At 47.5% G+C, this 72,089-nt stretch overlaps 1 long non-coding RNA gene across 1 annotated transcript; it reads left to right on the forward strand.

Annotated features, from left to right (window-relative positions):
* The first annotated feature begins 23,857 nt into the window (after positions 1 to 23,857).
* LOC146833275 (uncharacterized) lies at positions 23,858 to 55,822 on the forward strand. Its single transcript, XR_014960216.1, has 3 exons — positions 23,858 to 24,043; positions 52,622 to 52,681; positions 54,888 to 55,822. It is a non-coding gene; the product is annotated as an uncharacterized LOC146833275 (long non-coding RNA).
* The last annotated feature ends 16,267 nt before the right edge of the window (positions 55,823 to 72,089 follow it).

The raw sequence follows: 72,089 nt of genomic DNA on the forward strand, positions 1-72,089 counted from the left end.
TTGCGCTTTCAAAGCTTGACTGTATATTGATGGACTTTCACAGTAGCCCTGGGGAGCGCGTTTAAAGCGGAAGCTTCGACCTCCTAAACTGAAGCCAAAAATGTCCCTGCTCTCTTCTGCAATTGGGATGCTAAAGAAAGCATTCTTCAAATCTATCACTGAAAACCATGCAGCGGAGGCTGGAATCATAGTTAACAAGGCAGTTATATCAGGGACAACTGGAAACTGTGGCACAACAATCTTATTTACCTCTCTAAGATCAATCACAAATCTGTAAACAGGTGGCTGTGAAGGGTCCGTTCGTTTTAAAACAGGTGAAACAGGACTATTGCAAACGTTGCCTCTTGTCTCTTCATTTACACCCTTTTTAATCAAATCACTCACAATGGCTAACAACGCTTTCTGACCTTCATTGGAGATCTTGTACTGGGGAATGCGTGGCAATCTGACATTGGCCTTTAAAGTGACCATGTATGGCGGTATTTCCAAAAGACCCACATCATTGGGACCAGTAGCCCAAAGGACATCCGGAAGGGATGACAATTCGGGTGGCATTGCATTCTTAGACAAATACATAGGGGAAATCACTTCCTTACCTAATGTAAGTTGTACTCCTGAGGGGGAACAATATAGCGTTGCAATCCCAACAAATTCTCACCACAACCTGTCGTTAGGATGAGGGGTGCTTTTAGCTCACAAGGTCCAACAGAAAGTGACATAGGACTAGAAATCGGGTTCCTAACTGGGGCGCCAGAAAAACCTACTGAAACATTCATTTCGCCAGAGAGTTTTGAATGCATAATTGAACTCTTTGCAGCACCAGTGTCCAGCAGAAAGGGCTCTGTTATAGCCGCTGTAGTCACTTTAACATATGGTCCACTCTGATCCACTGGTACTGAAACAACTCCCTCTCTCTGTCTATGGCTGTCCTAGTAATCATTATCTTCCACATTGTCGTGTTCTGCCTAATAATCATTATTATAGTATTAATCTGTATTACCAGTTGCATTGGCTTGCTGATCAAAGCTATTTATGGTATTTTGAGGCGGAAGAGGACGCGCGTTCTGGGGAACATTTCCACGCCCTCTACCTTCAGGAGCTTGTTGACCACCTCTACCTCTTGCGCCATACGCATTACTAGTACGCTGCAACAATTTGGGGCAACTATACTTGAAATGACCTTCCTCTCTGCAGTATGAACATTGATTGGGACCTAGAGGGATACGTGGTTGATAATACCCATTCATTTGCTGGTTATTCTGAAACTGTTGGGGTTGCTGATAGATACCTTGGGTTTGCCTGTAATTATTCTGTCCTCCACGTGGCGGGTAAGCCTGCTGTAAAAGTACCTTCGTTTTCAGTTCTTTCGTTTTCTTATCTGTTCTATCTTTCTCGTCTTTATCTCTATTTTCATAATACTGTGCAGTAGCCAGTATTTGCGCTGAAGAGGAAACAGCCCAAGAACTTTCTGAATCTTTTAATTTCTTACACAACTCGGGAAGTAGATTCTGTACAAATGTATCCACAAATAACCGCTGGCCACCTTCAGTACTCATGTCTTGGCCACTGTGGTCGATAAACGTTTCTTCAAACCTTGTAAAGAAATCGGACACTGTCTCATCTTTCTTCTGCTTACAAGCGGACAGTTTATCCCAATTTACGCGCATCGCGGGCATTATAGTTTTCATGTAGGTAATAATTCTACCAGGGAGGTCTGCTACCAAAGGGTCAGGCTTCGCGCCACCAACTTGGCCAGCGTCTGCAGCAATAATATTAGCCCATGTGTTACCCAATTCTGCAGCGTGATCTACATTACGAATGGATCCCCATAAAGGCTGTGGAACCACATTCCCAAACAACATATCTATGTCAGCTAGATACATGACACACGATTCTGCAGTTTGTGATAACTCCTTATAATATCCTGTAGGGTTTTTACGGGGGTCAGGCAATGTCTGCTTAAGCGCTAACACCTCAGAACGCTTCCATGGGACATGTACCCAAACACGCTGAAAATGAGCTGGGACAGCTGGATTAGCATTTAGATCAGCAGGTCTCCACACTGGAGGAACCTCACACATCGGATATTGGCGCGCTTTTACCTTCTTCCCCACAGGGAATTCCTGTTCGAACAATGATTGTTGACAATCGCCATTTCTGAAGGACAGTAAAGTCGCAACTGCTTTATCTACATCGGGACCCACAATTGTACCTGTTTCAAAAGCAAACCGCACTCGACACAATTCCTGCGGGTTTGGGTTTGAACCATTATCCTCCAATTCCTCACAGAGGAATTCACACATTTTGTCAAAGACATACCTCTGTTTTGGGGCATCCCATTGGTGGAAAACGTTAACAACTGATTCCACATTATAGAGTGAAGGGAAACCAATCCACCTACGCGCCAGATGATCTAACACCTCTTTCTCGTCAGGACCATGCAGCTGACTACGCAATTGCTTACGTTGTAACCCAGGGGTCACACTAGATGACCCAAAGAGAGGCGACATTAAACTAGTAACTACATTAGCTAGTCGTTGTCGTGCTGAAGGAGAAGTTGAGGCGAAAACGGGGGGATAGACAGAGGGAAGAAAAGCAGATTCAGATACAGGTACCGGGGTAGTGCAAGAAGGAGCGCCAGTGGAGGCAGCTGATGTGCTAGGCAAAGTCGCAGGAAGCGCGGGGGCAACAGGTAACAAAACTGGCGGCCCTTGAGAGGGCTGTACTGCAGGGATAGGAGCCAGCTGAGGAGGAGCTGGCGGCTGTGGGAAGGCTTGCGGCACATTAACTGGAGGCTGCACATTTACAAGCTGTGGAGGCGCTGTGGCATTTTGCGCATACGGGGGTGGCGAACTTAGCAAATGGGACATTAGGGAATCTTTCTCTTTCTCTTTTGTCTCATCTTGTACAAGGGGTGACAAAACAGGGTAAAATTTATCGATCCCTAGTTTGCACTGTCTATGTGACTGCTCATTAATTTGTTCCTCCTCATTATCTTTAAATTGCACAGCTGCTTGCATCATTGACATACCTCTTTCTCTCTTATTCCTTTTCGCTAGCTTAATTTCCTTCTGTTTGGCTTCCTTTCGCCATAGGTGGAAAGAATCAAACATCGCCGGCCGGGCTTTCTTTTTAAACAATTTAACTTCCAAATTATCTAAAATATCTGTATCGAAACTACCATTGTGGGGCCATTTTAAAACACCGTCCTTTCTGGTGTATCGGATCCATACTTCATTATATGCAATGGGGCCCACGCCATGTTTCACATAAAGCTCATAAGTTGGAGTTCCAATTGGAGGAACCAGACATGAATCCTCTAACTGGGAATCCCTTCTACAACCCAAACAAAATAATCTTCCAAATACACTAGAACCAGGCATCTTCGCTCACTAGTCTAGTTTCAAACTTCAAAGGATTATCGAATACGATAGTCTCATGAATACACGAGCCCTCTGGCTTTGGCACTTGCAAGCTCCAAATCGAAATGATCCCGAAGGATACCAAAAATCCCGAAGGATACCAAACAAACTGGGAGACGCTCCACTTATACTTAACTGAATATCGATGATCGATGGCGTCACCAGAAGACTCTCTCGATTGTTTCGCTCTACCAAAATCGTCAAGGGTCCAAAACAGGGCGATTAATCAGGGCAGCAGTCCTTCGTAGCCGTCGGGACGCGGAGAACCTCGTAGAAAAGACTTTTGGACCACGTCGACATGCAGGGGTCGATGAAGTGGCGGCCTTCCTCCGGAATTTCCACACGAAGCTCCTCACGAACCTCTGGCTTGGACTGGTACCGCTGAAATCGTCCCGAGTTGGGCGCCAACTGAAGTACTGGGAATTTAAAGCCCAGCGGTGCAGGGGAACACACCCTAAGACTTCGGGTTCTTGCTGTTTCAGACCTACAGAAACACAGAGTCTTCTGGGTGAAGTCAAAGATCAGTTTATTGGCTGCAGACCAATTACAGGTATCCGAGAAGTACAACAGCATGTATGTTCTCAGGAGACTGCTTAAAGTTACAGAAACGGGCTTCTCCTTAAATACAAAATATCATGCTTCAGGCACACATTCCTTGTTTTACGATATGGTCATTCACATGTATCCATTACAAACGAAAAGGCAGAGTCATGATGACCATCCCACATTCCAGTTTAGCCAGCCCACAATTATTTACCCAGCGAGGCTCAGATCCCACATTAGATATCAACAGACCCCAATAAACACGGGCATCTCCTGTTTGTAAAACAAGCCATAAAGCAGGAAGAGTCAGGTGTGAAAGAGATTAGCCGGAGGCTCGTGTGGGATGAAAAGGCTTTATGGTGTGTCAAACCCTGATGCTAATCACAGGTGGCCGTAGGACGGGGAGCTCGTGAGACCGGACTGACCTGGGGCAGCGGAGCCAAGCTGCCCAGGTCACAGAGAAGTCAAAGGAAGGCACATGTGTTCTAAAGGCCCGTATTTGCTCATAATGTGTAGCCTATGTGAGGGCAACCATAAGATGGCCACCGCTCTAAGATGGAATCCACGAAGTCAATGTATAATATCGTATACACAGTGCATTTAACAATGAAATGTTATGCAAAGCACTTGTACATACCGCATTGGCCATTCGCGGTTCGCTAATACCGGAATAGACAGGGGTAGGGCTCTGTCTCCCACGCGGTCCCAAATTTCAAAGTACCACACCGGGCACAGAAACATGCCAGTCTCACAGACTTCTCTGGGCACAGAAACCTGCCAGTCCCAAAGACCTCCCCAGGCAGAGAAACCTGCCAGTCCCCACAGACCACCCCGGGCACCGAAACCTGCTAGTCCCACAGACCTCACTGCCGGGGCATATAAGAAAGTTGTTCTATTTTTGGGCTGTGGCCAAAATGTAATAATCTTACTATGGGCTAATTATTGTTGCTATGTCAGTGCAAAATGAATTTGTTCTGTTTTTTACCTGGTGTTAAAGTGGATGTCTTATGGCCCGAAGTTGTAGGTCTGTTGTTTTTCTAATGAGATAGGTCAATAACTGAAATAAGAGGCATGTCTGGCATCTTCACAGTGGCGTAAGATAAGCCCCTGCAGCCCCCTCGGTGCAGGGTGGGCCCTCAAGCTCCAGGGGACCTCCTCTGCAAAAGTGGTAGGTGGTGGCCCAGGGAGGGGGCCCCCTCCGTGTACTTTGCAGGGGGGCCCGCTCAACTTTCCTTACGCCACTGGTTGATAACATGGCGGTTTTAGATTTAATCAACAAACAGAGAGCAAAAGATTGAGAGTTTTGTGCCTTTTACAGGCATTGATGTTACAGAGTTTAAAACTGAATATTGTATTTAAGGCTAGACATATTCCTGGTATGAATAATTCCATAGCAGATGCTTTGTCTCGCTTTCATTGGCAGAAGTTTCACAGTTTGGCACCAGGGGAAATCCTCAACAAGACGTCAATACCTCAGAGCGTTTGGGAGCTTGGGGAGTGAGGATCGTCAAGCTAGTGGAAAAATTGATAGCTCCCTCCACCAGAAGAAACTATCACCAGGCTTGGCTGGAGTTTTTAAGTTATGGCAACCTTGATTTTCATTTCGAAAAGGTGGTCAATAATCAAAACTTGATTTTGGGTTTTGTAATGCATTTAGTAAACAAGGGTTTATCATGCACCACTATTGCAGGAAAGTTAGCTGGTATTTCCTTTTATGGGCAGTTGTGGTGGGGATACGATCCAGTTGAAGGTATTTTGGTTAGGAAAGTTCTAAAGGGTCTCAGCAGAGAGCGGAAGCATACTTCTTTTTTAAGGGAACCAGTGACTTTTGAGTTATTATAGTTGATTTCGGTGCAGTTACCTTTCTGTTGCTATGATAAGTGGGAAGTTTGTCGTTTTTGGTTATGCATGATTTGGCTCTTTTTTGGGGCTTTTAGGCTTTCTGAGTTATTGGGTTTACTGGGTCTTTCTGGCATTTGTGGACTTGAGATTTTCTTGCAAGAACTAAAACGTAGGTTCTGGTTGAGAGCTTCTAAAACAGATCAGTTAGGTAAAGGCACCTGGATAAACTTAAACAGGAGCGGGGTGGAGGGATGTTGTCCAGTTGGAGAGTGAGAGGTTTTTACAATTCTGGCGTAATATTTTGTCACATGGATGGATCTAAGATTACTAGTTCTCACCTGCTAGCAATATTAAGGAAGGCTCTGGTTTGGTTGGGAAAAGACCCCCTCTTGTTTGGAACTCATTCATTTCGTATTGTTGCTGCTACTGAAGCAGTATGGTTGGGTTGGGCATGGACTGACATTCAGCGGATTGGGAGGTGGAAATCATCATGTTGTGCTCATTACGTTACAAAATGATTTTTTTCTGTTTTCTATTTGCTAATTTTTGTTTTTCCATTTAGGTTGTGTGGCGGGCCCTTTGTCAAATAAAATAAAAACCTGGATAGTGGGCCATTCATTTATAAAATGGGCAGCGATTTTTGCCGAGCAAATTTATGGCAGATCCCTGGGACTTCCAAGTGTCAGACACGAAGTTTTACGGAAGGGCACGAGTGGTATGCAGTGGGCGGGTTTGTTTCCTATGTTAACCAAACTTTTTTCGTCTCAGGGTTCTCCTGATATGTTGGTCATCCATTTGGGGGAAAAGGACTTAGTGTCTCTATAAGGTTTGACGCTTATTAAACAAATGAAGCAGGACCTTGCAGTCATCAAAAACAAATGGTCAGGCACGTGCTTGATTTGGACAGAATTTATTTTCAGGATAAATTGAGGGAGGCTAGGAGTCACGCTGCACTTGAAAAGGCCAGATGGAAACTCAATCGGGCCATGACGGTATTTTGTCAAGCAATGGGGATTAAAGTGTTGTCCAATTGCAACATTACAAAAGCCAAAGGGCATTTATTTAGAGACAATGGTGTTCACTTATCTCAGCTGGGTCAGGCCTATTATTTGATGGAATTTAGGGATATGCTTGCAAATTTATGGAATGAGAATTTATGGTGCAATCATTCTTTATAATGTTTTTCCTTTTCAGCAAGTTGCATGGTGGGGCCAGAAAAACTCTTCGGTTTTCCTGGGTGGCACTTTTGGGGGGGGGGGGGGGCGGAAAGTCTGGAGCGGCCTTATCCATCCCTCGGGGGACCCAGGGGGAAGGAATAACGCAGGGGAGGGGAAGTGAAAAATGGGGTTTGCAATTACATGGGGTTGTTTCAAGGAAATTCGATTTAGCTGTTTGGGGACAAGTTTCTCAAAAGGTTGGGGGTTTTATGAGATAATTTAGGATATTTATGATGTCAAGTTCTTTGCAAGTTGTTGTTTTGAAAGATTTAAGAAATGTACCTGTCTTAATAAAGTGACCTTTTTTGCTATGACAGAAGTAGTGGCTTGTGATTATTGCACACAATGTCATGTAAGTACTAGCACTTTCATATTGAGGATTTGGATGAATGTTCCACTACAATATCCGCACATCATAGTCGTTTTTAAGTCACAGTGTATAAATTGGCCCTCAGTGCTGGCTGAATTGGTTTCGGTCAGTGTGAGACACATTAATCCAGTGTTTTTGAGAGAAGTAGGATGGATTTCGAAGGGGTTGGGTGGCAGGTCCGCAGAGCGCCGATCAGACAAAAATATAAATGAACTGGGAGACCTAGTCTCTCTGTGTGTATGTATATATGGCGGGTTGGAGAGAATGTGAGACCTCGTAAATCTAAAGAGAAAAGAGAGCAACGGAGACAAAAAGAGGAGAGAGCGTATATGAGATAGACAGAGAGGGAAAGAATATCCAGGCCTATGTGGCCTCCTTGTTGATGTGGTCCACCTGGCAGATGAAGATGAAGGCGATGGAACGTGAGAATCACAATCTCTGTCCTGTAAACAATGTGCAGCCAACCAGTTTTGATTCATCAGCTTTGGTTGGTGCTCAGATCAGAATATATATGTTCTTTTATCATGATCAAAAAAAGTTTGCGGCCATATTGATAAACCTCCTCTTGGCGCATCACACTTTTCGGGGGCATTATTTCTTACAATGTTTGGGGGCAGTTTCTTAGCTGTCACTTCCGGGGGGCCTTATCTAGGCGCTCCTTTTTGATTGTTGAGCGTTCTAGTATTAGATTTGTTCAATAAAGGCTATGTGGGGGAGCAGCATAAACCCAGGAAGATCTACAGGAACCAGGTGGGGTATTAGTACAAGCATCCGGGGGGGGGGTCAAGGTAGTTTGGGAGTGAGGTAAGTTCAATGGTACAGTAGGCAAAAGGGAAGGCCAGGCTGGGAGGCAGTTAGTGACCAGCACACCAGACCATATATAATTTGCGGTGGGTTCAGGTCAGCAGCGTTCCAGACACGGGAGAGCAACGTGTGGCTCCATTACCCAGAGGGGAAGAGAAGGCTGGGCCCAGTACGGCCGGGCTGGACTGTGGCGCGGGACGACAAGATCACCGCCCCATGAAGCCCCCGAACGGCCTCGGCTGTGTACCGGGCCAAGGGGTACAGTACTGCCCCTGGAGGAAGCGGACTTGGAACGTGGCTCTCTGCACCAGGGGAAGAGTTGGGAGGGTATGGTATGACCCTCCAACGTAGGCATGAGGGTACACGGATACGGGTGAAGCGATTAGGAAGGAGCTACAGTTCAATGGTAAGTATTGTGCCTCGGTTGGCAAAGGCTCACACGACAAGGGTGCGGATCCTGTCAAAGCTGTCAAAGTGTTTTAGGGTGGTCAATATAACCGTGGGGGCAGGTGGCAAAGGCTGCCACACATGAGATGGGGTGACACAGGGGATGTCACAATCCGGACTACGAGGGAGTGCTCAGATGACGATGATCAGCAGGAGGTACAGAATGGGTGGGGCGGGCGTGGAGGGGGAAATCTCACCAATTTGTTCATGGTATTCTACAGGGTAACAGCAAGCAATCAGCGAGAGGAGGGGCAGTGGCATCATGACAGCCGTGGAGGGCCTGACAAGAGAGGAAGAAGGAGGGCCAAACAGCGGGCTCCAGAACGGGCACTGTTTCTAGCACCAGGTTAAATTAGGCAGAATAAAGGTGGCAGCAATGTTGTCAATGGGTAGGGAATGCGAGGGAGTAGCACACTGGGGGTTGTGATTCGACTGCATAGGGGTTGGCAGGTATCAGACATAATAGTTGGCAAGGACGACTCAGACATAGTTGAGGAAGGAGTCTTGGTGCCAGAGGACAAGAAGGGGATAAGATTCAAAGGAAGGAGATTACTGAGCTCACGACAGAGGCCTACACTACAGGGAGGGTTTGAAGCTGTTAGGTGCCCTTCGTAGGCTGGCAACTAAAGAGAAAAGCAGGAAGGGGTTGAGGGTGATCCCGCTGGTGCCTGCCGGTGAGGATTTGGTGCCAAAGTTAATACGCCCATTAACCTCGGCCTTTAAATAATTTGGAGTATTGATGTTTATTAATAGAGATGACGCCGACGGCTGAGGGCTGTGTTACACATGGTTTCCGGCTAGGGTACGGAGGTATGAGAGTAAGGAGATGGGCGGATATCTAAGCAGTTAGTGCAGCAGACCATGTGGTTAAGAGAAACTGTTCAAATATAGGCAAGGTGTTTCACAAGAAAGGAAAAGGTTCGCACAGGTTTCCCCTTCAATGGTATTGAGCAGGGGGTAGCTCACTTAATGGTGTTGTACCGTAGTAAGAGGACTTATTTGCTTATTCTTCAGTGTGTCACGGAGAACAGTGTGGTACTTTAAAATTTGGGTCCGCGTAGGAGGCAGGGCCCTACCCTGCCTATTCCGGTATTAGCGAACCGCGAATGGCCAATGCAGTATGTACAAGTGCTTTGCATAACGTTTCATCGATAAATGCACTGTGTATACGATATTACACATTGACTTCGTGGGTTCCATTTTGGAGCGGTGGCCATCTTATGGTTGCCCTCACATAGGCTACACATCAAGGACAAGTACAGGCCTTCAGAACACATGTGCCTTCTATTGACTTCTCTATGACCTATGCGATTTGGCTCCACCGCCCCGGGTCAGTCCGGTCCCACGAGCTCCCCGTCCTACGGCCACCTGTGATTAGCATCAGGGTTTACACACCATAAAGCCTTTTCATCCCACACAAGCCTCCGGCTAATCTCTTTCACACCTGACTCTTCCTGCTTTATGGCTTGTTTTACAAACAGGAGGTGCCCGTGTTTATTGGGGTCTGTTGATATCTACTGTGGGATCTGAGCCTCGCTGGGTAAATAATTGTGGGCTGGCTGAACTGGAATGTGGGATGGTCATCATGACTCTGCCTTTTCGTTTGTAATGAATACATATGAATGACCATATCGTAAAACGAGGAATGTGTGCCTGAAGCATGATATTTTGTATATAAGGAGAAGGCCGTTTCTGTAAGTTTTAGCAGTCTCCTGAGAACATACATTGTGTTGTACTTCTCGGATACCTGTAATTGGTCTGCAGCCAATAAATCGATCTTTGACTTCACCTAGAAGACTCTGTGTTTCTGTGGGTCTGAAACAGGAAGAACTCGAAGTCTTAGGGTGTGTTCCCCTGCACCGCTGGGTTTTAAAAACCCAGTACTTCAGTTGGCGCCCAACTCGGGGCGATTTCAGCGGTACCGGTCCAAGCCAGAGGTTCGTGAGGAGCTTCGTGTGGAAATTCCGGAGGAAGGCCGCCACTTCATCGACCCCTGCATGTCGACGTGGTCCGAAAGTCTTTTCTGCGAGGTTCTCCGCGTTCCGACGGCTACGAAGGACTGCTGCCCTGATTAATTGCCCTGTTTTGGACCCTTGACGATTTGGTAGAGCGAAACAATTGAGAGAGTCTTCTGGTGACGCCAAGGATCATCGATACCTCAGTTAAGTATAAGTGGAGCGTCTCCCAGTTTGTTTGGTATCCTTCGGGATTTTTGGTATCCTTCGGGATCGCTTTGATTTGGAACTTGCAAGTGCCAAAGCCAGAGGACTCGTGTATTCACGAGACTATCGTATTCGATAATCCTTTGAAGTTTGAAACTAGACTAGTGAGCGAAGATGCCTGGTTCTAGTGTATTTGGAAGATTGTTTGGTTTGGGTTGTAAAAGGGATTCCCAGTTAGAGGATTCGTGTCCGGTTCCTCCAATTGGAACTCCAACTTATGAGCTTTATGTAAAACATGGCGTGGGCCCCATTGCGTATAATGAAGTATGGATACGATACACCAGAAAGGACGGTGTTTTAAAATGGCCCCAAAATGGTAGTTTCGATACAGATATCTTAGATAATTTGGAAGTTAAATTATTTAAAAAGAAAGCCCAGCCGGCGATGTTTGATTCTTTCCGCCTATGGCGAAAGGAAGCCAAACAGAAGGAAATTAAGCTAGCGAAAAGGAATAAGAGAGAAAAAGGTATGTCAATGATGCAAGCAGCTGTGCAATTTAAAGATAATGAGGAGGAACAAATGAATGAGCAGTTACATAGACAGCGCAAACTAGGGATCGATAACTGTTACCCAGTTTTGTCACCCCTTGTACAAGATGAGACAGAAGAGAAAGAGAAAGATTCCCTAATGTCCCATTTGCTAAGTTCGCCACCCGCGTATGCGCAAAATGCCACAGCGCCTCCGCAGCTCGTAAATGTGCAGCCTCCAGTTAATGTGCCGCAAGCCTTCCCACAGCCGCCAGCTCCTCCTCAGCTGGCTCCTATCCCTACAGTGGAGCCCTCTCAAGGGTCGCCAGTTTTGTTACCTGTTGACCCCGCTCTTCCTGCGACTTTGCCTAGTACATCAGCTGCCTTCCTTGGCGCTCTTCCTAACACTGCCACTGTACCTGGATCTGCACCCGTTTTTCTTCCCTCTGTCTTTCCCCCCGTTTTCACCTCAACTTCTCTTTCTGCATGACAACGAATAGCTAATGTAGTTACTAGTTTAATGTCGCCTCTCTTTGGGTCATCTAGTATGACCCCTGGTTTACAACGTTAGCAGTTGCGTAGTCAGCTGCCTAATCCTGAAGAGAAAGAGGTATTAGACCATATGGCACGTAGGTGGATTGTTTTTTCTTCACTCTATGATGTGGAGTCAGTCGTTAATGTTTTTCACCAATGGGATGCCCCGAAACAGAGGTATGTGTTTGAAAAAATGTGTGAATTCCTCTGTGAGAAATTGGAAGATCATGGTTCAAACACAATCCCGCAGGAGCTGTGTCGAGTGCGATTTGATTTTGGAACAGGTACAATTGTGGGTCTCGACGTAGATAAAGCAGTTGCGATTTTACTGTCCTTCAGGAATGATGATTGTCAACAATCATTGTTCGAACAGGAATTCCCTGTGGGGAAAAAAGGAAAAGTGCGACAATACCCTATGAGAGAAGTCCCTCCGGTGTGGAAGGAAGCCGTTGCGGCTGATGCCGCTCGAGGTATTGCTGTGCTCCAGCTCACTTCCAGCGTGTCTGGGTGCATGTCCCTTGGAAACGATCTGAAGTCATAGCGCTTAAATAGACATTGCCTGAACCCCGTAAAAACCCTGCAGGATATTATAAGGAGTTATCACAGACTGCAGAATTGTGTGTTATGAATCTAGCTGACATAGATATGTTGTTCGGGAATGTTGTTCCACAGCCTTTATGGGGATCCATTCGCAATACAGATCATGCTGCAGAACTAGGGGGCACATGGGCTACTATCGTTGCCGCAGACACTAGACAAGTTGGTGGTGCAAAACCTGTGCCCCTCGTAGCAGAACTCCCTGGTAGAATTATCACTTACATGAAAACTTTAATGCCCGCGATGCGCGTGAATTGGGATAAACTATCCGCATGCAAGCAAAAGAAAGATGAAACATTGTCTGATTTCTTTACAAGGTTTGAAGAAACGTTTATCGACCACAGTGGTCAAGACATGAGTACTGAAGGTGGCCAACGGTTATTTGTTGATAAATTTGTGCAGAATCTACTTCCCGAGTTGTGTAAGAAATTAAAAGATTCAGAGAGTTCTTGGGCTGTTTCCTCTTCAGCGCAAATACTGGCTACTGCACAGTATTACGAAAATAGGGATAAAGACGAGAAGGATAGAACAGACAAGAAAACGAAAGAATTGAAAACGAAGGTCCTTTTACAGCAGGCTTATCCGCCACGTGGAGGTCAGAATAATTATAGGCAAACCCAAGGTATCTATCAGCAACACCAACAGTTTCAGAATAACCAGTAAATGAATGGGTATTATCAACCACGTATCCCGAAAGGTCCCAATCAATGTTCATATTGCAAAGAGGAAGGTCATTTCAAGTATAGTTGTCCTAAATTAATGCAGCGTACTAGTAATGCGTATGGTGCAAGAGGTAGAGGTGGTCAGCAAGCTCCTAGAGGTAGAGGGCGTGGAAATGTTCCCCAGAACGCGCGTCCTCTTCCGCCTCAAAATACGATAAATAGCTTTGATCAGCAAGCCAATGCTACTGGTAATACAGCTCAGTACTCTAATAATGATTATTATGCAGAAGACGACAATGTGGAAGGTAATGATTACCAGGACAGCCATAGACAGAGAGAGGGAGTTGTTTCAGTACCAGTGGATCAGAGTGGACCGTATGTTAAGTGACTACAGCGGGTGTAACAGAGCCCTTTCTGCTGGATACTGGTGCTGCAAAGAGTTGAATTATGCATTCAAAACTCCCTGGCGCGCCTTTGTCTGGCGAAATGAATGTTTCAGTAGGTTTTTCTGGCACCCCGGTTAGGAACCCGATTTCTAGTCCTATGCCACTTTCTGTTGGACCTTGTGAGCTAAAAGCACCCCTCATCCTAACGACAGGTTGTGGTGAAAATCTGTTAGGGTTGGATTTGTTAAAAAGATTGCATGCAACGCTATATTGTTCTCCCTCAGGAGTACAACTTACATTGGGTAAGGAAGTGATTTCCCCGATGTACTTGTCAAAGAATACATTGCCACCTGAATTGTCATCCCTTCCGGATGTCCTTTGGGCAACTGGTCCCAATGATGTGGGTCTCTTGGAAATACCGCCATATGTGGTCACTTTAAAGGCCAATGTCAGATTGCCACGCATTCCCCAGTACAAGATCTCCAATGAAGGTCAGAAAGCGTTGTTAGCAATTATCAGTGATTTGATTAAAAAGGGTGTAATTGAACAGACAAGAGGCAACGTTTGCAATAGTCCTGTTTTACCTGTTTTAAAACATACGGACCCCTCACAGCCACCTGTTTATAGATTTGTGATTGATCTTAGAGAGGTAAATAAGATTGTTTTGCCACAGTTTCCAGTTGTCCCTGATATCACTGCCTTGTTAACTATGATTCCAGCCTCCGCTGCATGGTTCTCAGTGATCGATTTAAAGAATGCTTTCTTTAGCATTCCAATTGCAGAAAAGAGCAGAGACATTTTTGGCTTCAGTTGGGAGGTTGAAGCTTCCGTTTTAAACGCGCTCCACAGGGCTACTGTGAAAGTCCATCAATATACAGTCAGGCTTTAAAGGCGCAGCTTGATGCACTTGTTTTACCTAGTGGTGCTACCCTCATTCAGTATGTTGACGATTTGCTAATCGCTGCGGATACTGAAAAGATTTGTAAAGAAGCTACATTGTCATTGTTGCGTCATTTGTCTGCCTATCATCACAAAGTGTCTCTCTCAAAACTGCAATATTGTCGACAAGAAGTGACGTATTTAGGTCATCTCTTATCGAAGGAGGGAAGGAAACTGACCCCAGAAAGAATTCAAGCCATTGCACAATTGAGCGTGCCAAGAACACAGAGAGAAGTGCGTGCTTTCTTGGGCATTACTTCATACTGTAGGCACTGGATACCAAATTTTTCTTTGCTGGCAAAACCTTTGTTAGCATTAACCTGTAAAAATACACCGAATCCTGTCCCATGGTCTGAAGAGTGTCAGAAAAGTTTTTGGGAATTACGTGATGCATTATGTTCAGCTCCTGTGTTGGGTACCCCTGACTACAGCAAGCCTTTTACATTGTATGTTCATGAAAAGGACGGTTGCGCATTATCAGTGTTAACACAGCCTTTTGGCGACAGACCGCGTCCATGCGCATATTTTTCGTCAACTTTGGACCCGGTAGCGAGGGCATTGCCAAGTTGTTTGAGAGCTACAGCCGCAGCAGCTGTGTCTATTCGACAGTCTGCTGGACTAGTGATGGATAACACATTGATTGTAATGGTTCCACATGCTGTGGACACATTGTTAAACCGGACCAAGACACAGCACTTAACTAGTGCTCGATTGTCAGGGTATGAATTGACACTGTTGGCAAGCCATATACACATAATGAGATGCAACACGTTGAATCCAGCTACATTATTGCCGATTCCAGCAGACATAGATGAGATTGAGCAGCATGATTGTCTGTTCAGAACAGAAGAAGAGACAAAAGGGAGAGTGGATCTTAAAGATACTCCCCTGACTGAGTGTGATGGTACCTTAAGGGTGGATGGTTCGTGCTTCAAGCTTCCGAATGGGGATACGACTGCTGCATATGCTATCACGACTTTGCACACGATTGTTGAAACTGCACGTGTGCCACATAATTCGGCTTAAGCAGCAGAATTAATTGCCCTTACAAGAGCATGCGTGTTATCTGAAGGAATGAAAGTGAACATATATACTGACAGCCAGTACGCCCTTGGCGTGGCTCATAGTTTTGGGCGATTGTGGAAAGAACGTGGGTTCCTGACTTCGCATGGAGCTAAAATTCAGAATGGTCAGTTGGTGAATGATCTCCTTGAGTCACTGACCCTACCGTTACAAGTTGCGATTATGAAATGCAGTGCCCACAAGAAGGTCACTGATGATGTTGGTCGTGGTAATGCATTTGCTGATGAAATCGCGAAAGAAACAGCAAAAGATGTGAAGACTCGAATGTATGTTGCAGGCCCCGCAAGATGGGTTGGTGATGTTGGAATGTGTGAAGACACGATAGAGAGTGTGAAGTCCCTTCAAGCTGAAGCCACAGAGAAAGAGTTGAGCAAGTGGAGAGAAAGTACGGGTAAATTGGATGAGAATGGTTGTTGGGTGGATTTGTCAGAACATCGGCGATGGTTATTACCTGATGCATATGTGCTTCCAGTGGTTACGATGGCACATGGAATGGCACATATCAGTGTGAAAGGAATCTGTAAGTTGTTGGCTCCAGTTTGGCAGAACGCTGGAATTCCCAAGTGTGCAGAGAATGTGGTCAAGAATTGTATGGTATGTTTGAAATACAACCCTGGTAGGGGAGCCCCGACTCCAGCTGGTCATTTTGCGCCTCCATCATATCCATTTGAGGTTTTGCAGCTAGATTTTATCCACATGGAAAGGTGCAACAACTTGAAATATGTACTGGTTGTTGTTTGCGCTTTTTCAAAATGGATAGAAGCATATCCCCTAAAAGACAACACTGCTTTATCCACAGCCAAAGCCCTTGTGAAAGAATTTTTCCCTAGGTTTGGAATGCCAAGAATGGTGTGGAGTGATAATGGGAGTGAATTTGTGGGTCGAGTGATGAAGAATGTGTGCGAGGGATTAGGTATAAAGCAGAAGTTCCACGCTGCAAATCACCCCCAATCAGCTGGACTAGTAGAGTGCTACAATGGCACTCTGAAGCTCAAACTGGCCAAAATCCAGGCGAGCTCCGGTCTTAAATGGCCTGACGCTCTGCCTTTAGCACTCCTATCAACAAGAATGACTGTGCATTCAAGAGTGGGACTTAGCCCATATGAGATCATTTTTGGCCGCCCGGCCAATGTATGGGGTGTGCCAAGACCGACAAAATTCAGCGAAATCGAACATCCAGTACTGCTTGACTATCTGTATGAATTGACGGCTAAATTGTGTGTTTTACACCAACAGGTGCACGATACTCTGCCCCAGGCCTCTGAAGCTCCAGGACACCTTATCGACCCTGGCTCGTGGGTGCTGGTGAAAAACTTTCAGCGGAAGAGCAACGATGAGCCCCGTTGGATCGGCCCTCACCTCGTACTTCTATCGACAAGATCAGCGGTTCGAGTGAAAGGGAAAAAGAATTGGATTCACGGCGCCCACTGCAAACGGATCCCTTTGCCTCTACCATATGACCGGTGGGTCCAGGAGGGTATCGCTGATTCTGAAACTGACACTGTCCCCCGTCTCGTGCCATTTAGTGATGCACGTATAAAGGGAACGACTTCAGAACGAGAAAGCGACGATATTCTGCAGGAAGCTGTGCCACCGTCAACTCGATTGGACACCACAGAGCCTGAACTCTTGTTTCAAGACCAGACAGTACCTGGCAGAAACCGCTACAACCTGAGACCAAGGCCTATGGACAAATAAAAATTCCCTTCCCTTACTATTTTTTGATATTATAGCTCTCCCATCTGAAGGACTTTTTGATTTTTATTTTTCGAACCACCATCCGGGTTCAGCCGCAGGGTCGCGGTGCCAAGACTTCGGGGTACAGGCCGAGGACGTTAGGTCAACGGTTCTGGTTGGTCTAGGGCGTTCCCTGGACTGACAGGCGTACTCCTTAGCAGAAGATACTCACCCGCCGCGAGCGGCACGATTAGAGGATGGAGTTTTTCAAGATGGAGAGACCCGCTGAGGAAATGAACTTTAAGACGAAAATATGTAGAATAATGAAGAGCAAACGTTTTGTATTATTATGTCTGTTTATATTATTTAGTATGATGGTGTTTACTGTAGGTTATGTATTCTTCTCCTCTCAAGTGCCATTTGCACCCACTGCACAGCCTATACCTCCTCCTACTGCCTCCTTACACTCTTTCCACCCTCTGCCTGAACATGAACAAGCTAGACGTTCCGAGTTTGTAAACAATTCATTCATTCAACTCCTGCACCAGCACCAACTACTCATGAATACAACCAATTGCTGGGTGTGTGGTTTAATGCCACATACCATTAACAAGGGTATTCCTTATCTAGTGCTGCCGTTTAGCTATAATGGATCGTCATGGGCATTCCAGACCATGTTTCTCTTTGCATTAGATGCCTACTCCCCGCGACAACCGCGTTCCATCAGACCTAGTACAAACAATAAGGCCTTAATGAAAGGAGTCGCTGATCTGAGCAGAGATATCGACGCCTACTCATCTATTCCCAAAGATGAATTGCGAGCTTATGTAGGTTGGAACGCGACGGGGTATAGCATTAGTCTGGGTGAAAGGCAGCGAAAAATCTCATCCCCAATTTGGGTCGTACCCCACATGGGTCGGTTCTGTTTACAAGGTAATGGTCAGAATCCAAGAGCTCAACTGGGGAAAAGTGACTGTACTGAAACGTACACTTTTCCATCACAGTTTTCCCCTGCGTTTTTGGCTGCCAAGGGTACATATTTTGTTTGCAATGACCGAGCATATACATGGTTGCCCCCTGATTTCTCGGGCACATGTTATATTGCAAATCTGCTACCGCCAACATTTACTGCTGCCTCTGATTATCACAAGACCAGAGTTGTGAGAGGCGTCTTTAGTCAGGAGGATACTGCCGGTCAGGAAGCAGGAGACTTCTTTTTGGGTTTCCTGCCGTTTTGGGGACCGATGGTCAATAGTAGGAACCTGAGACAACTGACTCGTGTGGTTGAATCCACTGTTAATGTAACGGCTGGTGCCCTTGGTAATTTGACAGCTGAGCTCCAAGCGGATCGTCTCATGACTTTGCAGAACCGCATGGTTCTAGACGTCATACTTGCAGACCGCGGTGGGGTATGTAAGGTCATCCAATCTAGCTGTTGCATTTTCATACCAGATAACGCTCCAACAGTTTATCAAGCCATCTCCAAACTGCATAAAATATCTGAATCTATACACGTGGATAAAGGAGATTGGTCACTGATGGGGTGGTTCTGGGAACTGATATCTGCCTGGGGTTGGAAGATTCTGATGGTCATTGGAATGATCTTAGCCATTCTTTTCCTGTTCTGTCTCTGTGTACAGTGAGCTCCCGTGATATGTGGCTTCTGTGCTACATTATGCGTAAGAAAACCTGTATCGAGGGACGAGCAAAGTAATAGGATGATGCTACAGCAACATCTCCATGGCTTTATGAATATAGACCTGGACTCAGATTAATATGAGTATAGTTATTGCCTATGTAAGGGCAAAAGGAAGGTCTGTGGTACATTTGGGACCGCGTAGGAGGCAGGGTCCTACCCTGCCTATTCCGGTATTAGCGAACCGCGAATGGCCAATGCAGTATGTACAAGTGCTTTGCATAACGTTTCATTGATAAATGCACTGTGTATACGATATTACACATTGACTTCGTGGGTTTGGAGCGGTGGCCATCTTATGGTTGCCCTCACATAGGCTACACATCAAGGACAAGTACAGGCCTTCAGAACACATGTGCCTTCTATTGACTTCTCTATGACCTATGCGATTTGGCTCCACCTCCCCGGGTCAGTCCAGTCCCACGAGCTCCCCGTCCTACGGCCACCTGTGATTAGCATCAGGGTTTGACACACCATAAAGCCTTTTCATCCCACACAAGCCTCCGGCTAATCTCTTTCACACCTGACTCTTCCTGCTTTATGGCTTGTTTTACAAACAGGAGGTGCCTGTGTTTATTGGGGTCTGTTGATATCTGATGTGGGATCTGAGCCTCGCTGGGTAAATAATTGTGGGCTGGCTGAACTGGAATGTGGGATGGTCATCATGACTCTGCCTTTTCGTTTGTAATGAATACATATGAATGACCATATCGTAAAACGAGGAATGTGTGCCTGAAGCATGATATTTTGTATATAAGGAGAAGGCCGTTTCTGTAAGTTTTAGCAGTCTGCTGAGAACATACATTGTGTTGTACTTCTTGGATACCTGTAATTGGTCTGCAGCCAATAAATCGATCTTTGACTTCACCTAGAAGACTCTGTGTTTCTGTGGGTCTGAAACAGGAAGAACTCGAAGTCTTAGGGTGTGTTCCCCTGCACCGCTGGGTTTTAAAAACCCAGTACTTCAACAGGGTATTTGGAGGTGACACACTAACTTGGGAATTTTTTGTCGTGAGGCAGCCAGTTTCCGCGGAGTGTAAGAGGAGGCTGCATAGTTTAGGGCACTCAAGGGGGTTTTGGATACACTTTTGGTATCTGAGCGGACAGACGGACGTGGTAAGGAGGCAGTCATGCTAAGACATTGAGATTGATGCTAGGGCCATTGAGGCCTAGTTACCATAGTGATAAAGCAAACATGAATGGGGATCATGGGTGATTTGTGTACCTTGGGTACCATAGCAGACAGCTGGACCCTGGATGTGGGCTGTCATTCCAGGGCAGTGCGTATAATTCTGTGGCCAATGCGGCCTGGTTACCAATGGTGATAGAGCAAACACGCTTATTTCCAAGGGCTGCCAGAGGATGCTGGGCATTTTCGAGGAACTTGGGGTTGACCTTGGGGTACCATCAGCATAGAGGACATTTGGCCCAGTACGTCACTGGCACCCTTGAGCATTGACATTGATCCTGTGGCCATGGAGGCACAGTTTACCGACAAGCCCATTATGTGGACTGCCAGAGGATGCTGGACAGTTCTGGGAGATCATGGGCGAATCTGGGGTACAGCTGACAGCATAGAAGACAGCTTGGCCAGCACAGCACTGTCATTCCTGAGGGTTGACATTGATTTTGTGACCATGGAGGTCCGGTTTACGGATAATAATTAGAGCGGACAAGCCCGGTTCCGCGGAGTGCCAGAGGAGGCTGGACAGTTCTGGGAGCTCACGGTGAACAGAGCGTACCTTTAGCAACAAAGAAGGAAGCTGGACCAGCTAGGGTGCTGCCATTCCTGGCCATTGTGATTGTTTATGTAGCCATGGAGGCCTTGTTCCCGAGGGGATTAATCTAACAAGCCTGTTTTCATGGACTGCCAGAGGGTGCTGGATAGTTTTTGGGAAGCTCGGGTTTGACCTATGTGCCCCTTTGCCAAAAGGGAAGACAGTTGGTCCCTGTACGGTGCTGTCATTCCCGGGCATGGAGTTTGAATATGTGGCAGGGAGGCTCAGTTACCATTTGAAGGAAAGCTAACAAGGCAGGGACATGGGAAACAATGCTGGCTAAACACATGGCCCTGGCAATGAGTGGCAAACTTTTTGAGACATTCTGCATTTCACAAGAAAGTTCTATTTTACATGGATGAAATAGCGGTGGGGCGAGTCGCCACGCGGTTTACACACGAGGTATTGTCAAAAAGTGACAAAGTGCTGCGTCGGCTAAATGTCGCAAGAAAAATTGTATTTCACATTAATAACACAGCGGTGGGTAGTCAGGAATCAACAATATATAACATGTGCAGGGGCTGAAATTGTTGCGGTTCTTGTGTGAACATTTCGGAATTTGAGGGCATGTTAAGAGCGTGTCATTCGCCTTAGGAGGACGAGGACATTGTAGATGCTTTCTCTTGTTCACAGTGGGCAAGTTTATATAGGATGGCCACGGTTACAGAGGCTTAAGGGGAGGTCCTGGTTGGCAAGGAGCAAAGGAGACAAAGGGCCAGACGGAGGACTGAAGTTGTTGAATAGTTTAGTTTGCAGCTGATTGAACAGGGACAAGCTAGAGTACCTAGGACTAGACAGTGGAAAGGTACTGAATTCAGGTTTGGGTTCTGGTGGGGATACGCCCCAATTACAGATAAGTGGGGTCCAAGTTTTGGGTGGATTGGGCTAGGGGATATAGGAGCAGGACCCCTATTTTGACTCTCAGGACAGGTGGGCTAGTGCCAGAGGTTATTTGATCTCTATCAGAGATATGCTGTAGAGAATATGGAAAGGTGTTGGCCTTGACCCTCACGACTGGGATGTTCTGGGGGCAATTTCTAGGGTATATAACTTATTGGGTGTAAAGGGGTAGTTTGGGAGGAAGTTCTTCCGGGGGCAGCAGACATATGGATTTGGTAGTGCATGTCTAAGACAGATCAGAGGGGTCTTGGCAGTGCTGTGTTGCGTAGGTACCCAGTTTCAAATTTCGCTCGGGGAGGTGAGCCACTTCCTTGTGAGAAGAGTCGCACAGTTTCGGGGTTTGTTGTTATGTCACAGTGGCGGGGACACAAGGGACGGCTTTCCCACTGTTGACTGTACTTCTGGGGAGTTTCTGACACACAAGGGCTTGGATCGCTTGCCAATTGTATGGGCAGGACCTGGAGACAGGCTAATGGGGACGGAACACGGCAGACATGATGGACTTGGGGAGAGGGGCGTCAACGATATGCACCGGTCAGGAAGGGGCTCCGCTAAGATATTTCGTTTTCTCAATTTTTATTGTTGTTTCTCAGGTTCGGCTCTAAGTTTAGGGGTCACCTATCTGTCCCTTGGGATAGTGAGCATTCTTTAGTACAAAGGGATGAACAGCAGGCAAAGAGGAGCAGACTCTGGATCACTTTGGGATTCGCCCATTACCGCTTTCATATTCGATCTTATGGTAGAAGGGGGCCTAGGGTGGAAGCAACAGCTATTTTCTTGAAATAGGTTATTAGTGGGGGGGGGGGTAGGTGGCAGGATTTCACCATGACGACAGAATGCCAATGATATACCGGGGTAAAGGGGGTATTTTGATCAAAGCAATGTAGAAGGACTGTAGGCGATTTACGCCATTGGTCAAGTGGCTTGCTAGGTGGAATGTGTTTATTCTGGCAGGGAGTGGCGTGGGGCTGTGCAGAAGGAAGTATCAGTGAAGCAAGGAAAGGGTCAACGGAGACAGGACGTCTTTTTGAAGAGTCTATGAGCCTGGCTTTAAATATGACACAGTGGAATCTTTAAGAGGTTGGCGTTTTTTCTCTTTCGTGTTTCACATGGAGTTGTATTTGTTTCAGATTCTGGATGACCTTGCAAAGGTTCTGAAGGTGCCTTAGGTTTGGGCGGGGAAGAAAAAAGGGTAGTTGCCCCTTTTTCTAGGTGGCAGTTGGCAGTCAAGTTGGCATGCTTTAGCCAAGTTTATTTGCTGTTGACAGAGGCAATCCACGCTGAAAGGGAACGGGTAGACAAGTTCACACCTGGACGAGGTAGGATCTTTAAGGTGCATTAGGAAGTTAGGTTACTTACAGGTTAATAATCATAAAGGTTAAAGGTGAAAGGGTAAAGTTCAACGTTGAAAAGTCAAAGGTGAAAGGTTAAAGGCCACAGTAGGGGGTAATGATTTGCAGGTTTAAAAATGGTGTGGGGGAACTTTAGGGGTTGGGGTAGTTTAACATTGGTAACATATTGTATAGTGAGGTTGTAGTTTTGCAAGGCATCAGGCCAAGGACTTTTAATTGTGATGTGACCTGTTTCAATAAAAGCTGCCTTTTTCACACTATTCCGGTGTCAGTAGTCTGTGCTGCTCCTCATATTCCCCAATAAGGAAGACGAAGACGGGAGAAATTGAGGGGGCGAAAGAGACTGCTGCTGATGAGAAAAAAAGGTGAGAGTTACGTACATCTGGATGGAAAAAATTGGCACTGTGTGCTCCTCGGTAAATCATTTTATTTTCCTTAGGCTCACTTCTCCGCAGTGCAACAATGTCTAAACTGCACGTGCAACGAGGCAGAACCCCGCTTCTGAAATGAGTGGCCCTCACAACACACGTCACTATCAGAGGCGCAACTAGAGCCAAATTTCGGGGGGGGGGCTGAGCAAAAATTTCGGGGGGGGGGGGGCTGAACTTTAAGCAATAGGCAGAGTGGAGCTGCAGGGGCTCTTAGAAGGGGTGATACAACAGCAAGGCCTCATTAACATGCAAATGGTCTTTTAAAGACCTGTGAAGTGCTCGGGTGCGGCTGCTTTTTTGCCCGGGCTGCCACACACGACGGGGGGGGCTGAAGCCCTTTGAGTCCAATGGGTGTTGCGCGCCTGGTCACTATGGAGCGAGCGCTGCCACTGAGAAACATCAGACCCTGACCCCGGACCAATCCATCCGGAGCAGATCCTCTGTCGTATTTCGCCCCAACAAGCCCCTCCTCTTTTTCACTCCTCCCCACGCCGGGCATGCAGTGAGCCGTGTTCCTGTGTGGAAGCTGTCAGGCAGACATGAAGATATCACGCCGGAGAAGGAAAGCGCCAGACACGTGTTATTCCTCCGAGAGCCAATCTTCCTCACAGCTCACTGAAGCCATTAAGATGTCAAAAGGGAGCCCTACAAGGCAGCCATGAGTCACAGCGCCTGTGAGTTGAAAAATTCACTTTTTGGGGATTTTCGGGTGTGAAAGTAGGTGGGTTAAGGCCTATTCTCCCCAGGTTACATTCAATAGTTTGGTCAAAATGTGCGATGTATGAAAGACTAACGGAAATTGGAGGGAGATAAATGTGCTGCAGGCAAGAAGTGTTGCTTCTAAGATATTAACCCTGTTATTGGGTAAACTCAGTGTCAGAATTAACAAGCTCTTGCAATGCAATAGGTCTCGCAATTGTGAGATTTTGAGCTTTTGGTATTGTTAATGACAAGGCCTTTTATTTGTGTTTAAAAAAACTGCAATAATAAAAGGCCTTGTCATTTACAATAACAATAGGTCAACGTTTCTAAAATGCGAGACCTATTGAATTGCAAATGCTTATTATTTACAAGTGCCCCATGCTACGCTTTCACGTTAATAGAGGCCACTCCCCTTTTTTGGGACAAGCCATGTCTAAAGAAAGGTCCGTGGCCTCTATTAAAGTAAAAAAGCGGTATGTGGCGCTTTTAGCAGAGAAAGGATGTGTTTATCAAGTTGACAAACAAATGCTTTTTTGTGAAAGCGCCCCGTGAAAGCGTGCATGGCGCACTAAATGTTGCAGGCAAGCATTTAGTGCCTGCAGTGGGAGAAACCATTAAATAAAATAGTGCTTACAGAGTTAATAAGACATACCGTGTACCAACAGACGTAAAAGGGCCAGTCATTATGGGAGGTTACAAATGAAGACAAGGCATTACTAAGGAGGGACTAACAAGCCTATTAACGAATCAGAAACCAGCATTTACGAAGGACAATGACACAAGCCAATTACAAATATGTTTGGAGAGTGTGGGGCTGTAAAGCAGGCGTTAAAAGGAGAAATGTTTTCATTTCTCCTTTATTTTCTGACTTTGCATGCTTGCTGCACTGTGCAGCACACATACAAAGTAGGAAAAGCTTTGAAGTGTGTTTAGGCACAGTATGTTGTACAGGAAGACTACCCTTCCTGTACAAAACCTATGCGAGACTCAGGTACGCACCTTAGCACTATGGCGCTAAGGTGTGTGCCTGGAGCACTGCAGCTGAAATTAGCGCCGGCACTAGGGACAGAGGAGGAGAATGCCATTTCTCTGGGAATATGGTGCTCTCTTCCTGATATGCAGCACAGCCCCTTTGGGGGCTGCGCAGCGTTCCGTGCAAGTTTCCAGAATCTAGGCCTACGTGTGAATTAGAGATAGCTTTAACTGGTCTGCCACCCTCTTGTATTGAAATAGTGAAAAACATAACATGAATGAAAACCAAGGGCTTTTGGGTGAGCTGTCTTTATCCATTGGTCACTCGCCAGTGTGCAGTCAGAGTCAGTGGTGCATATGACTGCAGAGGGATCTCTCCCCGCACTTTCAAATGAGGCCTATTGCCGCGGTCTTTCACTAAGACGCTTCCCCCAGGGCAGGTGTGACTCACGGCTATGCTGAGGCCAGTGCATTCACTATGATTGCGCATACTGGCCTCTGCTTGGCACACTTAGTTAAACATACGCTGCAGACCAGGGCATTGCACTCCACCTGTAACATGGGCCCAGGTATCTATTGAGTCTCTAGGGCAGGTCTTTAGGAACTGCAGCACGGAGATTCCACATTCCCAGGAAAAGACAATTTAAACCTGAAATGGAAGCACTATAGTGTATAGGCTCTCACTGTGTTCAGTGCTTAATTTGAGCTGGTGTTTTCTGGTGCTCGGCACCGGCACTTAATTGTCATCACCGGCGCTTGGGACAGCCTGCCACAATGTGTCGCTGTCTAGGTAATTTAGAGATGACCACAACAACAGGTAATTATTAATGCTAAATTCATAAAAAATGACTGTTACCTGCCGCCCAAGCCATTCTTATAGCTTTGGGGGCCTGAAATAGTCACACTTGTAGGAGTGTGTGGTGGAGATGCAGTGGCCTTCTAATGAGAGTCCTGGCACATATTTCCTTTACAAATTAAGCACTGACTCTGGCCTTAACAGGGCCCCATTGCTCTATGCTAGTGGTTTATCAGGCACACAAAAGTGATACAGCATGCTACACACAACTGTGGGAGAGTAAAGACCCCAGTCATGGAGGCCTGCACTGCACTGATGTTACAGGCGTGGCAAGGCAGCTGCCTCCTGTGAAAAGGCTGTGTCCATAAACATTAGCAACAAGTACCCCTGGCTCTCAACATGTTGGCGGAGTCAAAGCCCCTCTATAGTGATGCTCACATAATTGTTTGGCAACAGCTGCGCTGTCAAGACAGACCATAAAAAGCATCTAGCATCTCCAGTGGCTCACAGCTTGTCAGTGAAAACACACAGAACAGCAGCGTCCTAATTGAAGCAGTGTCTCTGCTTCCCAGCTTTGCAGTGATGCCTTCCTGGCAGCAGACCAGGACTGTGGTGCCTTTGTAGAGGTGTGTGTGTTTCCTGATTCTGGATAGTAGGGGTGCTGCAGGCTTGGATTGAAGTTCATTGGTGGAGCAGAGTGTAAGTCCGAGTTCTAAAATATCAGTGACTGCGACAGGTTATTGCGAAAGAGATTTGATAGAGCTGTGTGTGGGTCTCAGTGCTGGAATAGCTGGGGCCCTTCAGATCTCGAGTGAGGTGCCTTGGTGGAGCTGTGTGTGGTAATAGCAGGGGTGTTTCAGCTCTCGAGTGAGGTGTCTTGGTAGAGCTGTGTGTGGGTCTCGGTGCCGGAATAGCTGGTGAAACTTTAGATCTAGAGTGAGGTATTTTGATAGAGGTGTGTGTGGGCCTTGGTGCCAGGGCAGCTGGGGGTGCCTCAGAGCTCGAGTGAGATGTCTTGGTAGAGCTGTGTGTGGGTCTCGGAGTCAGAACAGCAGGGCGTGCTTAAGACCTCAAGAGAGGTGCCTTGATAGAGCGTTTGTGGGTCTTGGTGCCGGAATACATGGGGGGCTTCAGATCTCGAGTGAGGTGCCTTGGTGGAGCGGTGTGTGGGAATAGCTGGGGGGTGCTTTATCTCTCTAGAGAGGTGCCTTGTTGGAGCTGTGTGTGGGTCCTGGTGCTGGAATGGCTGGGGGGGCTTCAGCTCTCGAATGAGGTGTCTTAGTAGAGCTGTGTGTGTGGGTCTCGGTGCTGGAATAGCTGGGGGGACTTCAGCTGTCGAATTAGGTGTCTTGGTAGAGCTGTGTGTGGGAATAGTTGGGGTGTTTCAGATCTCGAGTGAGGTGCCTTGATAGAGCTGTGTGTGGGAACAGCTGGGGCGCTTCAGATCTCGAGTGAGGTGTCTTGATAGAGCTGTGTGTGGGTCTCGGTGCCGGAATAGCTGGTGAAACTTTAGATCTAGAGTGAGGTATTTTGATAGAGGTGTGTGTGGGCCTTGGTGCCAGGGCAGCTGGGGGTGCCTCAGAGCTCGAGTGAGATGTCTTGGTAGAGCTGTGTGTGGGTCTCGGAGTCAGAACAGCAGGGCGTGCTTAAGACCTCAAGAGAGGTGCCTTGATAGAGCGTTTGTGGGTCTTGGTGCCGGAATACCTGGGGGGCTTCAGATCTCGAGTGAGGTGCCTTGGTGGAGCGGTGTGTGGGAATAGCTGGGGGGTGCTTTATCTCTCTAGAGAGGTGCCTTGTTGGAGCTGTGTGTGGGTCCTGGTGCTGGAATGGCTGGGGGGCTTCAGCTCTCGAATGAGGTGTCTTAGTAGAGCTGTGTGTGTGGGTCTCGGTGCCGGAATAGCTGGGGGGACTTCAGCTCTCGAATTAGGTGTCTTGGTAGAGCTGTGTGTGGGAATAGTTGGGGTGTTTCAGATCTCGAGTGAGGTGCCTTGATAGAGCTGTGTGTGGGAACAGCTGGGGCGCTTCAGATCTCGAGTGAGGTGTCTTGATAGAGCTGTGTGTGGGTCTCGGTGCCGGAATAGTTGGGGGCTTCAGATCTCGAGAGAGGTGCCTTGGTGGAGCTGTGTGTAGTAATAGCTGGAGTGTTTCAGCTTTCGAGTGAGGTGCCTCGGTAGAGCTGTGTGTGAGATTTGGTGCAGGAATAGCTGGGGGTGCTTCAGATCTGGAGTGAGGTGCTTTGATAGAGCTGTGGGTGGGTCTTAGTGCCAGGGCAGCTGGGGGAGCTTCAGATCTCAAGTGAGATGTCTTGGTAGAGCTGTGTGTGGGTCTCGGAGCCGGAACAGCAGGTGGTGCTTCAGTTCTCAAGAGAGGTGCCTTGGTGGAGCTGTGTGTGGGTCTTGGTGCCGGAATAGCTGGGGGTGCTTCAGATCTGGAGTGAGGTGCCTTGGTGGAGCTGTGTGTGGGAATAGCTGGGGGGCTTCAGATCTCGAGTGAGGTGCCTTGATGGACCTGTGTGGGGGTCTTGGTGCCGGAATACCTGGGGGGCTTCAGATCTCGAGTGAGGTGCCTTGGTGGAGCTGTGTATGGGAATAGCTGGGGGGCTTCAGATCTCGTGTGAGGTACCTTGTTGGAGCTGTGTGTGAGTTCTGGTGCCGGAATGGTTGGGGGGGGCTTCAGCTCTCGAATGAGGTGTCTTAGTAGAGCTGCGTGTGTGGGTCTTGATGCCGGAATAGCTGGGGGTGTTTCAGATCTCGCGTGAGGTGCCTTGGTGGAGCTGTGTGTGGGAATAGCTGGGGTCGCTTCAGTTCTCAAGAGAGGTGCCTTGTGGGTCCTGGTGCTGGAATAGCTGGGTGGCTTTAGCTCTCGAATGACGTGCTTTGTTGGAGCTGTGTGTGGGTCTCGGTGCTGGAATAGCTGGGGCTTCAGATCTTGAGTAAGATGCCTTGATAGAGCTGTGTGTCAGTCTCGGTGCCGTAATCGTTGGGGGGACTTCAGATCTCGAGAGATGTGCCTTGGTGGAGCTGTGTGTAGTAATAGCTGGAGTGTTTCAGCTCTCAAGTGAGGTGCCTTGGTAGAGCTGTGTGTGGTGCAGGAATAATTGGGGGAACTTTAGATCTCGAGTGAGGTGCCTTGATTGAGCTGTGTGTGGGTTTTGGTGCAGGAATAGCTGGGGGCGCTTCAGATCTCGAGTGAGATGTCTTGATAGAGCTGTGTGTGGGTCTTGGTGCCGGATTAGCTGGGGTGCTTCAGATCTTGAGTGAGGTGCCTTGGTGGAGCTGTGTGTGGTTCTTGGTGTCGGAATAGCTGGGGGCTTCAGATCTTGAGTGAGGTGCTGTGGTGGAGCTGTGTGTGGGAATAGCTGGGGGGCTTCAGATCTCGAGTGAGGTCCCTTGATAGAGATGTGTGTGTATCTTGGTGCCGGAATAGCTAGGGGCTTCAGATCTCAAGTGAGGTGCCTTGGTAGAGCTGTGTGTGGGTCTTAGAACCGGAATAGCTGGAGGCGCTTCAGATCTAGAGTGAGGTGCCTTGGTGGAGCTGTGTGTGGGTCTTAGAACCGGAATAGCTGGAGGCGCTTCAGATCTAGAGTGAGGTGCCTTGGTGGAGCTGTGTGTGGGTCTCAGTGCTGGAATAGCTGGGGTGCTTTAGATCTCGAGTGAGGTGGCTTGGTGGAGCTGTGTGTGGGTCTTGGTGTCGGAATAGCTGGGCGGCTTCAGATCTTGAGTGAGGTGCCTTGGGGGAGCTGTGTGTGGGAATAGCTGGGGGGCTTCAGATCTCGAGTGAGGTCCCTTGATAGAGATGTGTGTGGATCTTGGTGCCGGAATAGCTGGGGGTTTCAGATCTTGAGTGAGATGCCTTGGTGGCGCTATGTGTGGGAATAGCTGGGGGCGCTTCAGCTCTCAAGAGAGGTGCTTTGTTGGAGCTGTGTGTGGGTCCTGGTGCTGGAATAGCTGGGGGCGTCAGCTCTCGAACGAGGTGCCTTGATAGAGCTGTGTGTGGGTCTTGGTGCTGGAATAGCTGGGGCGCTTCAGATCTTGCGTGAGGTGCCTTGGTGGAGCTGTGTGTAGGAATAGCTGGGGGGGGGGGGTTCAGATCTCGAGTGAGGTGCCTTGATAGAGCTGTGTGTGGGTCTTAGAGCCGGAATAGCTGGGGGCGCTTCAGATCTCGAGTGAGGTGCCTTGGTAGAGCTATGTGTGGGTATTAGAGCCGGAATAGCTGGGGGCGCTTCAGATCTCGAGTGAGGTGCCTTGGTGGAGCTGTGTGTGGGTCTCGGTGCTGGAATAGCTGGGGGTGCTTCAGATCTGGAGTGAGGTGCCTTGGTGGAGCTGTGTGTGGGAATAGCTGGGGGGCTTCAGATCTCGAGTGAGGTGCCTTGATGGACCTGTGTGGGGGTCTTGGTGCCGGAATACCTGGGGGGCTTCAGATCTCGAGTGAGGTGCCTTGGTGGAGCTGTGTATGGGAATAGCTGGGGGGCTTCAGATCTCGTGTGAGGTACCTTGTTGGAGCTGTGTGTGAGTTCTGGTGCCGGAATGGTTGGGGGGGCTTCAGCTCTCGAATGAGGTGTCTTAGTAGAGCTGCGTGTGTGGGTCTTGGTGCCGGAATAGCTGGGGGTGTTTCAGATCTCGCGTGAGGTGCCTTGGTGGAGCTGTGTGTGGGAATAGCTGGGGTCGCTTCAGTTCTCAAGAGAGGTGCCTTGTGGGTCCTGGTGCTGGAATAGCTGGGGGGCTTTAGCTCTCGAATGACGTGCTTTGTTGGAGCTGTGTGTGGGTCTCGGTGCTGGAATAGCTGGGGCTTCAGATCTTGAGTAAGATGCCTTGATAGAGCTGTGTGTCGGTCTCGGTGCCGTAATCGTTGGGGGGACTTCAGATCTCGAGAGATGTGCCTTGGTGGAGCTGTGTGTGGTAATAGCTGGAGTGTTTCAGCTCTCAAGTGAGGTGCCTTGGTAGAGCTGTGTGTGGTGCAGGAATAATTGGGGGAACTTTAGATCTCGAGTGAGGTGCCTTGATTGAGCTGTGTGTGGGTTTTGGTGCAGGAATAGCTGGGGGCGCTTCCGATCTCGAGTGAGATGTCTTGATAGAGCTGTGTGTGGGTCTTGGTGCCGGATTAGCTGGGGTGCTTCAGATCTTGAGTGAGGTGCCTTGGTGGAGCTGTGTGTGGTTCTTGGTGTCGGAATAGCTGGGGGCTTCAGATCTTGAGTGAGGTGCCGTGGTGGAGCTGTGTGTGGGAATAGCTGGGGGGCTTCAGATCTCGAGTGAGGTCCCTTGATAGAGATGTGTGTGTATCTTGGTGCCGGAATAGCTAGGGGCTTCAGATCTCAAGTGAGGTGCCTTGGTAGAGCTGTGTGTGGGTCTTAGAACCGGAATAGCTGGAGGCGCTTCAGATCTAGAGTGAGGTGCCTTGGTGGAGCTGTGTGTGGGTCTTAGAACCGGAATAGCTGGAGGCGCTTCAGATCTAGAGTGAGGTGCCTTGGTGGAGCTGTGTGTGGGTCTCAGTGCTGGAATAGCTGGGGTGCTTTAGATCTCGAGTGAGGTGGCTTGGTGGAGCTGTGTGTGGGTCTTGGTGTCGGAATAGCTGGGCGGCTTCAGATCTTGAGTGAGGTGCCTTGGGGGAGCTGTGTGTGGGAATAGCTGGGGGGCTTCAGATCTCGAGTGAGGTCCCTTGATAGAGATGTGTGTGGATCTTGGTGCCGGAATAGCTGGGGGTTTCAGATCTTGAGTGAGGTGCCTTGGTGGCGCTATGTGTGGGAATAGCTGGGGGCGCTTCAGCTCTCAAGAGAGGTGCTTTGTTGGAGCTGTGTGTGGGTCCTGGTGCTGGAATAGCTGGGGGGCGTCAGCTCTCGAACGAGGTGCCTTGATAGAGCTGTGTGTGGGTCTTGGTGCTGGAATAGCTGGGGCGCTTCAGATCTTGCGTGAGGTGCCTTGGTGGAGCTGTGTGTAGGAATAGCTGGGGGGGGGGGGGTTCAGATCTCGAGTGAGGTGCCTTGATAGAGCTGTGTGTGGGTCTTAGAGCCGGAATAGCTGGGGGCGCTTCAGATCTCGAGTGAGGTGCCTTGGTAGAGCTATGTGTGGGTTTTAGAGCCGGAATAGCTGGGGGCGCTTCAGATCTCGAGTGAGGTGCCTTGGTGGAGCTGTGTGTGGGTCTCGGTGCTGGAATAGCTGGGGTGCTTCAGATCTCGAGTGAGGTGCCTTGGTGGAGCTGTGTGTGGGTCTTGGTGCTGGAATAGCTGGGACGCTTCAGATCTTGCGTGAGGTGCCTTGGTGGAGCTGTGTGTAGGAATAGCTGGGGCCGCTTCAGATCTCGAGTGAGGTGCCTTGGTGGAGCTGTGTGTGGGTCTCGGTGCTGGAATAGCTGGGGTGCTTCAGATCTTGAGTGAGGTGCCTTGGTGGTGCTGTGTGTGGGTCTTGGTGCTGGAATAGCTGGGGTGCTTCAGATCTTGAGTGAGGTGCCTTGGTGGAGCTGTGTGTGGGTCTTGGTGCTGGAATAGCTGGGCGGCTTCAGATCTTGAGTGAGGTGCCTTGGTGGAGCTGTGTGTGGGAATAGCTGGGGGGCTTCAGATCTCGAGTGAGGTCCCTTGATAGAGATGTGTGTGGATCTTGGTGCTGGAATAGCTGGGGTGCTTCAGATCTTGAGTGAGGTGCCTCGGTGGAGCTGTGTGTGGGTCTTGGTGCTGGAATAGCTGGAGCGCTTCAGATCTTGCGTGAGGTGCCTTGGTGGAGCTGTGTGTAGGAATAGCTGGGGCCGCTTCAGATCTCGAGTGAGGTGCCTTGGTGGAGCTGTGTGTGGGTCTCGGTGCTGGAATAGCTGGGGTGCTTCAGATCTTGAGTGAGGTGCCTTGGTGGTGCTGTGTGTGGGTCTTGGTGCTGGAATAGCTGGGGGCTTCAGATCTTGAGTGAGGTGCCTTGGTGGCGCTATGTGTGGGAATAGCTGGGGGCGCTTCAGCTCTCAAGAGAGGTGCCTTGTTGGAGCTGTGTGTGGGTCCTGGTGCTGGAATAGCTGGGGGGCGTCAGATCTCGAATGAGGTGCCTTGATAGAGCTGTGTGTGGGTCTTGGTGCTGGAATAGCTGGGGCTCTTCAGATCTTGCGTGAGGTGCCTTGGTGGAGCTGTGTGTAGGAATAGCTGGGGGGGGGGTTCAGATCTCGAGTGAGGTGCCTTGATAGAGCTGTGTGTGGGTCTTGGAGCCGGAGAAGCTGGGGGCGCTTCTGATCTCGAGTGAGGTGCCTTGGTAGAGCTGTGTGTGGGTTTTAGAGCCGGAAGAGCTGGGGGCGCTTCAGATCTCGAGTGAGGTGCCTTGGTGGAGCTGTGTGTGGGTCTCGGTGCTGGAATAGCTGGTGTGCTTCAGATCTTGAGTGAGGTGCCTTGGTGGAGCTGTGTGTGGGTCTTGGTGCTGGAATAGCTGGGGCGCTTCAGATCTTGCGTGAGGTGCCTTGGTTGAGCTGTGTGTAGGAATAGCTGGGGGCGCTTCAGATCTTGAGTGAGGTGCCTTGGTGGAGCTGTGTGTGGGTCTCGGTGCTGGAATAGCTGGGGTGCTTCAGATCTTGAGTGAGGTGCCTTGGTGGAGCTGTGTGTGGGTCTTGGTGCTGGAATAGCTGGGGAGCTTCAGATCTTGCGTGAGGTGCCTTGGTGGAGCTGTGTGTAGGAATAGCTGGGGGTGCTTCAGATCTCGAGTGAGGTGCCTTGGTGGAGCTGTGTGTGGTAATAGCTGGAGTGTTTCAGCTCTCAAGTGAGGGGCCTTGGTAGAGCTGTGTGTGGGTTTTGGTGCAGGAATAATTGGGGGAACTTTAGATCTCGAGTGAGGTGCCTTGATTGAGCTGTGTGTGGGTCTTGGTGCCGGATTAGCTGGGGGTGCTTCAGATCTCGAGTGAGGTGCCTTGGTGGTGCTGTGTGTGGGTCTTGGTGCTGGAATAGCTGGGCGGCTTCAGATCTTGAGTGGGGTGCCTTGGTGGAGCTATGTGTGGGAATAGCTGGGGGGCTTCAGATCTTAAGTGAGGTCCCTTGATAGAGATGTGTGTGGATCTTGGTGCCGGAATAGCTGGGGGCGCTTCAGATCTCGAGTGAGGTGCCTTGATAGAGCTGTATGTGGGTCTCGGTGCAGGAATAGCTGGGGGACTTCAGATCTTAAGTGAGGTGCCTTGGTGGAGCTGTGTGTGGGAATAGCTGCGGGACTTCAGATCTCGAGTGAGGTGCCTTGGTAGAGCTGTGTGTGGGTTTTAGAGCCGGAAGAGCTGGGGGCGCTTCAGATCTCGAGTGAGGTGCCTTGGTGGAGCTGTGTGTGGGTCTCGGTGCTGGAATAGCTGGTGTGCTTCAGATCTTGAGTGAGGTGCCTTGGTGGAGCTGTGTGTGGGTCTTGGTGCTGGAATAGCTGGGGCGCTTCAGATCTTGCGTGAGGTGCCTTGGTTGAGCTGTGTGTAGGAATAGCTGGGGGCGCTTCAGATCTTGAGTGAGGTGCCTTGGTGGAGCTGTGTGGGTCTCGGTGCTGGAATAGCTGGGGTGCTTCAGATCTTGAGTGAGATGCCTTGGTGGAGCTGTGTGTGGGTCTTGGTGCTGGAATAGCTGGGGCGCTTCAGATCTTGCGTGAGGTGCCTTGGTGGAGCTGTGTGTAGGAATAGCTGGGGGTGCTTCAGATCTCGAGTGAGGTGCCTTGGTGGAGCTGTGTGTGGTAATAGCTGGAGTGTTTCAGCTCTCAAGTGAGGTGCCTTGGTAGAGCTGTGTGTGGGTTTTGGTGCAGGAATAATTGGGGGAACTTTAGATCTCGAGTGAGGTGCCTTGATTGAGCTGTGTGTGGGTCTTGGTGCCGGATTAGCTGGGGGTGCTTCAGATCTCGAGTGAGGTGCCTTGGTGGTGCTGTGTGTTGGTCTTGGTGCTGGAATAGCTGGGCGGCTTCAGATCTTGAGTGGGGTGCCTTGGTGGAGCTATGTGTGGGAATAGCTGGGGGGCTTCAGATCTTAAGTGAGGTCCCTTGATAGAGATGTGTGTGGATCTTGGTGCCGGATTAGCTGGGGGCGCTTCAGATCTCGAGTGAGGTGCCTTGATAGAGCTGTATGTGGGTCTCGGTGCAGGAATAGCTGGGGGGACTTCAGATCTTAAGTGAGGTGCCTTGGTGGAGCTGTGTGTGGGAATAGCTGCGGGACTTCAGATCTTGAGTGAGGTGCCTTGGTGGAGCTGTGTGTGGGAATAGCTGCGGGACTTCAGATCTTGAGTGAGGTGCCTTGGTGGAGCTGTGTGTGGGAATAGCTGGGGGCACTACAGATCTCGAGTGAAGTGCCTTGGTGGAGCTGTGTGTGGGAATAGCTGGGGGCACTACAGATCTCGAGTGAAGTGCCTTGGTCGAGTTGCGTGTGAGTCTTGGAGCCGAAATAGCTTGGGGTGCTTCAGATCTCGAGTGAGTTGCTTGGGGGGGCTTCAGCTCTCGAATGAGGTGTTTAGTAGAGCTGTGTGTGTGGTGGGTCTTGGTGCCGGAATATCTGGGGTACTTCAGATCTGGAGTGAGGTGACTTGGTGGAGCTGTGTGTGGGAACAGGTGGGGGGGTTCAGATCTTGAGTGAGATGCCTTGATAGAGCTGTGTGTGGGTCTCGGTGCCGTAATAGTTGGGGGGGGGCTTCAGATCTCGAGAGCGGTGCCTTGTAGAGCTGTGTGTGGGAACAGCTGGGGGGCTTCAGATCTCGAGAGAGGTGTCTTGGTGGAGCTGTGTGTGGGTCTTAGAGCCGGAATAGCTGGGGGGGCTTCAGATCTCGAGTGAGGTGACTTGATAGAGCTGTGTGTGGGTCTCAGTGCTGGAATATCTGGGGGCGCTTCAGATCTCGAGTGAGGTAGAGCTGTGTGTGGGTCTTGGTGCCTGAATAGCTGGGGGCTTCAGAGCTCAAGGGGAGTGCCTTGTAGAGCTGTGTGTGGGAACAGCTGGGGCGCTTCAGATCTCGAGTGAGGTACCTTGGTGGAGCTGTGTGTGGGAATACCTGGGGGGCTTCAGATCTCGAGAGAGGTGCCTTGGTAGAGCTGTGTGTGTCAGGTGTAAGGGGCCGCAGACAATGATGGGTGGGGGGGAGGGGGTGGGGGTCATGCCAGTTCCGTTGCTGCTGCGACCGCCTGCCCCTCATACTGACGTGCACAGTGCACTGACAGGCAGCCCCTGAGGGGGTGGAAAATCGCGTGCTGGGATTGTGGGGAATTAAACATTGTGAAAACCCCTGAAGAATATGCCACAGCGAAGAAATTATTCAATTAATTAGTGTGAGGTGGACACCAAGGACCAGCTGCTCTGATTCCTGAATATCTTTAACTTTGCGGGATTAAATGCCAGTGAGTCGCCTCCCTTGAGCGACCCCCACCGAGGGCCTGGGAGAAGGCGCGTTGTATATGGAGGTCGGAGTAACATGGCGTCAGATGAAGTTAGGCTCTGGCGCGTGGATCCCGTACAAGTGTGATCACCAGTCTTGCTAATTGGCTGATGAGCTTCTATGAACCCCCGAAGACATTTTAGAAGAGAGTCTCAGGGAGCGCATGTTATGACCGACCACACGTCACGACATGTTGGTGTGAAATAATGAGTCATCGCGTCTCACGGGAACACACACAGCCTGAAAGGGAGAAAGAGTGCAGAGCCAGTAACTTATGTGGCTTCAGGCCTACCGGCCGCTTAGACCAGCCGTACATGCGAACAGACCGCTGGAATGAATTAATTCTCCGGTGATGGGTTCATATTTAACGATTTACCTCCTTTACCACATAATCCATCATCTGTTGTATCATTTGCAAGTTTAAACATAAAATGTTCCTAATTCGAACAGTTCAAAAGTTACTAAAAAAGCGCTACGTAGTGGCGCCCACAGGCCGACTCTTTGCAAACTAGCTGGTCGCCTGTTAGATGCCGATTATAGCATTCATTTATTTGTTAAACGGATGTGGGGAACCATTTGTCCAGAAAGTATTTTGTGTTAAAATAACAAAGGGAAATGGCATTTACAACGCAGAATTAACGATGCATGCCGTTTCCACACAAGTGGAACAACTCTTGCCCTAACCACGGGCTCTAGATGCAGAGAGGATGGGCAGGGAGAGGAACAGAAAGGATCGGGACAGGAAGGACCGGGACGGGGATTGGTTAGTAGGGCTGGGGCCGTGGGGTGGGGGTCAGGGTAGCGTTCAGGGCTAGGATGGTTTTAGTGCTCAGGGCGGGGGGCTAGGGTTGGGGTAGTTTTTAGGGCTAGAGGCCAAGTTTTAGGGGGAAGGAGCAGTTGTCAGGGCTGGAGACCAGGCGGCTAGTAGGGAACGGGGATGGGGAATATAAAATCAAAAAATCACGTACCTTTTCCGACGCATGTGTCTCTCCTCCGGAAGAAGCTGCAGGAAGCACACAGGGACCCCTGAGCTAATCACAACACTGCAATGTTGCGTTGTGATTGGTCTGAGCCCCGTGAATCGGCACTCACATCGCGACAGGGAGCTTGTGCATATTCCTCACCAGGCTGTCCATTGCAGCCTGGTGGGGAATATGCAAAGTGCGCATGACTGCTTGGCCAGCCGAAAACGGCCGGCCAAGCAGTCATTTGCACTTAGGGCCTCATTACAATTCCGACCGACCGATTACGATGCAGGGAAACCGTTCGATCATTTTGAATCAGTTCCGACTGGCATTCGGAGAGTCCGAGTCGGTCTGAGGCGATTCATACAGCTCTACGGACCACGTTACCGACCGACCGATTATGATGTTGGATTGTGACAGCCTTTCTGACTCGGCCTGTCCAATACGAAAGACTGTCGGAAACTTGACTTTGGGGGACGCTAGCAGGCCCCCCTTCAACCTGAGGCCTCCGTTGGGGGTCGAGGGGGTACCCACGGGAACCCCCTGTAAAACCATGCACAGTGTGGCAGGCACCATGGGGTGCCCGCCAAAGGGTGAATGGTTTTCCGCAGACACCCATTTTCCCCATTGGAGCCTGTATTATCGGTCTGAACACAGGCTCCCATTGAAGTCAATGGGAGTCCTTCCGAACGGTGTTCGGAAGCATTATATTCGGTCGGTCGGAACCGCCAACCATGAGTCGGTCGAAACCGAATCCGACAAGAAGTGGGCAGTTTGGTTTCCGACTGACATCATAATGAGGCCCTTAGTGTGCACAGTCCTCTCCTCCTCCCACCTTGAGCCCTCAGCCCCACCCCGCCCCATCTCAGCCTCCAGCAACTAGAAATAAAATGATAATAACCTTGTTATCGTTTTACTTTTTTCCCTTTTCACCGCTCTAAGAGTAGTGGGGCGATGCTCCTCCACCTTAACGGAGGAGCTGCCACTGGTTTTGGAGCTCAGTCGAGGGAGCTGGAGCTGGGGTCGTTTTTTGGGCTGGGGGTTGAGTTTTAGTGCTCAGGGTAGGGGGTCGGGCTAGTTATTATGACTGGGGTGGGTAGATTGTAGAGCTGGGGGTTGGGTTTTAGGGCACAGTGCAGGGGGGGGTGGGGTGTGCTCTTTACCACGCATATACCTTTACCAAATATGCCTTTACAACATTATGTGTTGTAAAGGAATGTGTGGGAAAGGCATGCATGGTAAGGACGCGTTTGTTGTTAAGACCACGTGGTTAAGGCATGCAGGGTTTAGGAAGTTATTGTTCCATCATACATCCAATGACTACATTGTTTCATTATACTGCCATAGATTGTGACTCATTACACTGTCACTTGACTGTTCTCAACGTATAATTTACATAATCTGTCATGCGTCATAATTTGATCAACCATTGCCACATAATTCCAGTGGTGCTATAGATGACCGACGAGGCCCCAGCACCACTGGCATCTCACACATGACATGACCTCTGACTCATACTGCCCCACACCTATTGGCCAGTGAGGAGTGACCCGGACGTTACTGACTGTCACAGTATCTTTTTATTTTTTTATTTATAAAGTTTTATATAGCGCGAACATGACCCAAGGGGGTATCAGAGCGCTTTACAGAACACAGTTGTTGCGCCATACAGTAGAAAAGAGGTATAAAGGAGTATATGGGTGGTATAGGAGAATAGTAGTTAATAAGGAATGATCCAAGAGGTAATCAGAGTGCTTTACAATACACAAGTTATTACATATTAGGTGGTTGAGATAGTATGCATATATTCGATATGAGTCATTCGGTACAAAAGAGGTAGACCGTGGAATAAGGGTAGCATAGGATAATGGTAGACATCATAGAATTACAGTTTTAGGAAATGAATTTGTTCATTAGGAGCAGTTTTACTTCTTTTTCGAAGGAGGTAAAGGAAGTGATCCCGCGAACCACTGGTGGTAGGGAGTTCCAAATCTTCGGAGCAATCCCTGAGAATGCTCTGCAATCAGTTCTCTTTTTGTGGAAGGATTGTGGTTTCAGTAGTAATGAACTTGCACTACGCAATAGTCTGCATCCTCCTGAGCTCTCAAGCTTTCATGCTAAGTAGCTGGGGGTATTACTATGCAGGGCTTTGTGGGTCATGCAGGCGATCTTTAGGTGTATTCTAGCCTCGTAGGGTAGCCAGTTCAAAGCTTTCAAGGTTGGAGAAATGTGATTATTTCTTTTAGTTCATGAGACCAATCTGGCCGCAGCGTTAAGTGAAGCCCCAAGAGGGGCAAGCTTGTATTTGGGAAGACCGCATAAGGTGATGCTTCCATAGTTCATTAGCTCCCTTGGTGGCAATATTGATTTGCGCCTGCATGTTCAAGTGTTTGTCTATGGTGACTCCCAAGGATTTCGCAGAGTCAATGTGAGGAGCACAGTCAAAGGAAGTAAGATTCTTTAACCATAAGTCTATCTTGGGTGTGTGATTGGGAGGGGAGAGGAGAAGGAATTCCGTTTTTTTGGTGTTAAGCATGAGGTGGTTGTCAGTGAGCCAACTTTGAGTATTCTGTAGAATAGCGTTGAGGGAGATGAAGTCTTCTGGCTGGGAGACTTTCATATTCAGTTGAGTGTCGTCCGTATATAGGTGATATAGAATGTTCGCAGAGTTCAGTGCGTTTGCCAGGGGTTCCATGAGTAAATTGAAAAGGATGGGTGAGAGTGCTGAGCCCTGTGAAACTCCTATGGTGACCATGGAGGGTTGAGAGAGTGAATTATTTGTCTTAATTCTTTGTGTGTTCTGTTATTTAGGACGGAGGTGAACTGTTGTAGCACTGAGCCAGTTAGGCCCATCCTTCGTTCCAGTAAGGACAGTAGGTTGTCATGCTTAACCGTATCAAAAGCGGAGAATAAGTCAAGAAGTATCAATGGGCATGATTCATTGTGGTCAAGCATTTTTAGGATGTTGTCCATTTTGTGGGTGAGTGCAGATTCAGTGCTGTGACCAGGCCGGAAGCCGGATTGGTGTTTGTCTGGGAGGTTGTAATTCTCGATGTGGTTGCATAGGTGTATTTGCACACATTTTTCCAGCAATTTTGCCAGAGTGGGGATGTTGGATATAGGGCGGTAGTTGTTTAGATCAGTGGGGGGGGAGTCGGACTTCTTTAGTATAGGTGTGACCTGCCCTATTTTGAGACAGTCCGGTATGGACCCTTATCTCAGGGAGGCGTTTACGATCTTTGACCATAGGGGAAGAATAGAGGTTTTTATCATTTTAAATAAAGAAGGAGATAAGGGGTCTGAGAAGTGATTTGAGGGGTTAATCATTGGAAGAGTGTTGTAGATTTCTTGTTCAGGGATGGGCGAGAAGGTGTGCCAGGAGGCATTGTTTTTTGGGATTTCAGTCGGATTAATAAAATGGGCCTTGATCTGAGAGTGAGATTTAGCATCAAGGGCTATAGTTTGAGGGAGGGCCTTCTTAGATTGTATGTTGAGTTCCATGGATTTTGTTTTTTCTAGCAAGAAGTTGGCCAGCTAATCGCAGTTAGGTGTAACCTAGTCGCTTGGTTGCAGGGAGTTTGGCTTGTTGCACGCTTGTTTTGGGACGGTTGATTGCTTGGTTCAGCTGGGATTTGAAAAAGTCTGCTTTAGCCTTTAGGATCTTCCTATTGTATGAATTCCTCAGCACTCTGAGTTGATATAAGTGCTCAATGGAGGGTGCTGATTTCCATAGTCGCTCCGCAGATCTTAGCCTTCGCCGCTCCGAATTCAGATTTTCATTGAACCATGGTTTGGAGAGTTTGAGGGAAACATTTTTTTCCTGGATGGGCATTGCAGAGTCAAGAATTTCAAGCATTGTGGAATTGTAAAAGACTGTAAGGTCGTGGACGTCTGCCATGTCTGTTGAGGGGGTTAGGGCGGAGTTGCATCGGTTTACCAGGTCAATGGGGTTGATATTTTGTATATTCCTTTTCCATTGTTTTGATTTTGTGGGTTGACCCCTTTTAGGACTTACCACGATATTGATGGAGAAGAGAATGCTATAATGACCTGTCCAGTCACATGGAGTGATGGATTCTAAATATACCGTGTTCATTTTAGCTATGAGGAGGTCTAGTGTCTCTCCCTTGTTGTGGGTTGGACTGTCACATAGTTGGGACAGATCCTGATTTGCCCGAAAATATTTAAGACAACTGACACCAAGATCACCTGAGTTATTCCAGTGGAGATTGAAGTTACCCAGGAAAATCTGTGGTGCTTGTGAGTTATTGTTGGATGTAATAACTTCCATTACCTCATCGATGAACGTCAAATTATCACCCAGGGGTTGATAAATTATGTGAAGTTTGCAGGCGAGGCGCTTGTCATCAGAGATGTTGATACAGAGATATTCTCAAGAGGATAGCGAGATGGAGTCTGCTTGATTGACTGCGATAGTGTTTCGATAAATGCAGGCTAGCCCGCCACCAGGTTGCATGTTTCTGTCTAGACGGATTAGGTCGTGGCTAGGGGTTACCAGTAGGTCCAAGATGGGAGAGGAGGAACTGTTTAGCCATGTTTCGGTAAGGATGATAATGTCAAGATCATTCGCGAGGATGAAGTCGTAAATGTCAGGGGCATGTTTGTTAGCAGATCTGCAATTTATGAGTGCACATTTCAGCTTGCTAGTCAAATGGGGGGAGTGGTCTGCACTATGTTGATATTTGTGAGGTTTTCTCTATTAATGGATCTGTAGTTGTGAGTGGGTTCTCTGAAGGGATTGGTTTGAATGGATTGGATAGTGCCACAATGAGACTCACTGATGGCTGTCTGCCTGGCATAGGATATGCAGAGGTCATCAATGTCATTGTCCGATAGTACAGCAGTTGCCCTCCTAGGACGAGATGGGTCATTGGGGAAGGTATCTTATACTGTCTGGTATCCTCGAGGTGTGAGTTCTTGGTGATATATCTGCTAGTTTGGTGACTGATTCAGTTCACGGTGGCACTAGTGGTTCTGTATGTGTTTAGGAGTTCTTTGGTGATGGTTGATAGACTTTGTATCTCAGCCTTGAGATGGGCTAGGGCGCTGGCTAGCTCATTAAATCATTCGATCCAATCAGCGTTGGGATAATTAGATGTGTTTGTAGGTGTGGGTTCTATTGTAGCGGGAGGTTGGCAAATAAGGTTTGGTTGCAAGGGTATCTCATTATCTGGTTGCCTGGGGATAACGTTATCAGGGATTGAAGGGGTTAGTTGATCATGGATGTTCCTTGTAAGGTCTGAATCAGTATGTGAGAAGGTCTTTGGATGTGACCGCATGATATGGGCTGACGCATGTGATTGGGGTATGGTCAATGAGTGAGAGTGCATAAGGGCGGAGTGAGTATCAGGGATGATGGGAGTCGATCAGTACCACGGGTATTTTAGTGGTGAGCAATACATGACATTTTCTTTGCTGCATTCTTTCTGGTATGTGAGAGGTGTGCGTGACAAAAAATGTACTTAATTTCCCCAGTCCTACAGGCTAACATGGAACTGGCTTTGCCCCAGTACTACTGGCCTTTCAGACATGAGCCTTACATGGCCTTGTGCCTGGCTGTATACCAGCCACACAAACTGCCTTCACAATATAAGTCTAACGTCAGTGTCATCTTATGGACTTTGGGGGCCCTCAGCAAGATATATTTTGCGGGCCCCTGTACAGAACAGATTTTAATTTCATTACCCATTTCCAGCTAACGGAAGCGTGCATGATGTCAAACAATACTAAATTATATGTTAAACTTTAACAGGATCACACAAAAATAGTTGAAAAATGTCTTGGGTCGAACCGTCAAAAATCATTAAGATAACAAAGGTTGAAATAAAGAGTCCTTGGTAGCAGTCTGTAAAGAGGGAGAGAAGTTTAGCTAGAGAAATAGAATAGACAAATCAAATTGAGAAAAAGCTCAGTTCCCCAAGGGGTCACATGGAAGGTGGGAGCCCTGGGCAATTGCCCACTTTGCCCATGCCTTAAAGCATTGCTGTCTAACGTGTCAGGTACTCATCGCCTTTATGACAGTTCCATCAGTAGTCGACGTTTGAGGTAGTTCTGGAGGGTCCGCTGTACTCAATGCACTAGGATTAAATGGCATACTCAGAGGCCTCATATTATAAAATTTCAAAAGAAGATCTCAGGCAAGTGAAATATAAATTCTGGTTGAGGACACAAAGAAAGACACAGTAAGACTGTCTTCTAACAAAAACAATGAAATCTATTTAATCTGTAAAGAACAATAGCACTGTTTCTTTAAGCACAGTAATTAGCAACATACATTATATAAATGACGCATTACAATCAACAGACGTACTCATGCTCATACATACATTCACCCATTCCTCAACCTCCTCATTATCACTATGTTACAGTAGTACAAAACGTTTATTCATTGATATCACAACATTGAACACGAAATTTCAGTGTACTAATACTACCAAATTCGATACATATTTGTGGCCAAAAGACAGAATTCTGAAGAGCTATAATTTTCACTACGTGCGTTTCGGCATGTTGCCTTCATCAGGAAGCCACGGGATAGATGAATCAAAGTAATGTCTGTGAACAACAAAAGCATATCTATGTACCCTTAATTTTGATATGTGTCCTCAAAAACCTAGATTATAAAATATAGAAAAGACTAAAATGTGAGTTAAAAACGGTTTGTGTACTAAGTAGACCATTCGCCTTGCGCGTTAATTTATGTTACGCTATGTTTCTGTGTCAATAGTAAAGTCAACGTGCACAAAAGATTACCATCGTGCTAACTTATTTTTAACTTTTATCAATCAGCGGCATTTGTATAGCGCACTACTCACCCAGAGGGTCTCAAGGCGCTGGGGGGGGGAACGTTACTGCTCGAACAGCCAGGTCTTGAGTTGCTTCCTGAAGGCGAGATGGTCCTGGGTTGTCCGGAGGTGGATGGGGAGGGAGTTCCATGTCTTGGTCGCTAGGTAGGAGAAGGATCTTCCTCCGGCGGTGGCTCTGTGGATGCGTGGGACGGCGGCAAGAGCGAGGCTGGCGGGTGGGCTGGTGGAAGGTCAGGCGGTTGTTGAGGAGCTTGGGGCCCAGGTCGTGGAGGGCCTTGTGTGCGTGGGTGAGGAGTCTGAACGTGATTCTTTTGCTGACAGGGAGCCAGTGAAGGTCTCTCAGATGTCCGGAGATGTGGCTGTGACGGAGGATGTCCAGGATGAGTCGAGCTTAGGCGTTCTGGATCCGTTGGAGTTTCTTCTGGAGTTTGGTGGTGGTGCCGGCGTAGAGGGCGTTCCCGTAGTCCAGCCGGCTGGTGACGAGGGCCTGGGTGACCGTCTTCCTGGTCTCGGTGGGGATCCAACGGAAGATCTTTCGCAGCATGCGCAGGGTGTTGAAGCACGAGGACGAGACGGCGTTGACTTGTCTGGACATTGAGAGGGAGGAGTCCAGGATGAAGCTCAGGTTGCGTGCGTGGTCCGTTGGCTTGGGGGTGGCGCCCAGGGCAGGGGGCCACCAGGAGTCATCCCAGGCGGAGGGCGATGACCCCAGGATGAGAACCTCCGTCTTGTCTGAGTTCAGTTTCAGGCGGCTGTTCTTCATCCATTCTGCGACGTCTTTCATCCCTTCGTGTAGGCTGGCTCTGGCGGTGTCCGGGTGGTTGGTGAGGGAGAGGATCAGCTGGGCGTCGTCGGCGTAGGTGATGATCTTGAGGTTGTGTTGGCGTGCGATGGCTGCGAGGGGGCTCATGTAGACGTTGAAGAGGGTGGGGCTGAGCGATGACCCCTGAGGAACACCGCAGATGACTTCAGTGGCCGCGGACCGGAACGGGGGAGGCGGACTCTCTGGCTTCTTCCGGCGAGGAATGAGGTGATCCACTCTAGGGCCTTCTCCTGGATACCGGTGTTGTTCAGGCGTTGTACCAGGGTGCGGTGGCAGACAGTGTCGAATGCTGCGTAGAGGTCCAGGAGGATGAGGGCCGCTGTTTCCCCGTTGTCCAGTAGGGATCTGATGTCGTCTGTGGCTGCGATGAGGGCGGTCTCCGTGCTGTGGTTGGCTCGGAAACCGGACTGCGAGTGTTCGAGGGAGCCGTTGGTCTCAAGGAAGGCGGCTAGCTGTCTGTTGACGGTCTTCTCGATGACTTTGGCGGGAAACGGGAGGAGCGAGATGGGGCGGAAGTTCTTGAGGTCGGTGGGGTCTGCTGTAGGTTTCTTCAGCAGGGTGCTGATCTCGGTGTGTTTCCAGCAATCCGGGAAGGTGGCAGTTTTGAAGGAGGCGTTGATGATGTCGCGGAGTTAGGGTGCGATGATGTCGTCGGCCGAGTTGAAGATGTGGTGTGGACAGGGGTCCGTGGGGGATCCGGAGTGGATGGTGTTCATTGTGCGTGTTGTGTCTTCGGTGCTGACCGGGGTCCAGGTGCGGAAGAAGGTGGCGAGAGAGTCGCAGAGGTCCTGCGAGGGAGTGATGTCGTTGTTTCCGGCGTCGGGGTTGGAGAGCTCTTTGACGATGGTGAAGAGTTCTTTGCTGTTGCGGGTGTTGTTGTCCAATCGTTCCTTGAAGGCTGTCTTCTTCGTGGCGCGGATCAGTTGGTGGTGTTTGCGGGTGGCGTGTTTGAGGGCCGTCATGTTGTCTGTGGTCTGGTTGGTGCACCAGGTATTCTCCAGGGAGCGGCAGTTCTTCTTGGAGGTGATGAGTTCGTCGGTGAACCAGGAGGTTTTCTTGCTGCCGTGTCTGCTGGGGGGGTTCTTCAGTGGTGCAAGGGCATCTGCGCAGTTGGTGATCCGGTGATGCGGTGTTGCCTTAAAAAGGCCCATGCTAAAATTGAGAAGTAGTGAGCATGCATATTGCTCTGTGGGCTTAGTCTCAAGAATCCCTATTTATGATTAAGCTTGCACCTGTATCATAGTACTATACTCAATCAATCAATCAATCAATCAATCAATCAGGGAATTGGAAGCGCGCTACTCACCCGTGAGGGTCTCAAGGCGCTGAGGAGGGGGGGTCTGCAGATCTGTTTAGCGGAAGAGCCAGGTCTTGAGGGTCTTTCTTAGATGGCTGGGGGGAGAGCAGGCACAGGCCCCCAGAGCCTGTGGGAGCATCAAGGCCCCCAGAGCCTGTAGGAGCATCAAGGCAGCCCGCTCTAGCCAATCCTGGTGCTGCTCTCATGCCTCGGAATATTATCAGCAGCATGAGAGCTGCATCAGGATTAGTTAGGGGAATGGCTCAGAGACTCTTTGCTGCCTTGGTGCTTCGGACTGTAGTAGGACCGAAGAGGAACACGAGGACGTGGTAGTGGTTAACTCGTTATTTTACTTTTTATTAAAATTTCTTTCATACTCCCTTGCAGGAAGTGTGAGAAACTCGCACTGCCTTGGTTCAGTCTCCACAGCTCCTAATCGTGGCTCATTATAAACACTGTTTATAACGGACCACAATTGAGAGCTGTGCTGGTTTCTCACAGTGCCTGTAAGTGGGTAAAACATTCCGCCCCACAATTTAAAAAAAGTAAGCAGCCACTACTGCCTGTAAGTGGCGTAATGCAAAATGATGGGGACCCCTTGCAGAAGGTGATGAGGGCCCCCGAATATCTCACAGATAATCATTGAGCTTTTGAATAATGGGGCTCTCCTTGAAGAGATGGGGGTTCTTCTGCGCCTCATTGGCTGTAGAGGCCTGAGTTATGCCCCTGCTGCCTGGGCCATGTCTTGCGTCCATGATTCAGGATCCTGTGTCCTGTGCCGAAACAGACCGAGGGGCAGATTTACAAGCCCCTTGCGCCACTTTTGCGTCACTTTTCCCATGTTAAAAGTGACGCAAAAGTGGCGCAAGGGGCTTGTAAATCTGCTCCCGATTCTGTGCATTTCTTTTTGTGTCCTCATCACATACATTAACTCAGAAGAATCTCCCAGTTAACCCATGGACTGCAAACCTGTATAACCCAGAAACGCATGGCAGTAATTGCCTCTTTGTGTTTCCACGCTCTGTCAGCAGAACATACACCAACTTGAAGATATTTAGGGGTCTAATTACTAAATTTTCATGCAACACAGTGCTGCAGCCAAAATGCTGCACTGCACTGTGTTGCATGAGAAGGAGACAGCAGGAAAGTGCCATATCTATAGGGATAAGGCACTCTCCAATTCTCTTCCTAGCGCTGGTACAGAATCAAGCTGCTGAGCGCCAGCATACACCTTTGCGCCATAATGCAAAGATGTCTATATAAGTTTTGAACTGAAGGCGTACACTTCTAGTACAAATACTATGCTTGGAGCAACTTTAAAGCTTCTCCTACTTTGTGTGTGTGCGTTGTCCAGTGCAGCACACATACAAAGTCAGAAAAGAAAGGAGAAATGAAAGCATTTCTGCTCAATAGAGCCTATCTCAGAAGGGTGCTTTTTTAATGCAAAACAATGGTTACTTTTCTTTAATAAATAGGGTTATGCGTCAAAAACCATGGGTCATTTCATGGGAATGTCCATGCACCATCCATGGAATCAACCTCGGATCTAGGAAATGAAAAGCAGTGCTAAGCAGTGCTCTGTGCTACTTTCAAGATAATTTCCAGTGCTGCTGGAAAGTAAATTGGAAAAAAAAGATTTTATGTTGATTTGTGTCACGTTTGTGCCTCAATCACGGTGCTATATCTTAGTAAATATACCCCTTTGAGTTAATAGAGGAACTAGTGACATGAAAGGAAACACATAGATCCAGCCTGTGCTAAAAACTGTATCATAACAGGCCACAAGTATTGCTTCGTAGTGAGGTTAATTTATGCTTACTCACGTCACTGTGCAGTGAGTGCACACTACTATATGGACTTTGCCCTGTAGTATGTTTTCAGCAACTCTGAATTAATGAGAATTCTGTGGCATTGAAACCTGTCTCTTTAGGTCTCGCCTGAGCCAGCGCTTTAGCGCTGCTCTCGCGAGAGCTTTTGTAAATGGGGATCTGGAAGTGCAAACGAGTGCTTTCAGGCCTCCAAATACAGTGCATGTGCACCGGGCGCGCACCATTTGGTAGCCTGCACACCATTTGCTTTCACTTTCGCGGCCGCTTTGATGTTTGATCGCGATCACTTTCACTTTTGCCACTTGTTTTGTCTTCCTTACTTATTTTCCTTCCTCCAAGCCTTTACCCATGTCTTGCTTACTTTCCACCCTCATTCCCTCTATCTCACCTGCATTTCATTTACTTCCTCTATGTCTCTGACCCCCCCCTTGCTTTCCTTCCTCACCCATGAATGTCTCTCTTCTTTACTTTATCTCATTCTCCATGGCTCTTTCTCTCTTTTGCTTCCTTTCCTCCCTCATGACTCTATCCCTCCCTTGCTTCCCTTCCTCCCTCCATGAATGCCTCTCCTTTACTTTCTTTCCTTCCTCCATGCCTCTATCCTGTCCTATCATGTCCTAATCTGCTGCCCAGTAACGTCCTGCCTACGCTTCCCTTACCCCCACCCTTTCCAGCAGCCCGGGTTCTGCTCCCGGGGGGGGGGGGGGTGGCCTCCACTAAGGACCCCGGTCCAGCCACAATCCCCTCCAATTGGGGTGAGGGGGCCAAACCAAGGGGCAAAGCACTTATATTCATTCTGCCTGTCTTCGCCATCCCGGCGTCACCTCCTGCCAGAGTGGGTCAGGCTGTTGCCTGTCCCCTGCCCTTATTTGCAGTGATATTGCAAGCACCCATTACTCTACTCCTCTGTATCTTCTCTAAAATAGACGCACTGAGTATTATTATTATTTCAGGGAAACTTATATTACACATTGCTTTCCTTGATGCAGCTACAGACGTTAGGTCAGGATGGGCTTTAGAGTCAGAAGCGCCTGGTGCGACAATTTTTTTTCTCGCTTTCTTTCAGGATGTTGTTGTTATTGTCATATCCCAAATCACATGTGCCGATAACTCCTTCAGTGCTATTTGTAGATATTTCTAAAATTGTGAACTTTGATTCAGCTGTATTTCTATATATTGACCCATCCTCTGCGAACCAGTGACCTTTAGAACTAGCGATTAGAGCGGGGAATTTGATGCAGGGTCGTTCATAGAACTCAAAGATAACACTTAGAAATATAGTGCATATATTATTTAACGAAAAGTTAAGCAAGTGAAGGCATACAGTAAACACCCCCTAGGCTTGCAGAAGTGCCGATCACAAAAACAGGAAAGACTGCACTGTACGCAGCACAAGTCACACAGGCTGCACCCTTTGCTTGTCCTGTAATGTTGCCCCGTCTCTGCATGGGCACTGCGCCCAATGGGTACACGGGTCTGGAGAATTCATTCAAATGAGAAGGAGCCATTTATGTAGTTGGTGGTTCTAAAAATGTGGCATCAATCGAGTCTTCTTAGGCAAATGCGGCACATCCCTGCTCTAGGTCACACCTCAGACCTCTGTGTTCTTGTCCAGCTGAATCGGGTCTTTAAACAAACACGCTGCGTGATAACCTCACCACACGGCTGCTTTGATGCACTCGAGGGAGATGAATCAAATTCAACCACTCATCTAACCAATCAGAACACCCAGTCACTAATCCACCCGCTCATCTATCTACACATGCACCTACCAATCTCTCATTCATCCACCCATCTGCCCACTCGACCATTCCTCCACCCGCTCTTCCAGCCACCCACTCATCTATCAAAGCAGGCGCCCGCTGATCTCGTCATCCATCTGCTCCCTTGTCCCTCCCTCCAGCCGCCCACCTACTCATCCACCCACTCATCCATCGTCTCATCCTTCCCGCCACTCATCCATCCACTTATCCTTCCTGCCACTCATCTATCAAAGCATGCACCCGCCGTTCATCCATCCATTCATTCATCAGCTCACGTGTCCATCCCTCCGCCCGCCCATGTTGCGTGCCTGTGGGAAGAGTCCAAGAACGCGCATGTTCCCCATTCCTCGTGCGCAGCTCCCCCTCTGTTTTTGCTCTTCACGCGCGGTGGGTGGCTCCAGGCCCTCTAACTAATTTGCTGTTTGGGCTGAGAGCGCCAGGAGTTATGAGGGGGTGTGAGAGGCAGCGGCGGCATGGCCCCTTCATTACTGGGAGTCCCTTGTGTACTACAGCAGTGCCCTGGGGGTACGCACGTAGACCCCCAACAAGCACTGTGTGCAAGACGGCCCCTGGTGTGAGCAGCATCTAGGCACAGTCCTAAAACTCCGAGCCTCAGAATGGAAAGTGTTGGGGCAGGACATTCAGAACTGCTTGAAGTTCACACATGTGATAGATATGGCGAGTGGACAGGTATGTGGGAAGCATGGGTGAAGTAATCACAGACATGTCAAACTGTGGGAGATCATGTGCTTTATCTGCCTATAAATACAGTTCTCATATTTCCATGGAACTAGCCATTTATTAGAGTTTTTTTGCTCAACAACATGTCCGAGACGTTTCGCACAGACCATCAGTATGTCTTTAAGGTTGTGTGAATGCACGTTCTGTAACTTTTGAAAGTTTACTGTGCATACGGAAACATCCCTGAGCTCCCTGACCTCGGCAGGGTGGTGGATTTCCCCTCCTGGACAGTGGCGTTACTGCGTGGCCTTCTGGCACGCATCTGTAGAATGGCAGGACCCCCAATGTACAGGGTTTGAAGATGACCACTGTGTCTGTGTGTGTAGACATCGACTGTATTAAATACCCCTCTCAATAGCCCCCCGTGTAGCCCTAGATTGGGTCTGGCTGTTGGGGGCCATTGGTGAACCCCTCTCACCAACAGCTTCAGAAGCATAAACAAGCATTTGCAATGCAATAGGTTTCGCATTTGCGAGAGTTTAAGCTACTAGCATTGCAAATAACAATGCCTTTTATTTGTTTTAAAAACCAAAACATAAATAAAAGACATTGTAATTTACAATGCGAATAGCTCAAACTCCTGTAAATGCGAGACCTATTGCATTGCAAATGCTTATTTTCTGATGGTGTCAGCTCCAGTGCAAGAGTTTTGGAAGCTGTGGACACAAGGACAGTTTGAGGTTTGGGTGATCTCTGGCCCCAGGAACAAGATCATTATTGAGGCCATTTGTTGCAATCTGGCACCCTTTTGTGGCTTTTTGTGAAGGATGAATATGAACTAACAATTCCACACTAATGGGAAGACCTCAAAGCATCTATCACTTTCCATAACATTTTAACTTGCCTTTTTCATTACATAAGGGCAACGGTCTTATGCAAATCTGAACAGCTCTGACGGAGGAGGAGTTTGGGGGCCTGCTGGGGTTGATTGTCAGGTACCTGTCTATCTTGATCGACAGTGGAGGCCGGGTCAGCCAGGGTTATCCAACCCGTTAGAGGTGTCAGCGTTGGAAGTAGGTGCGGTTTCACCTTTCTCGCATCTTCAATGTCCAGCGAGGCATCCACCAACTCAAGCACCTGTGGGTAGATGTCGTCAGCCAGGAACAAGATCTCTTGGACCACCTGGGGATAGAAGTTGGTGGGACTCAGTAAGTCCCTATATACCATGAGCTTGTAGCTGTGTTGCTTTGACAAAATACTTTGAACAGTTTTCACTCCGGAAGGCCCAGATATGCATGTAGGTTACTATTACATGATACGGGCTAACTCCATCACATACACTGAACATGCCACAAGGGCCTGTTCACAGGGGCATTACAATAGCAACAACATACCATGCAGTGCAGGGGAGGCCCATGGGTGATGTGTGACCCCTTCGACACTGTGCAGGGGGCATTGTCGCCCGGCCTGGTAGGTCATTACTGAGTGAGAACTGTGAGAGCCACCTGCCATGTATGTTGCAGGGGAGGGCACTCACATGTCATCAGGCCAGAGGTTGGACAGGGTGTTGGGTCCCCCCCCAAATGGTCACACATACGTCTATGTGACAAAAAAAGACCATTATTCATTTATGAATCTGTTTGGGCATTGATTGATCATTGTTCCTTTACAGTGCACTAGTCACATGTAAGGAGCTAAGTGAAGAAGACAAACAAGCGTGGGTACTGTCTAATGCAGCTGCGGCCCATACAGGTAAGAGTGGTGGGGCCAGGTGGGGGGGAATTTTGACAGACGAGGGAAAAATAATTATTATTATTATTTAGTTATCGGTCAAATCCCACCCCAACCCGGACCCACCGCTCTTACCTGCACAAGCCGCGACTGGTCTAATGTGTGTTGCATTGCAAAGAACATGTATTGACATGAGAAGGCCCATCATTGTCATACTGTGCTGAGTGCGGTGAATCAAACTGGACTGTTCACTTATCCATCAAGCCTGGAACCCTTGCACCATGTTGCAAGCTAAGCTGCTCATGTACCTTTGTCTGCACTCTGTGCACTTCATGTGATGTGCTTGCTATCATCTGAATACACTGCAACATGGCATACTTATGTCCATCGTGAGGGCATTCCAACTGTGCCTCATGCTACAAGACCAACTTACAGACAATAGCAGGCATTTGTGATGTCAATGTACTGTGCTTCATATGTACACAGTGCACATGCTCAGCATTCACAGAGCACTGTACCATGTTTTTATCTTGTAGATGGACCAGGCATATACACCTGTGGTGAGATGGCAACCTTCCGAGATCCCAATGCTACCAGTAAGTGTCACCTGATTGTATCTGTGCTATGTGAGGATTGTTTGCTTAAATGGGTTGCAGTGCGATGTGCAATGGGTTTCATCACTCTGCGGAAACAAGCTGTACCTTACATGTGGATTCACAACAGAAGTAGGACAAATTGACAGGGCCAAATTGCTATGTGGATTCATTTCCAATGTATGCAGGCCCACATGATGGATGCCTCTTCATATGCTGTGATGCTGTTGTGGCTGCTATGGTGTGGATGCTTTGGCACATGTACCATCACCTGCCCCAAAACCAACTGATGGTCATTACTTCTAATGCTTCTCATCCATACTATGGACAGAAAGTGCCAACAGGTTATCAGAAATATGTGACAAAACTTTTCATGGAATAGGCCGTGATTTCACTGACACAATATGTTTGCTCAAGTCTCAATTTGAGCAGGACACAGGTGTGGTTCGGGTGTAACACATATCCCAAACCATAATTTGAATTGTAAACAGCACATTGAATGTTGATGTGCACAGTGGACATTGTTTCAAAATATGTGTTCTCCTATTGTGTGTTCACATCATACCATGTTCATGCCTGGAAATTACTGTTGTCAATCCTGCCAACATTGGTACAGTCTAAATGATTGAAGGCATGTCAGACATTCATGCCACACAAACAGCAAATTGTTTTGTGAGCCATACATGTACTTGTAGTACAGCGTCTAGCCAAAGTTTTAACTCCAATGGACGTGGGTCACCATGTGAGTAGGCTCGGCATGTCGAAACATAATTATAGAGGCTGCAAATATATTTGTGATACATTCATGATAGCATAAGCAATGGGCAAGTTACATATCCCTATTTGTTGCAGTGAGTGGACAAGTCCATTGTCCATGCCAATGACTTACTTGGGTTTGCCCCTTAGCCCACATTGATCATGATATGTGTCAACTGTCATCCCGCATCAAGGGTCCCAGCACATCTCTCAGAGTACTGCATATCGGTGGCAAGTGAGATGGGGTGCCAGAGGTGATATTGCCAAAATGGCATGGTGGTACAATGGAAGCTATGATGAAACTCAATGTGAACATGGGATTGGAGGGATGACCTTCTATCTGCCTGTATGTTGCACATTGCTACTGTAGGCGTACACATAGGAATTTATGTTACTTTTTGTGTGGCAGGTCTACACAGGCTGTGATGAACCCTACACCAGTGCAGACTAAATAGGTATGAGTGGATGTGAGACATGTCACCAGTCCACAAATGCCCTGTAATAGACACATGTCCATACCTTTGCAGTGTTTTGTGAGAAATTAGGCCAATGTGTTAAGTACAAAATGTATGTGTTGTCAGCAAATGGGCCATTTCACAGTCAACTTACTGCTGCAATTACCTATATGTCTCCCCCATGGAATTTCACCAATGAACCATTTTCGCCAATTACCTGCAAGATACAGCACAATACACTCATTCATATGAGATCTAGATCATGCATGCACATACTTATCACATGGATTAAGTATGAATTGATGTGCATCAAGGTAACAATCAGTACAGACATGTATGGACACATTCTTGGATATGTGAAGGGCCACATGTGTTTGGTTTGTTTCCATTACATGGTCTAGGTTAAAGTGTTCCAGGTATGTCCATGTGTCATCCTCGGAGAAGTGTCCAACAGGTCTGTTGATTTGGAGGTAGCTAGCCACACTCTCTCTCTATGTCTCAACTACCTGGCACAGTGTCAATATATACTGTAATGTGTGTGGCCTTGTGTATCTGCCATAACAGTGAAGCATTGCTGAGGAAAAATACGTTTACATGCTACACATTACTAATTTCACATAAGTGATAGGCCATTGATTTTACCCTCTTGCATGCTACATTACTATCCCCAGAGAGTACCTAGATGGACTATGAGTATCACTCCAACGGGTATGCAACATAATTGTGCAGAGTCTGTCTTAAAATGCACATGGGTCAACGTTTATCAGGCCAGACACTGCCATTTCATGTACCTACAAGGCCAAGACCTGTGTACTTTTGTATTGCAACTTTAGGAGAAGTACATGGTACCTGTGACGTTTGGTCCTGATTTATTCCATAGATGCCTCATATTTAGCTGGACATGCCACTTGTGCAGCTATTTGTCATTCATGTAAGTAATTGATGAAAACCTGGAAAATTTCAGCTTGGTCTGATACATATGTCCTTCTCCCCAACAGACAGTATGTCCCTGAGAAGGAACACCAGTAATGAATCAGAAAAGAGAGGCACCGCCACATCAGGCACGTGGCCAAGGCCTTCCAGCGGATGGGAAGCCAGTACTAGAATGCAAGTGCAGTAGGGGCCTGGAAGTCACCACCTCGGAACCAGAGAGCACAGGACAGGGCAAAGACCAGGCCTGATGTGCCCTCTCCTATGCGTCTGATCCGGGTGCAGTAGCAAGACCCTCCACAGCACTGCCAGCAGTGGCATCACAGACGGTGACCTCCTACTCCTGCTCAGGGAGGATGCAGACATGAAATTAAGACTGTCAGGGCTGGAACTTCAGGTGGCAACACTGTTACGGATGGTACGAACACCACAACCATCAGTGGACAAAATTGCTGCGCAGATGCAGGCCCTTCCTCCAATGTTCTGCCCATCCCGTTATTTTTTCTATTTTTCATAGTGCAGATAGTTTTACCATAGGTAAGGATAGGATTTAAATTAGTGAAAAGGTAGGTTAATTTTAGTGTTCATAGAGTTAAATATTTATGTGCTGTTAGGGGGGATATGAGTGGGTAGGTTAAGTAGGTGGGGGGGTTAATGTTTAATATGTGTATACATTCATTAAAAAAATACAAAAATATATATATTTGTTTAGGTTTTAATGTTTAGGTAGTTTGTGTAAAGGTGTAGTTTATGTTTTGTCTCATGAGCAAATGTGTATTAAGGGGGGTGCATGGTTGATTTTTAGCCTGTCTGTTGTAGTAAATGTGTAGAGTAGTGTAAGTTAAGGTTAGGTAGGTTAGGTTAGTATTAAGTTAGGATTGTCTAATTGATTTAGCATAGGTTAGTGTAGGCATAGGTTGTGTATGAATAGTTAGTGTAGTTTAGTTAGTTTGGGAGATTAGTTTTTATTGGTGTTTTAAATAAAATTTCTTTTTTCACTTTCACAACTGCTTGCTCATTGACTGCGTGGCAATTGTCATATATGCTTTGGTTGGGTAGAGCACATGCTGTAGGATTTCCTGGCAGTGTTTGTAAACATGTGTAACTAGGTGAGGCCCCTTAGCAGTGGGTCCCGTCAAGTTTTCATCTGAGTCCCTTAAGGGATCTTCAAATGTTATTGTGCACTGTAGGTGGCACTCTTGCTGTAAATAGACAAACCGCCCAAAACAGGTATTAACCTAATGTTGCACTGTGTGTACGTGATGCTACATGTTTTGTAAGGATGATTGAGTCAAACCATTGTGACTAAGCTTGAATGTGTCGTGTACCACACTGATGGCAGCCACATACACACTCTCCCTAGCACCATTTTGCCATGAAGGTATCCCCCAACCTTGGCAGAAACATTATTCAGTCAAACCATTAACTTATTGCTTATTGTAGCACTTCATGCATGTCACCTTTGGTAACTTCTTGCTAGTTTAGATGCACATAGGAATCACATAAAATATTTTGCACGGCCAGTGCAATTTTACCCCTGGCTTGATGATACACATTTTACTTCAGATAGTAGGTAGTGTCTTTAGCGTCAGCACTTCCACCATGGTCTACTCAGTTAAATCATGAACAGATGTACTACACTCTGGTTCTGCTTCGTGAATTTATTGGCACGTGAACCAAGGACCAAGTCGCAAGTTACAGACTTTGGGGCAACAACCATGACACAGTTTGTGAGCCATTGGCTGTCCAGACAAAGTCCATGAGGAGTATATGTTATAGGACATGCAGATTAGAGGAGTGTCCCTGTGGTGAGGAGGACCAGATTGCCATTAGGGAAGATAGGCCACATAGACAGTCCCCAAATGGGTGAGATCAACAGGTGGGAAAGCAAAGGGAGGACAGTACCAGTTGAGAAGTACACTGGCAAGGCCATAAGCACAGGTAAATTGGGAAACTGGCCATGTGACAGAGAGAAATGCCACTGGCCAGTTTTTCATTGTAAAGAGGAAACATCCACTTCTTCGTCCTCTGATGTGTGTGGTGCCTCCCTTGGGGTGTTGTAAGTGCCAGTGATGACAGAGGCACACACACATCAGGGGCTGCAGATGTAGATCCCATGTCTCCAGCAGCATTTTTCAAAGCCAACAAGTGAGGCAGCACAGCACAAAGAAGGGCCTGCTGGTTTGCCAGCACAGGGACAACGTCGCGATGTAAGACACCCATTGCCGCAATGTAAGAATCCTGATTCTGTACTGTGTACTCCAGGATATTGTGGATCACCCCCTGCTGGTTGGCAACCTCACTGGTGCCAAATCATCAGGGCAGTTGTTTGTGCCTCTGCCCTGTGACACCAGCTATGTCAGCCATGGAGCAGGGAGTAGATGCCTCTTATGGCCCCCAAGGTGTCCTTATTGGGACTGAACCACCTACGATTCCCTCTAGGGTGCCCACCACGGTCTCCATCCCCACCAGCACAGCATCTAGCAGCTCCCACTGGACTCTTACCACAAGACGTTGGAATTCAACTTGGGGGTCCTTGGAGTCCAGGGCCGAGCGTGGGCTGGCTGGTTGTGTTTTTTGGGTGAAAGGCAGATCCTCTGGAGACCCGGTGATGTTGTCGGCCCTTCTTGCAACCAAAGATGGTGTCCTAATGGAGTACAAGGTTTCCTGGAGGGTATCTTGGTTGAGGGTTAGAAGGCTGTCATCTTCAGCAGGAGTAGTTGGTACATCCTCTGCAATGAAATAGAGATATGTTGTTGTTGATCTATGTTAGATGGTGACATGAGTAATCTGGTTTACATTCTGACTCATACTCATTCCCAGTCAGGTCAAAATTGATGCTTTGGACATCTGTCCCTCATAGATTTAGAGGCCAATTTGCAGTGTAGTTGCCTTCCAGATGGCAGTATCACTGTACTTTTCACACACTGTTTGACAGGGCTGACCTGCTGTGTCATGACATATATTGCAACACAGTTACAGTTACAGAGCTCACTGGCCCTGCCATTCCTGCAAGTGTGATATGAGGTACAGTCCATCTCTGCTTTGGTGATTGGCTTTCTTTTTCACGATGCCTAGACTGATAGCTTTTGGACGTATTGATACCACTATTGTGCACTGTGCGAAACTGGGCAACGGACATGGGTGTGTCCTCCCCACTGTCCAGACCCTCCTCTGGGAGAGACCCCTGAATCGTCTCAACCCTTTCCTTAGGGTACTTAAGGGCTTACCTGTAGGTGGGTCTTTAGATTCGTCATGGGACAAGATTCAGATCCAAAACCACTTCATCTTTAACAGTCTGGGCACTTTGTACTTCGTTGGAGTTTGCTTTGGGAACCGAGACTGCATCTAGAAGGATGTACGACATTACAACGCAGGTTTTTACAATGCGTGCAGTTACATCGCATGCGTTACAACGCATGCGATGTTACAACGCAATGCCATTACAACGCAAGTCTTTACATTGACTTGCGCTAGATGGCGTGCTAACATTAAAAAAGTGTAATTTACTATTCCAACTCCAGTTCACTTAACAGTAGGGAAGGTGTTGGGATAGTAAACTACACTATTTGTAATGTTAGCACGCCATCTAGCGCAAGTCGATGTAAAGACTTGCGTTGTAATGGCATAGCGTTGTAACATCGCATGCGTTGTAACACATGCGATGTAACTGCACTGCGTGGTAAACACCGCGTTGTGATGGCTGTTCCCCCTTCTAGAAGGCTCCTGCTGCTCCTGGTCTCGTCGTCCTACCAGTCATCTAAGTCATCTGTGCCTGTGCTCCATACAGGTTCTTCTCCAGGTCTGTGGGCATCCAAGACACCCGAAGGAATTTCCCTTAGAGTTAAGGAGTCACTCCCCTGCATCTGCAGGCACTGTTATGAAGTTGACCAGTCTGATGTTCCTGAGCTCCCACACACTCCTAAAGGTTCAGCAACACAGGTGGTGGTTCTACAACACCCTTGAGACCTGCACTGTCTTCACAGCAAGTTTGAAGCCAGTATCCCTCGTCGTAACTGCTGTAACAGTAGCCCTGTGCACCACGTTGACTTGACGTTGTTAAGGCTTGTTGACTATCTTCACCAGAGATCTTCGGGCTCCAAAAAGCTCCATCCTCCCACATATCTTGCTACCAAGATCTTTTTCCTCACCACATTCTCTGCACCCTGGGCCTGCATCATTGGTGAGCTGCTCGAGGTCGTCTTGCAACTCCTGTGCCTCCGGCCTGTGGGTCCTCTTGAGGGTCTTCTTTGGCTCCAGTGGCTCCCCTGTTTACTTGGGGCCTACTCTGACTTACCTGATTATGGTGAGTCCCTTGAACCTCGCTGGTCCCAACACTGCACCTTTTTCATTTGCCACATTTGTTGCCGCTGCCAGGGCTTGTTGCTGCTCCTGCCGGACACCGAACCCCTGGCTCTTGACATCCGACGTGGAACAGCTCGTGAACGGCACCTGGTCTTCCACAGCATCGCCTGGTCTGCACAGCTACAACGCCAAGGTCAAAGTCAAATCTCCTGCATCTTCTGACATCGGTGGGCATTCGTCTTCCATGCCTCCTGGTCACGAGTGGCATAGACTCGGTCCCCTCTGCCTGCAGGTACCTTTTTTGCTGAATCCACCCTTGGGTTCCACCAAACTCTTTCACATTCTTCACCAGAGGCATCTTTATTGAAGTACTCCATTGTGCTCCACGGCGGTTTCTAACATCTCTTTGCACTTATGCAGTCGGCTTGCCAGGTGTGGGTATCCTGGTCCCTGGGGTATCCACGGGTGGGGTGACTCTCCAACCTTCCATTATCCACTGGGTTTCCTCAGGGTCTTCTGGGAAGGGTCCTTCTTCTTGAAAACTGCAACCGCAACTTCCCCATTGACTTGTTTGAGCACGCACAACCTCCGTGGGGCTCCGGGGTACTTACCTTAGGTGGTTCCTTGGGTCCCCAGCTCTTCTACATCTTCTGGGCCTAGTCTCGACTTAGGTCGTGGTTCGCATTCCACTTTATTAGTACATGGTTTGGTCTCCCCCTGGAGACCCCTGTGTATTTGTGCTACTTACGTGCTCTATTACAGAGGTATTGTGTGTATTGTGATTACATCTCCAGAGAGGGGATATTGCAAAGTGTTAGTGAGTGTTTATAATAAATACATATTTTTAACTACACTGTGTGGTTCTTTTTCATTTAACCTACACTATATAATTAGTACTGGTAACACAGGCTGCTTTACAGTCCTTCTGGACTAAGCCTGAAGGCTGTTCTCCACAGCTACCACTTAGGGAGCTTTCTATGGTTGTCTAAGACCACTAAAATCACCACAAAGGTTGTCTGAATTAGTGCATGGTGCTTCACTTACATAAGTGTGCACCATATACTAAGCCAGCCTCCTACAGCCAAGAACTCAAATTATAACCACACATTGATAGCTCCCAGATAATAAAGTGACTCTCATGTGCCTACAGCATCAACAATTTGCATGACTATTTCCAAAGGACTGAAAGGGCTGGCTGTTTTTGAGGGCTATGGGATGAGCCGAAACAGACATGGTGCTAGTGCTGGAATTGGTGACATGTACCTACCCAGGTATGCAACACAGCTGTGCCCATCCACCTCAGCTTTCAACCACCCCTGACTACTGCTCATTGTGGTGGCAAACTAGTTCATTCTATACCTTGACAAATGCCTGTTCCACATCCCCTTACTTTGACATATGTGGCATGGTACGACATTTAGCCTTCTGGCTCCCTCCTGCCATGTTCAACATCTTCACCCAGGTCCATATCAAAAGTAGGATGTGCTTCCACAATGGCCTCTTCTCGGTCATACCTTTTCAGCTGCGACACAAGTGTGAGGCTGTCTAACACAGCAGTGCATGTGTCTTGGTCAGGCTACCATGCAGCACACATATCCCACCTCACCCCCTTGCTATGCAGTGTCTCACTATTCAGACAAAGTGCCAGTTCGACATGTTCAGCCAGCACTTACAATGTACTGCACTACCAGGAGCCCCTCAGGGCCACACACCATCTTTGTTTCCCCACACATGGTCTTCTGGTGTGCATTGCTTGCCTTCACCCGCACACCCAGTCTGATTTTGGTCATGACAGGAGTTTGGCAGCTCCCTACACTGGGAGCTGACGCCTGTGTGCTCTCAACCCTCACGTTGGGACTGCTGCTTGCTATGTAGTTTCAAGCATTTTACTATACACGACTCTTGGCCTGTTTGTATCTGTTAATCCTCCACATGCCCCACACCTATCCCCCTCCCAGGTGTTCACTTTCTCCTCTGACAATCCCATTACATTCCATTGGTTTACAGTCCAGATTAGTGTGCATGGACCCAAGTTAGCCACAGTGGCATCATGGTGCAAGGTAGCCTGCATTGTAGCAGTCAGGTTGGGTTAATGTGTCCATGCCTGATGTGCTTATCCATTCCAGGCTTCATTTAAACGTTTTGGATGCAGGGCAGGGCTGGCAGCAAGTCACTTTGCTATGCTGCCCTGAGTCAAAAGGAAAGGGCGTGAATGCGTAGAATGATAATATATGGTGCATTCCTGTCCTTTATGCCTGCGACGGCACACACATTGGTGCTTAGTGCCAACACTGGCACCCTTGCACCATGGTACAAGGGTGTCTGCATTGTTGGCAGGATTGTTTTTGTGCAGGAAGGGACACCTTCCTGCACAAAAGCAATCCATGGAGGTGTTTTCCTCTTTCTATGTGTGCTGCAGAATGCAAGAAGGAGATTTAAAGGTTATTTGTCCTCTTTGTACTCTATGTTTTAGTCCAACCCAGCCTCTTTAGCGAACAACTGTTGGCTTGAAATAACTACATCTGTTTATACTGCTACGTGGAGATCCTAAATTACAACTTGTTTACATGAAATTGGCTTACAGATCAGGCTTAATGAATTGATTATGCCTAATTATAAATTAATCCTAAAAAAAACAAATCAAAATTAACTCTTTTAATGCAGACAATACTGTCTTGGCTGCAAAAACTCATGCATGGACTGTGATTGACTCATTTCAGTCTCTGCGTATTCAGCCACACCTAAATGCCCACTTTTCGGCTTCAATAAAAAAACGTTTTTAAAAATTAGATTGGGATTAAACCCAACTAAGGAGGGCACGCCGACTTGGATTCAGCAGTGGCCTAGTACCGACTGTAGATTTTGTGGATGGCCACATGAATCTTTATTGCATGTAGTATGTGTGCGCCCAAATTTGCTGAAAATACGTTGCATGTTTTTAAAAACGCTGTTCTTAACGTTTGGGGTAAGATCTGCATGTCAGGCTCTTATTTTAAGTCTATCTGGTGAGTCGATTCCGCTTCTATGTCAATTGATAAAGTTTTTAACTACTGTTGAAAAATGTTTGGGATTGATTGCTTAAGGCATATTATAATGAAATTAAATGATCTTTGGAGAAATAATGAATACAGGAATACATTTTAATTGCTTATTTTTGCACATTATAGCTTCTAGAAAGATTTATTGTCTACGCTGCTATGGTAATCTATTAGAAACTCAAATAATAAAGATACTGATGCACCTTTATAGCCTGTCTGCACAATGGAAGATACTGATGCACTTTTACATCTTGTTTGCACAATGGAATACATTTTTACTGCACTTCTGCACTTTCATGTATAATGATCCAGTCTATGTTTTAATAGATTTTATAGAATAATTTTAAATGATGATTTATAAGGTTAATTGGATTGTAATGTATAACTATGAATGCAATTATACATTGTTGAAGATATTTGTATGGTTGCTTTACACAGAAACTTACAAATGGGTCTATGATTGTGGTGAGGCCAGTAATTATAGCTTTGTTTTATAGGTGCCTACTATCTATAGGAATGTGATAATGTTTTATATACTGTTTTTTTCTTGAGATGTTTTAATTGCAATGGTTTTTGTTAATCAAGCAAAAAAGAGTTTAATCAACCTTCCTGCACAAAAGCAATCCATGGAGGCATTTTCCTCTTTCTATGTGTGCTGCAGAATGCAAAGAGGAGATTTAAAAGTTATTTGTCCTCTTTACACCTCCCCTGGGGAGGCCGACATTTTTGATGCATTCCCAGGTTTACAGATCCTTCTATATCTAGAAAAGTGTCAAAACCCATGGGTGTTGTGTGAGTAAACCCACCACAATGCTAATGGAATGCCTCTTTGATGTAGTGATAAGGCAAGGCAGCGCTTTGCGCTGGCTTGCCCTGCTCCATATTTATGAAGCCATGCAAAGCCACACAGGGTGACTTTGCGTCACCTCATGGATGGGATTGGGAGGCCTGCGCAACCAGAGCATCATAAAAAGTTTTTTATAGAACTCTCTACCTCAACTGAGCCTGTTTCTAAGCACTCCCAATGTTTACAGGTAAGAGACTAAAGACATAGTAAGACTGTGAGGCCTAAGATTTTATTTGAATGCAACTCAATAATCAAGTTATTTCCAGGGTACACTTGACTCATCAAAGGTAGCAATAACAAGCAGAGAAGGCTTAGACCAGGGTGCATGGTGGATGGAGAGCGACTCAGAAACAGCATAAGATGGCATTGTCAGATCTATGACTTTTCTAGACACTGAGGGGCAAATTTACAAGCCCCTTGCGCCACTTTTGCGTCACTTTTCCTATGTTAAAAGTGACGCAAGAGTGGCACAAGGGTTTAATTCAGAGGTTGCTATGGAATTATTTACTCAACATAAATCCATGATTCACTCTCAACACTGTGTACATGCTTTGTTTTCCCTACGCCGTCCTTATATCCCCCTTCCATACTCCCACCTTGCTGGCATCAATGCGGCCCTCGATCACGCCACAGACCAAACTTGTGGCCCCTGGGAAAATGTTTGCGAGTACACATGATTTAGAGGAATGAGGAAGAAGGATGAGTTCATTTATAAAATCATGAAACTCCGACGTGGCTTGCAATATCCTTTAAATGTATGGCTGAGGGCCTGTTATTACTTATCATACATGATCACTCCATCACGCTTCCCATAAACCTCTTAAATCCTTAGTGTATTGCTCTTTCATGTTAATCTCGTGTAAGAAGAGTAAAAACTGAATGTTTATTGAGAAATTAAACACTCCTGATTGCAGTTAGTAATGTTTTAAAAGGATATTAGAATCAGTTGTCAGGTTAAAAAAATACTGTAGCTTAGATTGCATAGAAACGTGCATGGATTCTATCTTCTTTCAGTGACCCATAGCATGGAAAAACCAAACATGTTGCCATAAATATCTCCTTTGTGCTGATCACTATTTCTTTCAATAGAACATTTTCAGAAAAAAGAAAAATGAGCTGTAATGCTCCATGACCTGCCTTCCACCCTGGCTGCTGGCTGTAGCAAAAGCCATTGTGATGTCAGAACTCAACATTAATAATTTTATAAAGTTGAGCAGGTATATTGTTTCTTTATTACAGACAGAGGTCATAGTGGGTGGCATTGGCGAGGCCCGGTGTGCCCATACTTTTTTGATTTAACAAAATCAGTTTCCCTACTTTTTTATTAAAAGACAACAGTTGCAGGACAGTTAATTCCATCAGGTCAGATTCCTCATCTGAAGTGGAAAGGAAGGAGTCTACTGTGCTGGGAAGGCAGAGAGACTACTAAACAAGAGGCAAGCCTTCTTGCCAGGGTGCCTGCTCCCCGAAAGAAATGTAAATGTGTGCAATTAACTAATCTACACATGTAAATGCTGCTTGGAAGATGGCATTGGCGTTAATTGATTAAATTCACTTCAAGCTTCCTGATGACAAAGATGTGCTCTTTTTGAGAGGTACTGTAAGGGTTTTGCTAGGGAAGCTGTGGACTATGTGCTTTTAATGGACTGCAATAAAAAATGTTTACACTAAGTACAGTCTGCCTATTACTAAAATCTGTATTTTGGAAGCACTTTTTATCCTAAATGTTTTTGTGCATTTTGTGGCAGCCTGTCTTATAGTGTGTGCAATGCAACTTTGAAATAATGGCTTACATAGTCACAGTGCTTTCTGTGAGAGACTGGGAATTTGAGGCACTGAAAATATATCTCACTATTCCTCACTGCACCAACCAGGATTCAGTGGCGTAACGAAAGTTGAAGGTCCCCCCCTGCAAGGTGCACAGAGGGGCCCCCGCTCCGGATTTAATTCAGAGCTATCAGGCCTGAGTACTGTGCTGAGGGGGCCCCCACCAGCCCGAGGGCCCCCCCGCACCACAGGGGCTCCGGAGCCTGTGTTACGCCCATACCAGGATTCAATTTCAGGGAAATTACCAACTCCCTCTGGCTAAAAATCCATAATAAAGGCCCTACCCATCAAGCCGGGCATACCCTCGACGGGATATGTTCTAATGCTACCAACATAACAACACCCCCCCCCCCCTCTACCCTTGCCTGGACCGACCACAAACTGGTGCCTTTTAATATATGTTATGAAAATGGACCTATAAAAGGGCATGACACCACCACCCCCCTTGTCCGCAACTGGAAAAACAGGCTAGCCAGTCCCAATCTATCACATCTAGCAGAATCCACCAAACCGACCCTCACAAATGATCCAGACACGGACAATACTCTGTTCAATGAATGGATGCTATCAATAGCTAATACACTTGCACCATGGAAGAAGGGCAAGAACGCAAAACGAAAGTCAGCTCCCTGGTTCACACCCCAACTAAAAACCATGAAAGATAAGTGCAGGAACCTAGAGAAAATATGGAGAAATCACTACAAAACAGAAGACCTGAAATTCTTTAGATTAGGGTTAAACTCCTACCACCTACAAATAAGAGTGGAAAAAAAGAAGCACTATACGCACCTTATTGAAAGGGCAGATGACAACTAAAAATCTATTTTTTCTATAGTTAAATCTTTTACTCACCCTGCTATCCTAGACTTGGAAATACCCCCTTCACAAGAACTGTGTGACGACATCGAAGAGTACTTCGAAAACAAAATAAATGAGCTAAAAAACAATTTCTCTGCTTGCATAGCCCAAGACCCCCCTGCCCTTAACCCAGGTTCAAAAGCAGAACTCAATTGTTTCAAAGAAATTAGCCTAGACGACTCTAAGAAGGCCATCCTGTCATGTAAATCAGGATCCCCTTTCGATCCTTGCCCGCCTAAAATCCTTCACGCATTAATTGAGATTGTGAACCCGGTCATAAATCAAATTATTAACTCTACCTTCGAAACAGCAAAAATCCCTGATCTTTGGAAAACAGCCGCAGTCAAACCCCTCCAAAAAAAGAAACTATCAGACCCCACCGTACTCTCCAACCTAAGACCCATCTCTCTTCTCCCATGTCTGAGTAAAATAGCGGAAAAATTGGTGAACAATCAGCTAAACGAGTTCTTGGAAAGTGCCAACTGCCTTCACTCCAAGCAATCAGGTTTCAGAGCGGGGCATTCAACAGAATCGGCACTGCTCCACACCACAGACACCTTGAAATGGGCTCTAGATCGGGGTAAAGAGGCAGTGCTGATTCTGTTGGATCTCTCTGCGGCCTTTGATACGGTCTCCTACAACATCCTGATAAATAGACTGAAACAATTAGGAATAACTGAGAAAGCCCATGAATGGTTAACCGCATTCCTTAGAAACAGGAACCAGGTCGTCACTCTAGGTAGGTATAAATCCACAGGGAAACAACTGTCCTCAGGGGTCCCACAGGAATCCTCCCTTAGTCCGACCCTTTTTAACTTATACATGTCCCCACTGCTCACACTGATTGACTCCTTTGACATTGAAGCAATCAGCTACGCAGACGACACCCAATTGATTCTGACCCTGGATAAAAACTCCACCGCGGCAGAAGAAAAATGTCATCACTGCCTCACCTCAGTCATGAAATGGATGGAGTCAAACCATCTCAGGTGTAACAGCTCCAAGACAGAGATTATGTTGTTTGGAAAAGCTAACAACTTTAACCCTACCCTGTGGTGGCCCAGAAATTCAGACCCACCGCCCTCCACAGTGGACACAGCCAAAAATCTAGGTTTCAAATTTGACCCCACGCTTTCCTTCCACAAACAGGCACTCACAGTTGCAGGTACCTGTTTCCAAATCATAAGAATGTTGAGAAAATTTGTTGATCTACTACCCCTGCACGCTAGAAAAACGGTTGCAGTGGCCCTGATTTTATCTCGCCTCGATTATGGCAATGGTCTATATGCAGGAACAAAAAACATGGTGATAAAACGATTACAGGAGATTCAAAATGCCGCCGCCAGGCTGGTACTAGGTCTCCCCAAACGGTCATCCTCGACTGATGCCCTAAAAACCCTCCACTGGCTACCAATTCATAAAAGGATCTTATTCAAGATCCTAACCATCACCTATAAAGCCACCACTGGTAGTGGGCCACACTATCTGAGAAATAATCTTGGACCGTACAAAACTAAACGAGCTTTGCGGTCTTCCAATGAGAATTTGCTCATCAACCCCCACTTCAAACTGAAAACCCGAGGAGGAAAAACCATAGCCACACTAGGAGCAAAAGCTTGGAATCACCTGCCCACCCAGATAAGACACACCAACAACGAACCCATGTTCAGAAAGCTATTAAAAACTTGGATCTTCAGCACCTCAGATCAGGAAATCTTAGCACTAATCTGATCCTTCTGCATTCATCCTTTCTGCACTTTCCCCTTTTTCCCTCCTATCTTCCACTCAGTCTCTGTCACATAGCGCCAAGATGCTCCTTGGAGTGAACGCTGCGCTCTATAAATACCTATTTCATTCATTCATTCATTCATTCATTCATTCATTCATTCATTCATTCAATTCTGTGGCTCTCTGGTCACACATACACACATCTGCAGTGATTGAATTAACCACCAGAGCATAGTGTAAAATAGGTAATTTTCCACTGATTAGTTTAACTTGCATTTCTATTTTAATTTAAGGTGCCTGCTTTACAATGCACTTACCTGAAGGTGAAAGACCAACAAAATAGTTACAGAATAGTTTGTCCTTTTTAGTCACACCTTTGACCCAGCCCCCAGGCTCACTGACGCTGCCCCATTTTTACTCATGAACACAGTTCCCATACTTTTTTTTATGCACTTGGACAGTTGATTACAGGTGACTTGAACCATCACAAGCAAGGGAGTAACTTTAGGCAGGGGGGGCATTTGGGGTGTTAGGCCCCCCTAATAAATGTATTCTCTTCTAAATAGTTGGGTACAGGTGCTGTCAGTCGAGTCGGTGAGGTGGCTGTCAGATTTCACCTAAGATTTGTAAATGCACACAGAAAAAACACAAACACACATACTCTCTTCTCTCCTTTGTTTTGAAGTTCTCAAAACTGTTGCTTAATTTACATCACATTGTCTTTAAAGTAGCTCTAACAGTTCGCAATGTTCTCTCTTTTCACTGCCCATAAGCCCCCTCCTGCTCCAGCCCTGCCAAGTATCACGCATCATGCGTTAGTTTAACGCATTTCAGTGTGGTGGTCCCATCACTGCACTGAAATGTGAAGTCACGCATAATAGCTCCTCGTCAGCAGTGCTAAGTAACCATCCACCTTACTAACTACTGAAACTAAAGCTGGTCTCTGTTGAGTTATGTTATGTTATGTTAATTAATTTGTAAAGCGCAACGGTTACCCTGGGGTGTCCTGGCGCTAGTTACCTTTCCTACTGGCCGTTACCAAGAAGAGTCAGACTATTAAATAGCAGTGGAGAAATTCTAATGGTTAAACAACCAAGTCTTCAGCGCCCTTCTAAAAGACAACAGATCCGGTGCATTTCTAAGCTGAGCCGGAAGATCATTCCACGCCTTAGCTGCTCCGAATACAAATCTTCGGCCTCCCCAGGAGACCTTTTTATCTTCGGGACAGTCACCATTTTAGCACCTGAAGAGCGTAAATTTCTTGTGGGTGTATACCACTTAAATTGATTCTGTAAATATTCTGGACCAACCCCATGAAGTGCTTTAAAAACGGTGCTCAAAGATTTAAAGAGTACCCTCTTCCTAATCGGGAGCCAGTGTAACTTTAGAATTTCCTTGGAAATAGCTGCAAATTTAGGGACCCCGGTAAGTAGTCTGGCGGCTGCATTTTGAAGCCTTTGCAATTTATTCAAGAAACGTTCCTGAATATTTAAGTAGAGGCCATTACAGTAGTCAAGCTTTGACAGCACAAGGGCAGTGACCACTGTTTTCTGACTCCCTGCTGGCAAGAACGGCAGAATCTTTTTCACCGTCCTCAAGACAAAGGCTGTAGAAGAAGAAACAGAATTAATTTGGGCTCCCAAATTCAATTTATCATCGACAATTACTCCCAAATTTTTTACTTCCTGAACCGGGGCAGGGAGTTTCCCCATAGTAACAGGCCACCAATTTGCATTCCAAAAATTGGGGATATTTCCGAAAATTATCACCCCTGTTTTATCAGAATTTAGCTTCAAGCAGTTTTCTGCCATCCAGCCACTGTCATCATGCATTCATGAAAGCAGTTTTCCATGCCCCCCTCCAATCCTGGCCGAAGAGATACCACAATTTGGGTATCATTGGAATAGGATGTAAGATCAAAGCCCAAGGTCTTAATAATAGGGGCCAGGGATGAAACATAGACATTAAACAGGGTCGGGCTCAATGAGGATCCCTGTGGAACCCCACAGGGCAGCACAAATGGCCTTGAACAGTGCTCACCCATGGAGACCACTTGAGATCTATCAGTAAGGAAGGATTTTATAAGATTCAAGGCCTTGCCCTGAAGTCCGCATGACCTTAACCGGTCCACCAAAAGCTCATGGTGGACCATGTCAAAGGCTGCGGACAGATCTAATAATATCAGGGCGGCCCTTCCACCCAGATCAACAACCTTCCTGATCTCGTCCGTGGTCTTCAAAAGGGCTGACTCCATGCTATAGCCACTTCTGAAGCCATATTGGGTTGAATCCAATGCCTGGGTTCTATGAAGAAAAGCCTCCAATTGTGTATTTAATGCCTTTTCTATCATTTTAGCTGGTAGAGGGAGCCTAGATATTGGGCGAAAATTTGAGGGGTCGACCGGGTCTAGATTGGGCTTTTTTAGAAGGGGTAAAATTGACGCCCTTTTCCAAAGCCTAGGAAAACACCCGGTATCAATCATGGAATTAAAAACTGGTGTAAGAGCCATACTAAGTGGTTCTACTGCAAGTTTAGCAATGGCCACCGGACAGGGGTCATAAGGTGAACCAAATCTAGCCGTTTCCAGAAGACAGCGTACTTGATTTAAAGGTAGGTACTCAAATTTCTCGAGGACTACAATAGAGGCGTTACTCCGCCCCAGATCATCCTTATCCCGGTCGCTTCCTATTGCCATAGGTCCATTTAAAGCAGAAAAGATCACTTCAACTTTATTCAGAACAAATGTGGTGATCTTTTCGCAGAGTTCCTGACTGGGCTGTAATAGAACCGGACGCGCGGAGGAGAGATCAAGAACAGTTTTAAATAATACTTTAACTGATTCTTTTGCCAGCTCGAGTGGCAGCGCGCTGTGCACACTGCTTCCAGCAGTCTTGGGGGCGAGCCTGCAGCTATAAGCTTGATAGACTTGGTATCTTTTGGCGTGTTTCCCCTGAGTTTTTGATTTCTGACCTTCCGGTTTTGACTCTGTTTTTGCTGACATAGTGTGTCTGCGCACTTTTCTCACTGCTGATCAGTGGTAAAGTGCAAGTGCTCCTGTGGTAAATTGTGTTATGGATTGGTGTTTCCATGATTGCATATTTGATTTACTTGTCAGTCCCTAGTAAAGTGCACTGAGTGTGCCAGAGCCTGTGAATCAAATGCTACTAGTGGGCCTGCAGCACTGATTGTGCCACCCACGTGAGTAGCCCTGAAAAGGTAACTCAGACCCGCCATTGTGGAGTCTGCGCACAGTTTGTAACTGCCATGTCGACTTGGCCAGTGCACCCACTTGCCAGTCCCTCACCTTCCCTTTTCTTACATGCAGCCACCCCTAAGGTAGGTCCATGGTACCCCTGTGGGCCGGGTGCAGTGTATGTGAAAGGTAGGACATGCCCTGGTGTGTGTGGCATGTCCTAATAGGGTATTACGGCCAATTTCATTTTTCGCCATTGCAAGGTTTCCTGTTCCCCATAGGATGGAATGGGGAGTTTGTTTATAACATCTTATAAACAAACCTGGCCTGGGGAATTTAGTAGGAAAATAACGTTTAGTATGCCTGAACTCAGAATCTAAAGAGGCACCTTTTCGTGAAGGTGATTTTTTACATTCTGTGTTTGAAAATACCACTTTTAAAAAGTAGGTATTTTCTTGCTCAGTCATCCTGTGTGCCTCTGTTGGAATGTGGATTGCCTGTCTGGCTTTTGGATAACAGAAGGCTGGGGAGCAGGAGGGGCTCCAGATAGTCTAGGTGGGTCATGAAAGGGCTGAATAGGCCTGGGCTGCAATTGGGGAAGGGGGAGGAGATTTCCTTGCACCTCAAAGCGCCTGGTCTGCCTCTGACCATGCCGTCTCCACCTCCTGCCAGGAAATCACACCAGAAGAAGCAGGACTGGTTCTGGCTGGGCACAGACACTCACTGCCTAAGAGATCAAAGGATTTTGGGATATAAATATTGGGGCCCAGACCCCTGAACTTTAGAACTCTTTGGGATCAAGAAGACTGCCAAGAAGAAGAGCTGGTGAAGCTGTGAGGAGGAACTACCACTTTGCTGTGTGCTTTGCTGTGTTGGCCTGTAGTGACTGCTTCTGTCTTGGGCAGTGAAAGGACTGGACTGAACTTTATGCAATCTACTTTTGTGAGTTTCTCCAAGGGCTTGAGGTAGGGCTTGCCCTCTGTTCAAGAAGTCTCAGGAACAGCAAAGACTTCAAGCTCTTCAGCCCTCAGCACTGGAAACTGTGTGTTTTGTGCTGGAACAGAGAAAAAAAGCAACCCGACGCCGTCTACGACACAGCTGCCAACTCCGTGTCCTGAAGGCACCGCAAAGTGCACCGCCGCAACCCCGCACCGTGAGCCTAGGCTCACCCACGATGCCTGCTGACGCCGCCACCGAGCCGCTGCTCGTACCGCGACCTGTCAGCTCCACACTCAGCACTGCCTTGCTTCACGACTACGCCTTGGTATCCCCGAAGGCGCCGCTCCACACCAAAATCTACGCCGCTGCTTGCACCATGGTTTGAGGGCACCGCTCGGAAAGTTACACGAAGCATCGCCCTAATCCCGCACCACAGTTTTGGCCTAACGACACAGGCGCCATCGACTCCAGTTCGTCAGCCGATAACAGCGCTTCAGCAACGACGACGACGCTGCTTGCACTGCGACCTGCCAGC

The sequence above is a fragment of the Triturus cristatus genome, chromosome 4_2, assembly GCF_964204655.1.
Source record: "Triturus cristatus chromosome 4_2, aTriCri1.1, whole genome shotgun sequence".
Lineage (NCBI taxonomy): Eukaryota > Metazoa > Chordata > Amphibia > Caudata > Salamandridae > Triturus > Triturus cristatus.